The sequence below is a fragment of the Equus asinus genome, chromosome 6 (genome assembly GCF_041296235.1).
Source record: "Equus asinus isolate D_3611 breed Donkey chromosome 6, EquAss-T2T_v2, whole genome shotgun sequence".
NCBI classification, from domain to species: Eukaryota; Metazoa; Chordata; class Mammalia; order Perissodactyla; family Equidae; genus Equus; species Equus asinus.
The window spans coordinates 6523052-6595140 of NC_091795.1; the positions used below are offsets into that span (position 1 = coordinate 6523052).

General features: G+C 38.1%; 1 protein-coding gene and 1 pseudogene across 1 annotated transcript; both read right to left on the minus strand.

The window, feature by feature from the left end:
• Window positions 1-9966: 9966 nt before the first annotated feature.
• On the minus strand, window positions 9967-22466 carry LOC106823938 (sulfotransferase 1C3-like; annotated as a pseudogene).
• Window positions 22467-70222: 47756 nt separating this feature from the next.
• Window positions 70223-70689, minus strand: LOC106823939 (dynein light chain 1, cytoplasmic-like). Its single transcript, XM_070512773.1, has 2 exons — window positions 70666-70689; window positions 70223-70477 (listed from the first exon to the last, which is right to left on the minus strand). The coding sequence occupies exons 1-2, from the start codon at window positions 70687-70689 to the stop codon at window positions 70223-70225; spliced, it is 279 nt and encodes a 92-aa protein (XP_070368874.1).
• Window positions 70690-72089: the final 1400 nt, after the last annotated feature.

Consider the following 72089-nt stretch of genomic DNA (forward strand, 5'->3'; position numbering starts at 1 on the left):
GAAGGATTATGGAAGAGTAACCTTGAGGAAAGAATTTTGTGCATGGTCGAGTTGGCTAAGATTAAAATGAATTTGATTAAGTAAATGGGTTTTAATATCAAAAGTAAGCTGGCACAAAATTAGAATTTGGTTTTCTCTCTCTTAAAAGGGTAATTTTCTTAAACTTTCAGTCTGCTCATGATAAAGAGATTATAGAAGGTTTTTCTTTATTTTTGAGTGAGTCTATCTAAAAGACAGAAATTCTACATTTTGTCAAAATAATTTCCTATGTTCTAAAAGCTGAGGTCTTTCTATTAAGAAAACTAAGTGCTTTGTTTGTTTAACTCTCTCTGTTTACCTTTAACATCTGCTGTTGTCACCTAGGTTAAACAGACAACTAAGCATTGTTTCTTATCTGACCAAGTGTTTTAAAACCTTTTGATATTTTTGACAAACTTCCCCCAAATTCAAACTTTGAGAATTTCCAATGGGGCCCTGGGACTTTTCAAAGAATTTGTTCTCTCTTTCTATAAAGGAGATATTAAACTAATTAGGCTTATTTGATATAGTAAATTATATGGGAATCACTGTTGAATAAATGATGAAAAAATGTATTAGGTTACATTGTGTGGGTAAGCATTATTAATATAAGTGTTTAAAAAATTATATAACATTCCTAAAATTCTGATTTGTCCTGGTTATCAGTCATAATTCTTGTTATTTTAAATTGCTGTATGTCACAGAAATAGTCAAGTTTCTTTGTCAATTGCCACTTTTAAGTCTTTCATCATTCACACACAGTTATTGTTTCATTCTGATGCTTTTACAAATATGTTTCATCTCCCAAGAGATTCATGGAAAGGCCTCTGACTCTTGCTCAGGAATACAGGTTTCTGATGAAATTTCAGATTATAGGTCTGAGCAGGGTGAGAAATTACAAAACTCTAATGGGGAAACTGATGGACTCATAAGACTGCTAACAAAAGATCAAGACTAGTAATTGATTACATGGGATTGAATGAACTGATGAGGATGATTATAATTTCTAATAACTTTTTGTTTGAAATATTGCTGAACTTTAATGTTTTGTTTCTCCAGATTTTAGGAAACCTTTTTCTCTTTTCTCTTAAGCCAACTATGACTTAAAGCAATTTGGTAAAATTATACCCTTGTAAGCAGAATTGAAACATTTATTTTTTTCTCCCTACCAGATTCCTCCAGAACTTGGAAACTCTTGGTTAATGATTATTCTTCTTTTCATGGCAATATAGTTATTTGCATAAGTTCAATAAGAATCTGATTGCCTTATAGCAAGACACAATTAGAAACACTGGTTATATTACCAAGGCTTTAACTGGAATTTCATATTTTGGAGAAACAGGCAGACTCAGATACGACCATAAAGCTTTGAGGAAGAAAAACTGACTTAATGGAATGAAGCCGCTTGGAAATATTAGCCTGGCACCTTGCTTACAGGGTTCCCAGCAACTTTACCAGGTGAGTAAAGAAGGTCACTTCCCTGGCAGGTGCAAAGAACCTCAGGATATTTTGGGAAACCTTAAGAAGACAGGAATTCACCGAAATCTATTTGCAGGTGGAGTCTGATGACAAGTTCTTGATTTGGGTTTCCTGGCCTTGAGAGGCCTTTAAAGTTCAATCTGAGATTCCTTGTGAAAAGCTCCAGCAAAGCTGATTTAAAAGAGCCTATATGATCAACTGCTATTCTTGCTGTACTTATGTAAATATTTGGGTCAAGTTTATTGAAAGTAGACTTGTTTTGCAAACCAATTAGTCTTAATTTGGGTATCTTTGGTAAAAGTGAGGGTGATTTTAGAGAGAAAAAATATGTTTCAATAATATAGCACACATTCATGGATATTAGCTTCTGGTTCTGTTAATTGTCTTTGAGGTTTTTGTTTTTTATTTGTAAACTGGACTGGGTCCTGAAATTATCTCTTCTTCTAAAATATCTGGCTACCAATCTCCAAACTATTGTTTTCAGTTTTTTCCCATCATTCTCATTTGGAATCATTGAGTACTGAAACAAGTCTTTTTCCTGAAGCCCTGCAAACTGAAGCTGGACAACTTGATACAAACTTAAGAGAGATGCATGCCTGTTGCTGTGTAAGCCATTCAGAAACATACCTGAACACCTGATGACATTATGAGAGACATTTCAAACTGCAAAAGATGCTTCAACCCTGACATCTATAAATCTCCTTGACTAGTTTCCCCTTGGACTCAGAAACTGGTTTACAATTTGGTCCAACCATTAGCCTTGTTTTTCTTTTTGTTTCTCTAGAAATGCTAATTAAATATCTGGTTATTTGCTTACACAATATAGGCCTAACTTTGGGGGACCACCTGTGTTATTGTCTTACTAAGAAACTGGTTCAATGAGATGGAACAACCTTTGTGCCTTATTAGCAGGAAGCAGCTAGAATGGTTGTCACCCTGTTTCCCTCAAGGTTGAGGAATGAACAACAATAAGGGGGATTTGTAACCACAGGCCCTCCAGGACCAGTTCAACTGACTCCACCTTATCAACAGTGTAATTGAGTGCTTTTTCAGGAACTGAGACCCCTTGTCCAGTTCAGGCCTGTTGAGACCACCAACCCATCAACTGGGCCTGTCCAAATGCCTGAGAAATGACCTTTTTGATGTCAAAGGGCTGAAAAACCCATCCTCAGATCATGCTAACACCACCATTTTGTGAACATGTGTCCTGTGAAGAGCCATGAAGTTTGTCTATGCTTGTGCAGATCATCGATTACCTCACTTCTCCTTACCTCCAACCATATCTCCACACTTCAGGCTTTCCTGTCCTTCATCCCGTAAATTTTGCCCCAAGCCCTGGATTGAGAAGACAGATCTGAGAACATATGCCTCCTGTCTCCTTGCAGATTGATGTCACAAATCAAGCTATTTTTCTTTCCCCATAGGCTGATGCTGTAACTGTCTCTTTATGCACATCAGGTGGTGATCTCTTACTCACTAACACTAGTTAACAGTCAATGTTATCCTTCTTTCCATTTTTAAAACTTCCACTTTGAAGAGTGAGAAATTACTGTTCATTGTTACCATAATTTGGCATTTCCTGACTGGTGAGGGTGAGATTGAGAATCTTTTCATAAGATTTTTGTCAGTTTGACCTTTTCTTTTTTGTGTGTGAATTGTCTATTCATAATTTTGCCCATTTTCTAGTGGGATGTTCACTTTTTTCTTATCAGTTATGAAAGTTGTTTGTATATTATAGATAATTTTTCTACTTGTAAAAATTGTTCCCTGAATATCATTTGTCTATTGATTTTTATGTTAGTTTTTGCCAAAAAAATTCTAACAGCAAATTTGCAAATATTTTTAAATATGTCTATCTTTTCCTTTATTACTTTTGCTTTCTTTCTTGCTAAAAAAAACTCTTCCAGAACTTAGGTTGTACATATAATGTTCTAATTTCTTATTAACTATTATTTCTATTGTTTAATTTTTACGCAGTTTGGTCTTTAATCCAACTGCAATTTATTTTTGTATATAGTGTGAGATAGCATTCCCATTTAATTTTCTTTCAGCTGTATGGTACAGTTAACTTGCACAATTTATTAAATATTCATTTTCCAATGATTAAATTTAGTGCCAATTTTAAAATATATTAAACTCTCTTAATATCCTGAATATTTTCACTATTTACCTATTTACCTATTCCTTTGCTAACACCATAATTAGTATGGCTTTATAGTTTATTTTAATATCTGAAAAGACAATGACTCCTTCCCAGTTTCCTTTTTAAAATTTTCCTTGCATATTATGATCATTTAGATTCCCATATAAAATATAAAATAAATTAGTATAATTTTAATATAATTTAGTTGTAAGGATTGGCTTTACATTAACTTATTATATAAATTATTGGAAAATTAACATTTTTATATTGTTTTCCCTTTTAAGAACATGATGTTTTAGCAGTTTTCATATCATATTCTTTTGAGACACTTTATTGATCATTAATGTTATCTTTTTGTTATATTTATTACTATTTTGTTTTTTTGCTACTATTGTAAATGGAATATATTTTTTCATATTCATTTGTAGTTAATGATTGCATATATGATAAATACAAAATATTAGTAGCTTTTCTTTTTAGATGCAATCATCAACTATAATTATCAATGGTAATTATGAGGATGTGGGGTTGGTTGGTTGTTGTTAAGTGCCGTCAATGTGCTGAAGGACTAGAACAAAGGCTCAAGTTTGCCAGCCACCAATTCAGGGCCTACTGTGGAGTTAGAAGTCCTCCTTAGCGGCATTTAAAAAAACTACCATCTCCTTCTGCTGGAGAGAACAGTGAAGAAAAGTACACCCAGGATTTAACTGTAAGTGTGGCAGAACTGCAAAAGAGACTGAATGTGCAGCTTTGATAAATTTCCTTTGTTCAAGTTGGAGCTTGGGTAGGAAGGGCTGGAACTCTGAGACCTGGGACATCTTGAGAAACTTGAGCCCCTATATTCCCTGAAACCCTCTGGGCCTGTAAAACTAGTCTTATTATGGCTCAATTGGGAAAGTAACATCCCTGTTTCAGGGGGAAAGGGATTATTCACCAGGAGTGTTGCAGGACCAGGTGCTGATGGATGATACTTGGGAGTGGATATTAAGTATTCTTGACTAGAGCCAGGGCGGGCAGGATAAACTGGAAAGGGTTCATTTGTGGGGACTCTCTCCCCTGATTCACAATTTAACATCCTGGCCAGGTGGTCTGTAGTCAATCTTATTCTGCTGGTGCTGCTGCTGAGATGGCCCCTTATAGCTTGTGCAAAATGACGTCCTACAGCAGTGTTTCTCAACATTACCACTATTGACATTTTAAGCTGAGTATTTTTGTTGCTGTTGGAGGTGGGAGGCTGTCCCATGCATTGTAGGAGGTTTAGTGGCATCCTTGGCCTTTACCCACTGGATGCCAACAGTATCCCCTCAGTAGCGATGATCAAAAATGTTTCCAGACATTATCAAATGTTCCTAGGGGGCAGAGGGTTAAGAATTAGTGTTTTAGAGGAAGAGTAAGATGTTCTTTCTTTCTGTAGAAGAAAAAGATGCTGTGTGGAGCTTCTGGCAAGTCCCACTAAGAGATCCACAGTGTGGACTCCTAAGGTGCTGGAGCAAGACTATGTTGTTTGTAACAGAGAACTGCTGACCACTTGAAAACCAGCCCCTGGCATAGTACTCAGTGGTAGCAGAGATTAAGCACAAGACCATGAGACATCAAGTGACTATGAAGGCAGAGCTGCTCATGATGAGCTGGGTATTGTCAGACCCATCAAATGATAAAGTTGCATAAGCAGCAATCCATCATATATTAGAAATGAACATTTGGGGTCAGACTTGAGCAGATCTAGAAGGCCTCCACTTCATGAATAGCTTCTCAACTTTCCTCTATTGTATCAACATCTCTCTTTCAGCTCACACTTATAGTCTTGTGAGAAGTTCCATATGACCAGCTGACAGAGAAGGAAAAATGTGTGTCAAGAATGGATTCACAGCCTGTGTGTTCTATATGTTGGTGAGATCCAATAACAGACTGTTCCAATATTATTGGGGTGGTGCTGAAGAGAGTGGCGAGATTAAGACCTCTCAGTGAGCAGAGCTTTGAGAAGTACATCTGGTCATCATCTCTGTATGGAGTGAAAAATGGCCTAAATTGAGGATATTCATGGACTTCTGGGCAGGAGAAAATGGGCTAATTATTGACCAATGTCCTGGAAATCACAAGATTAGTATATTGGCAACATGGAGATCTGGAGGAGAGCAATGTAGATGGACCTATAGGAGTGGGGATAAAGTGTGTGGATCTTTGTGTCTCACACCAATGCCTGCCAAAAAGGAAGCACTGAACAACCACGTAGATGAAACAACTCTTCATTTGAGGAAAGCTAGATTCTCTCCTTAGCCATCATAGTGTTTACATGGGCTCCCCACCAGGAAGACTGATCTAGTTGTTGAATAGCTGATCTTTCAGCAGCAAAGAATGATGCTGACCCTTTGATTATGGTACCGTCCCTTGAGGAAACCAACCAGACACATGACAGCTGGTTGATTATGTTGTTAGTCCGTTTGGAAAGGGCAGCAATTGCCTTTCCTGTCTGCAGTACCTTGGCCAATTCCACAATCTGAGGTCCCACCAAGTTATCATCATGGGATCCAACATAATATCACCTTCCCCCCAAGGGTCCACTTTATAGCAAAGGAAGTGGGACAATGTGCTCAAAATGATGAGACCCACTGGTCACATCCTATAACACTTGACCCAGAAGTGGCTGATTTGAAGGAACATAGAATGAACTCTTAAAGTTTTACCTAAAATGCCAGCTTAGAGATGACACTCTACAGGTTTCAGGGGCTGTACTTCAAGATATAGTGTGTTCTTTAAACAAATGGCCATTATATGGTGCTATGTCTATGTCAGGAAGAGTACAGGAGACCAGGGGAAGTAGGAAGTAAGTGTGACCAACTCATCATTTCTCCCGTGACACATCTGAGGAATTTTTGCTTGGTGACCCCACCTCCCCCTACTTAAAGCTTTGCTGGACCAGAGGTCCTGGTTCTCAGGGGAGGAATACCTCTAACAAGAGACTCAGAAATTGTTCAACTAAATTTGAAATTATGTTTACTGCCTGGTCAATTTTGCCTCTTCATGCCTGTGGAATAGCAGCCAAAAAGAAGTTCATATGTTGCCAGGGATAATTGGCTCTGATTGCTATGAGGAGACAGAGTTGGTGCCACATAATGGGGCAGGGAGGAGTATGTCTGGAGCTTGGGAGATTCACTGAGGCTCCTCTTGGTGCCTCCCTTTCTAGAATTAACCATAAATAGATAATTGTAAAAACCACAATGGGACAAAGGCGGGGTAACCAGGGAGCTCAGACTCTTCAGGAATGAAAGTCTGTGTTATCCTCCTGCAAATAACCCAGACCGGCAGAAATACCAGTCGAGGTTAAGGGAGATCTAAGGAGAAATAGAGGAGAGAGATGATGAACGTACATCAAGGCCTCAGGCCAATTTGCAGCAGCAGAAGTTATAGCTTGTTCTCCTTTGTAAGATTTTTCTTTTTTTTAATGCTTTAGAAATTGCTACTGACCTTGAAGAAGTAGGAGACAAGGTGAATTTAACTCTGGGTGCAACTGCACGTGAGTGATGCAGAGGGGGCTGTAGTGGACACTGGCGAGTGCCCACTGTTCAGTGCTCTCCTGATAACTTCCAGACACCAGCATCTGCATCTGTGTGTCTGAGGGCTTTTTCTGGAAAGCTGCTTTGCCTCTACTGGTGGCAGGATGGAAGTGCCCCAGAATTATACTCCCTAGGGGTAGCCCTCAATTAATGACTGGCAGAAGTAAAGCTTCACTCCAGCAGCTTTTAACCTTCCAATGTGAAAGTCCCAAGGCATGTGCTCTGCAGGAGTGACTTCCCTGAAGCCCTTTGTGGTGCTCATTCAGCTGCCCTCTGTGGGGTTGGTTTACCTCTCATTCTCCTGTTCCTTCCCCACTTCTCTGCCGGGGGTCTTCTCATCTCTGGGTAAACCACTTACACTCAAATTCTTGTCTCAGAGTTGGCTTCTGGAGGAGCCCCATTGAAGATATTGATGTACAAATAAAACCTGAGAAAACTAACTGAAAACTGTTAGAAGTAATGAAGGAAGTTGGTAATGTGGTCATTATATGCACACATGCATATATAAAATATACACATATAATTCAATAACTTTCTTTGATGCTAACACTAAAGAAAAAAGAAAATATAAAGAAGGAAAGAAGATCCCTTTCATGACAGCAAGAAAAATAGTAAAAAAATTTAACAAAATATGTTTATATGAATATGAAAAGAATTATTAGAGGAAGGAAATTTTACAAAAGATAAATGTGTAAAATTATATTCTATGTTTCTGGATGTGAAGATTTAATGTAAATAATCAAGAACATAAAAATTATTCTATAAACTGTAATATAATTTCAATCAAGTTGAGATTTCTTTTTTAATTTTGAGAAATATTCTAAAATTCATATGAAAGAATAATTTTTTAAACTATGTAAAAATCAACTTGAAAAAGGAAAATAAAGGAAGTGGGGATCTTACTCTATCTGAGGTTGGCACTGACGTAGATAAGTAGCTGAGTGGGAGACAATATATGTATTCATAGCTTTGGGAATAATGAAGGTAGAGTCTCAAATTGGTGGGAAATAATGTGTTATTTGATTAATGTTGCTGGGGAAATTGGAAAAGAAATTGAGTTAGCTCTGCATGTCATACTATATATGATTACAGGTTGATTTAAGATTTAAACCACAAACATCCCTAGAATGATGAATGCCTTCTTACTCTTGAAATGAATAACAAAATCCATAAAAGAAAATAATTGTAAGATTTGATTGCAAAACCTACCAACTTGAGAAAAGAGAAAATCATCTGCTTGATAAAATATAGCATAAACAATGAAGGGGGGGCAAATTAAATATATATATTCATACACAAATATATAATGTATAAACATATCCATACTTTATAAACCAGTAAGAAAAAAGACGATCACCTCAAAAGAGTAGAAGCAACAGCTAAGAACAAGCAAATCTCTCTCACACACACACAAACACAAACACACACTAAAGCATGAATTGTATATAATGGCACTAACAAACACATGAAAGAAAAATGAGAAAAATCTTTTGGCTATCAGATCAGCAAACCTTAGATAGCAATGATAATGCCTATCGTAGGGAAAGCCATGAGAAACCTGGTACTGAGACGCTCCTGCTGGGAGGGTCCACTGGGGAAACCTCTATGGGAGGCAATCTGGCGCTATCTGTGTATCAGCTGTGCCAGGTCTCAATGAGCCAGTAACCAAGACATGGCTCTGAGAGATCAAGAGGAGCTCAAACTTTCAATGTGGAAATACATGGCCGCTTTATCCTGACTCTCTATGCACTTTCCTCAAGGGGTTCTCGACTCTTTCCCAATTCTTAGCTCTATATTGTCAATATGCCCTGCTCCAAATTCATCAGCCCCGGTTATACAACAGGAACCTCAGCACTGTGCCCTTAATGCCTGCAGGGGTGTGTGAATATAATCCATTCTTCAATATAAAACAACCTTTGTAGTTGTTGGTCATGAATATGCAAGGAGTCCAAAGGGTGAGGCAGGAAATGTCTTCATTTACACCATTCAATTGCTTTTCAATTAACAGAGAATAATTTCTGAGTAGGAAAATAGGGTTCACTTTTCGTGTGGTCTCTATCCTTCTCTTCTGAGGTCTGCTTTGGATGTGGACCCCGCCTGGGTCCCCAGGGATCTTTGTTCATTATGTCTTCTCACTTCTCAAATTTCAAAGCACACTGGTCCTGTGAACCAGCCTTTAGGCCTATTGCCAATTCACTGGTGACCAATGAGTCTCTTTCATTTTTACTGCACCTTTAAGGAGTAATAGTGGCAATCTCCCCTCTGAGGGGCATATTTCAGGGGGTTGGGTTATAGGGCTGGATAGAGGCAGAACGGTGATGGCTGATGGGGAAACTTCACCCAGGGCCACCTTTCATCATCTCTTCTTCCTTACAGCAGTCTGTAGGGACTACCTGCTTTTCTTTCTTATTTAAAGTTGTCATCAAAGTTTGCTAGAGGATGGGATGATATCTCCCCAGGCTCCTTTGGCCTGGAATGTGGGGGAACACAGCACTGCTTTTTCACTGCAATCAGGTGGGAACAATAATCATGACCATGCAGAGGTTACTTTGTTCTGCACCTTAGGATCTCTGTATATTGCTCCTGATTACCTTTTGAGATGCTAATTGAAAAGTCTTTTTAGATTTCTCTAATTTTACTTCTGAGTTTAAAACTCTTCAAATTCTTCCTTTCTTCTGACGCTCTCCTGGCACTTTAGGGGGCATGTGTAGCTCTTGTCTCCATTGGGCCAGTCATCTCTCTGAGGCCTTCTGCCCAGATGGCAGCCCGCATATCAATAGAATCTCTTAGTGGCATCTCCTCAAATAACACAATATTACTTCGTCACACAAAAAGTCAGCTGTTCATTGGAGCATAGTTGAAACACTAAATTTATGATAAATCTGAGAATATAATTATTGTGAGAGTGATGCAAAATAGACTAAGTATTAAGAGAAATGGCAGTGCACAGTCAGGGTGCTTTTATCCCAGATCTCAGCTTCCAGATCAGAACCAATAAGCGATTGTTATTTGTATCAAGGAAAGATTTTACAGTTCTTCACTGCATGGTTTCTTTAATTTGAGCTCTTTTGCTTAAAAAAAATCAAATTTTAGAAAAGTAAAAATTTTTCTGCTTTCCTGTTGACTTTTTTTTATTTCAGAGGCAATTTATTTATGTATCTTTCTGTCTAGATAAATCATGATTCTGAAACCTACTTATTAGCTCTTCTCTCTTGCAAGTTAATTATTTATACATAAATACCATCAGGAGTGCTAAAAGCTCCACACCTGTGCATTGGGACTCAGAATACCTATCTCTTATTTTATTGTGAAATCTACATTAGATTGCACATGTGAATGCATCATACAATTCTTTGTTCTCACTTTGTTATGCACAATAAAAAATACCTATATTTTAAAAAATTCTCATGATGCTCATCCACTGATCTCTACTCTTCTTATTTTATTGGCTCGAGTGGAGGTCTGTTGATATTTTAAGTTGTGTTTTAGTATTGTAGCAGACTAGCTAAGCCCCTGGTGGACAGAGACTGAATGCTAATAAGCTTTACATTCGGTCCATACTTCCCCACCCAATATATTAAAAGGCAGTGTATTTGGCATAGTTTCCTATTTTCTTTCTTCTCAGATCTCTCTCCAGAAGGTCAGCGTGGTCCCTGACATCTTCTTATAATGCTCAGCAAATTTCTCATTCATGGCCAGGGTCAAATGATTCTTCCAGTCTCCAGGCATGCCTGAAGGAGAGCAAAGAAATTCACAATCCCTCAGCCCCACTCAGCCTGAGCTTCCCACCACATGGCACAAGGCACATCCTTGCTCCCTTCTTCAAATTCTGCAGGTCCCATGGAGGTGCCCTACCTGGGCCATTTTGCTCTATTTCCTATCCACTGTTGACTCTGATGCCACCCAACTCAAAGTCCACAATTGGTTACTCCCTCAGAGACAAAGAAATGTCTTACAAGGTGGCATTGCTTTTTAAACTTTTGCTGTTGGGCGAAATTTAATACAGTTAATTCCTCACAGGTAACATTTAGACAACCATGATTTTCTGCAAACTGTTGTAGCTTGGCAATCCAACCAAGGAAGAATTAACTAATTGGTCCTCTAAATTCACCTAGTGCTTTATTTCTAGTGGTTTCTTACCCCTTTGCAAGCCAACTAACTCAAAGTGCTCGATAAAACTATGGAATTCTTGATTCTAACTCACAACCAGTGAATTAGAATCCTTAAACAGGGATTATGGGTTTTCAAAGCTGATTTTGATTTAGTCAGGTCGATTGGTATTTGGGACCCACTAGTATAGTCTCCCCTTTACCCTTGATAAGAAATTTTCACATATTGAGTTATAAGGGATACGTATTCTGGTTTAAACCTGATTCGGCCTGAACTAAAGAAGCCTTACTTAGGGCCTGTAGCATACATTGTACATCTGCTTTAACCATTAAAGATATGGATGCATTAAATATCACCTCAAAGTAAAAGAATGCACTCTTTGAAGATAAGAATGCATACTTCCTTTCCTCCAACGCCAGTGTCAGTACTCCTGAAGATAAGTTTCCTTTCCCCAATATCAGGGTCACGTTGACCTACTAACCGGTAACTAAATCTCTTTGAAACGTCGATGAATATGTATCATTTGTGTGTTTAATGTATGTTCTTTGTTCTAAAAAAGTATAAAAGTGTACTGAAAACCATGCTTCTCTGGAACACTTTCTTCCTTTGTGGAGACTGCCTTCCTGGGCTAGTCCTCAGCTTGACTCAAGTAAATCTCATCTTATCTCTTTTATCTATAGAATGGTCATTGTTATTTGCATGGGCCCTCTCTTATCTTGAACTTCATGCATCTGTTTCTCAATCTATTAATCTGTTAATAAACTGTTTATTTCTACCTATAAACTGTTAATCTCTCTTTTTTTTTTAAGATGGGCACCTGAGCTAACATCTGTTCCCAATCTTCTTTTCTTCGTCGTCTTCTTCTTCTTCTTCTCTCCAAAACCCCAGTACATAGTTGTATATTCTGGTTGTGAGTGCCTCTGGTTGTGCTATGTGGGATGCCACCTCAACATGGCTTGATGAACGGTGCCATGTCTGTGCCCAGGATCCAAACCAAGAAAACCCTGGGCCACTGAAGCTGAGCGTGTGAACTTAACCACTTGACCACAGGGCTGGTCCCTAAACTGTTAATCTCTTGAGGACAGAAAGAGTGTCTCACTCATTCATTTATGCATTCATTTGCTCACTCATTCAGCAGACATTTACTGAGTTCCTATGATATATGAGGCATATGCTAAGTACTAGTGGAACAAAACTGAACACAACACTCCCTTCTGGACAATCCATTGTCTCACTGTGGAGACAGACATGAAAATAAATAGTTACAGAGCTATGTGCTAGGTGCTAAACTAGAGGTCTGAACAAAAGCAATGATGGACCACACCTGTTCAGAGGACGCAAGAGACTTTAGAGGAGAGATTATGCTTGAGCTGGGGTTTTATATTCATGAAGGACAGAAGTTCTCAAAGTGGCCAGGATCATCAACGTCACTTGCGATCCCGTTAGAAAGGCAAATTCTTGGGCCCCCCTCATACCTACTGAGTCAGAATCTCTGGTGTGGGCCCAGAAGTCAGTGTTTTCACAAGTCCTCCAGGGAACTCTGATGGATGCTCAAGTTTGAGAAGCATTGGCCCAGGCTTTTGCCAATGGGCAGGGTGAAAAGGAGTAGAGATTCTTAATTTGATTTTGTGGAGGATCAGAATTTGCCACTCCAAAAAGTTTCTCTCTGGCTTGATTATATTTAAGAACAAAGACTGAGAAAGAAACTTTGACCTTCCCCCTAACTGCCTAAAAAAATTTAAGGTAGAAGGCCTTTTCCAGGAGGCCACCAATACCATAAGATAACTATAGTATAATAAAAACTAGGTGTGGTAGACAGGGAGGAACCTAGCAAGGGCCAATTAAATCAAAGTTCTCCACATGTCCCTTTGTTTTTGCAAAGTATGACAAACCTTTGTTTACCAAATATTTGCTTTTCCATCTCCATGTGAATTGCCTTCCTCTCCTTTGAAGTCCCAAATCACTACCCTCCACATCTTCCTTTGACTTTAGCTGAAGATGGTATTTAAGGTGGTGGCTTTAGCCATCTTGGTGAGTTACTCAGTTTTCCTCAGTTTTCTCCTGTCATTCTGTCTCACCACAACTTAATTCTTAGACTAGCCAGAAGAACCTAGAGGCTAGAGGAATTGTTGTTCCTCCCCTACAATTGAAATATATCACTTTTTCCTGGAAATTAAGCTTAAAATTATTTTGGCTTATAGGGTAGAATATATTATAGAATTGAGTTAAATAAAAGAAATGTCCCCAACCTTTCCTCAAGAATTTTGAGATAGTGTCTTCACATATGTGGGAAGGGAGAGCATGGGCTTTTCTTTCATTACATCAAATGAGGTATGGTGGATGATCTTATTTATAATGTCCTCCGACAAGGTTTTCTCCAAGAATTCCAAAAGCTTGTGGATCTCATGTTTTGGATTCTGACCATAGAGGAAAACAGCTTTATGAGGAGGGGAAAAAGAAGAGCTTGGCCAATTTAAAAGACAGATTTTTGCATAAAGTGTAATTGTCAGGAGGCTTTGCTGAGTCTGACCAACGACACTCAGTGTACTTACCTTTTCTGCATCTTTGTAGAAGAGGTAGAGGACCCAGTGCTTGCTCTGTGCTACCTACGACCCTTTCACATGGTCGCACCAGGAGCCGTGAGCCACTAGAAGAGGAGGAGCACTGTTAGTTCTCAGTACCAGGGCCAAACCCAAAGAAATGAGGCAACTTACCATTCCTTTGGAATAAGCTTCTTGAACTTTTATTCAGCTTATTTAGTGAAGGGGAGGTAGTTTTCTACTAATAAAAGTTATATCAATCTTTACAGTTTAAAGCAGAGACTTATAATATATATATTTACTCTATGTGACTTTACCCACGTAGACCATTTCTTGGGACTCACCTTAAATCATTTCGGTAATAAAATATTTCACCTTGTGAAAAATCAGCATAAGTGGAGCCATTTTGAAATAGAGCCAGAGTAGTCATTTCAGAGGAACTGCATGCACATCTTACTCCTTGAACCTTTGGACTGTTTGAGCTGGGCCAGACCTTTGGGCTGGGCCAAACTAACATTGTCTTCCAAACAACTGTTTGTAAAGTTCACAGGAAAGCAGGCATCCTGCCCACAAAGACAGATGACTATCTGCTCTCTTTCTGTAGATCCAGTTGGTAAGCAGCCATGTATAGCTAAAGAATAACCTAGCTTAAATTGACAAATAATAATGTACACCTGAAATTACACAATGTTATAAACCATTAGGATCTCAATAAAATAATTGAAAAGAAAAGAATAACCTAGTTTATTAACACCTCTAGAAGATTTTTTTCCCTCTTCCTCTTCTTTTCAAGGAATTACCCTTTCCTTTTCCCATAAAAACCCTCCTATTTCACCCTGTAATTGGGACACTATTTGGGTTTCTCCTGGAATTTGTGTTCACCAGATTGCAATTCTTTGATCCCAAATAAAGACTTTGTCCCTTAAACTGGTTTCTGTTTTTGTAGGATGATAAAGTGTTCCTGGTAAACAGTGTTTAGTTCCAGATTCAACGACTGACTCAGGTAGCTCAGTCTTAGAGCTTGGGTCCTCCTGCTGTGCTCCCCTCATACCTGTGCTATGCATTTTGCAAGTGCATAATCAGAAAGAGATGCAACAACAGCAGAGAGAAAGGTACCATTGAGGGGAACTTAAGGGCTTTGCCTACTTGGGAAACAAGGGATTGATTTTCTTTTACCCATTTCATCAATTTTCATTCATTCACAGGGAAATGAATGGAAACCCTAGTTAGCTAATACTGTATTTTCAGGTCATGGCAGTGATATTTTAGTGTCCCCGATAGATTGGCACATATGGCAGCTTCCTGATTTTGGTTCTGGGCATGGTTGTAAAAACTATGTTAGCATTTTATATATATAGTATATTACATAAAGTGTATATATAATGGTATATAAGTAATTATAAAAGTAATCTTTATTGAGTCTTTGCTTTGTTGCAAGCATGATGCAAAGTGGACATAAAGTTTTGTCTGAAGGATGGTAAGAAATATTGTTCAGAGGTGAAAAGTCCACAGAGCAAGTAGGCAAGTGAGTGAAATGTTCTCTTCTGAATGAAGATGATCAGGGATGTATGTTTGTAGTTGACTTGAACCCTGACATGTATCATGCTGACTGATACATATGTCAAAGTTCTCCAAAGAAATAGAACCAATGGGAGATTTTATATACAAATGATCTGTTTTAAAGAATTGGTTTCCTCAATTGTGGGGGCTGGAAATTTTCAAATTCATAGTGCAGGCTGGCAGGCTGGAAACTCAGGCAGGATTTGATGTTACAGTCTTGAGGCAGAATTCCTTCTTTTCTGGGAAATCCGTTTTCGCTCCTAGGCCTTCAGTTGTTTGGATGAGGCCCATCCATGTTGTTGAGGGGTAACCTTCTTAAAGTCACCTGATGAGGATGTTAATTAGATCTGCAAAATACCTTCACAGAAATATCTAGATTGGTGTTTGATTGAATAACTGGGTACGACAGACAAGTCAAGCTGACACATAAAACTATCACAACATGAGATTTGAGAAGAATCATAAGAGAAGCCTGGGATCCTTCTCTCTCCTATGCTTCCTCCTACTTTGCCTACTCTCAAAAATTCTCTCATAAATATTGGGAAATCCATTCAGTTGGAGTCTTATCTAGATTTGTAATTTTTCTTATCATTAGCTGTCTCTCCTCTTTTATCTCATTTGTTTCTGAAGAAGTTGTTCTGACAGAGTCCTCTGTCTTGATTCACTTGAGTGACATACTTGATGGGGATTCTTTTTTATTGGTTTTTCCATAGACTTCTGTTTTATCCAAATTGTGTTGAGGAATTCATTTTATTTTGATCTTTTTCTTTTCTGAAGAGAATATGAATGCTGGTCAGACTTGGCTATAATGAATTCATGGGGGCAATGCAAAATGCTTCCTGATTTGGGAATTTAACTAAACTTGACCGAATAAATGGGTTGTCAGTAAGAACTCTGAAATATTGGTATCCTGACTTGTTGGCAATATCTTATTTTTGTCCTTGCCCTCTCTGTTTACCAGGAAGAGCTATTAAGGACCTACTTTCTGCTTGGAGGCAGCTCTTTGCTCAGTAAACTGGTAGATGCTGGCTTAGGGAAAGTCAGATTGCCCCAGGACTGGGACCACTTGACATCACAAAGCAGTCATTTCATTCATGGGAACTCTAATTATTTGAGGAACATTCATTATGTGGAGCAGCCATGATGTAACTTTCATCTATTTGTCTGAGTTCTTCCCACCCCAATATGACATATAATGACGTAATCTTGTTTCTAAATTAAAGCTCCATGTAAAGGAGGTCAAGACAATCTTCACATCCTAAATTGCCCCATAACACTTTAGTCTCTTCTTCTGTCTACACATTACTGTTTTCTTGAGATCTCTTCTTTTGTCAAGGTTTTGAGATCCTTATTAGTCTGGTTTGACATACGGTCAATTCTACTTGGTTGGTTTTTTGACAGGTGAACCTAAAGGGTTCAGTAGTGTCCTAAGCTGTGATCTCAGTAAGATCTACTAAGATGTGACCTCATTACTGAAGATGAGGGGCCACAACTACTAATTCTAATTAGAAGGCCCTTCTAGAGAAGACATCTAAGATTGTACATTATGGTGTATGGGAATGGCACCCTCTGCAATTATGCGGTGCACAACTTTTATGGCTGTACACAGTGGCACTGCAGCCCAATAACACAGTAAGATAAAATTAGCATGAAGTGATCCTATTCCTTCAGCTGCCCTAGGTCTTTCTGTATGAAATGTCTCCTCTTTCCCTTATTGTTCCTTATTGTCAGTTTTTGAAATCCAAGTTAAGATTTGGATACTTTTACCTTTGTCCCTACAGTTATACCCTAATATGTGCTCAACTTATATTTATATCCACTTTTGGAAAAAAAAATCTTCTACCTGTCTTTCCCAGTCTCCAGATCCCTAAGACAGGACCTGGTCACTCAGGATGGCATTCAGTACCATTCTCTGCCAGAATACCAGAGGCCCTTCTCATGGTTAGAATGTCCTGAAGGGTAGAGTACCCCAAAGTCAGTTTGCACTCACCTTTTCTAGACATGAATTTCTCACAAAATTCCTCCAAGCTCTGAGGATCATGGAATAGGAGGTCATCATGTGAAGGTGTTGTTAGTAAGACACCAGGCAATCCTTGGCACTTCTGGCCAGATAGATAACCTGAAATCAAGGAGAGAGAAGGAAGCCAGAGAAAGAAAAATAATACTGTAGAAGAGTGTTCCAAAACAATGATAACTGCCTCTTATAGGTATATATAATTTTATTGATTTACTACTTAAAAATATTGATTAAATAAACTGAGCCCATTCTTTGACCCTGCTTTGCTGATGGACATGGGGAATACAGAGACAAGGAGAGTGCCCTACCCTTAGAGTAGTCATATGTTATGTAGGAAGATGAACAAAATGTTAGGACAGTACTGTAAATAATGACTGGAATATGATATGCCAAGTACTCACAAGAGGAAAAAGTGACAGGGCATTCCTAGACATTCAGGGAGGGAACCATGAAATGGTAAGTCTCAGGTGTATCTTGACAGGGGAGAAGGAATTTTCCCAGCTTCACAACTGGGAAAGACGTGTGAAGGAGAAAGCATTTTTTGTGCATACGATCTCATTTGACTCCCATAGATGTTAGAGTTGGTAAGGAGAGAAGGGATATTTGCCTCTTTAATTGATGAATTAGCTAAGATTTACAGAATCTGAGTGACTTTACCAATAATACATGGTTAGTACATGATGGGGTCAGGGCCGGAACAGAGAAATTTGGGCATTGAATCCAGAGCTGCTTCATTACATGCACCGTGCCTGTACATATCAGCAAGACTCTCACAGAGGAATGTCTAAGACAGTGTTTCTCAAAGATTAGAATGGTTTTGCTAATATACAATATTTTTCATATTTGGGTTGCTCTTGGCTTTGCCTCAGGAATCTAGGCAAAATAAGGAAAGTGGCATGGCAAGCTGCTGATTGGGAATTTATGATCATTCATTCAACAGATACGCAGCAGACAAGTAAGCTGCTACTACGTGTCAGACTCAGTCCTTTCCTTCAAGGAACTCACAGTCAAGAAGAGGTAAGAACTCACAGACAAGAGAGGCAAGAAAAGAGAAAATTACAATGCAGTGTGATGAATACAATGATGGGACAAACACACCCACACTTATGCCAACATATATAGGTGAAATTTATCCAGCCATGAGTGGTCAAGGGAAGCTCCCAAGAGTAGGTGTTATCTATGCAAATATCTAAAGATAAGTAGGAATTAGCCAAGTAAAGATGGGAGGAGATGCTTGAGTCAGATGAATAGCACATGAAAAGGTCAAGGGTGTGAGGAAACACTGTGTGTTAAAGGACTTACAAGATTTTCAGGATGCTTTTAGCAAGAATGGAGGAGTCTGAAGAGATTGGGCTGCAAATGAAGCAGGGCCCAGGCTGCCAAAGGCCTTGAAAGTCATATAAAGAATTTGGACTTGATCTTCAATCCGTCTGTGGAAAATTTAAAGTAGAGAAATGCCTTAGTCAGATTTGTGTTTTAGAAGGATTACCAACTACAAAGAAGAAAGGCTGGAGGTGGCAAAACAAGAGGCAGGCAGACTAATTGGGAGGCAAAAAAGAACAGTGACCTCTTGGGTACAGGTGGCAGTGTTTTAGTATATTGGTTAGAAAGATACGAAGGAATTAAGTGGACTTTGTGAGAGAACAAATGTGGAGGCAAGGGAGATAAAAATGATGACAGGTTTTGAATTTGGCCAATTGGGTAGATTATGGACATAGGTGTTAGTGCCTATAAACATAGGTTCCCTATACACCATACAAGAGGGGCCAACTAAAAACTGTAACGCCAGGCTTATGGCAATGAAAGCGTTTTTGTTTCAGGAGATATCAGCTGGGAGACAAGAGTAAGCCCTCAAATTCATCTTGTTTCTTCTTGTCTCCCAGAAAGATGGGAAGCCAGGGGTGTTAAAAGTTTGTGAAGAATGTGGCTTCTTATAGAGAGTGGGGGAAGTTAGTGGCCTTGCTGGTTGGAGCTTTCCCACCAGCCTGCATTCAGCCTTGGGATGCTGTTTGCAGAAAGGAGGAGGAGCTGATAAGGAATCCAGGTGGCTGTCCTTGAGCATGTCTGTCTCCATGGCAGATAGTGGATTCTGGAGCCAGGGAGCGAGGGAATGAGCAGGGAAAGAGTGCTTTCGTTTTAATCCCATATATGCTGGGTTTAATGTAGGGGAACTGATATCAGGGCCGGCATCATAGGGAATCGTTGAAGAGAAGCAAATTCTACACTTTTGCTTCTGAGGCCAGGAGACTATTCTCTAATATTTTGGCTGAGCAAGGCAAAAGTTTTACTTTAAAAAGTGTTTCCCTCTGTTCTAGCTCCCCATCCACTCTGATTTATAACAATACAGATTATTTTGGAGAATTCGAGCAAGGAATTATCATGAAATAGGATCAAACAGAATCTTAGAAAATAGCTGTCTACAGATTCCAAGTTTATGTAATTCCCTATTTTTAAGGACTTTGTCTAGGAAAAATAGCACAATGTGTTTTTGAAAATATCTTCAATTGCATAATTTATATCACCAAGTTAAGAGAAGTTTGAAAAGTCAGCTCTTTTTACCTCACAGTTTTGTTTCCAGCAAGATGGTGTCATTAGGCGTGAAGGAGGGAGAGTTTTTAACACTCGTGTTGAAGGCATATCAAGAGCTATCTCCAAATCTAGAAAAACAATTCATATTCTTCATTTATTCTTGTTACTCTTGGAAAATCCTTGAATTTACATTTGTGTCTTATTCTAAAGAGTGATTTTATTTTATATTTTTCCCTAGGAGACAATTGAGACAATAGCTGTACATTCAGAAGGACGCATAAAGCATCCCTTCCTTCCTATTCTTCAAGCTTTTCTTTGTTTCATCTTATTCTTTGGACTCAGACTTTCAGGAAAGTTCATTAGCTCCCTCAACGAATTCTTTTAATGTCCATAACATACACCCCTCCTCTTTTTCCTCCTTCTCCCTCTCTTTTTTAAGAAATCATTCCCATTCCTTCACAATAGCTTAAAATTAATGTCTGACTCTTCCACAGATCTGAACACAGGGAAACTTTTCAATATTGCTGTATAATACTCACCAGGTTCTTAGTTATAGAGAAATAATTCAGTGAAGGGGTGTCTTTCAGTAGAAAGATGCAGCTTGGTTGCATTTTGCCTCATCACCATCATTTTGAATCATGTCTAGAATTTCCTGAATCCACGTTGTACTTGAAGATATTAGAAACAGTTCTTTAATTTTAGTCAGCTGGGTGTTCATCCTAAGTATTTAAATATTTTGAAGAAAGACAACAATATGAGAATAATTAGACATTAGAGTAATGTTGTAGAGGCAAAAGGGAGCCATTCTGTTATACCTCTCCTTAGGTAGGAGGTGGTCACAAAATTTCATGTGGGAGGACTTGGAGAAACGTTTTCATCTTTTTTTGCAAAAAATTTTAAACTTACAGAGACTTGAAAACATAACATAAAGAGCACTCCAGATATTCAAATTTTAAAAAACATTTTGCTTTATTGGCTTTAGCCTTTCTCTTATCTAGATCTATCTATCTATCTATCTATCTATCTATCTATCTATCTATCTATCTATCTATCTATCTATCTTTCTATCTTTCTATCTATCTATCATCATCATCATCATCATCATCTATTTATCAGCTATCCATCTATCTATCATGCTTGACTGAACCATTTGAAAATAAGTTGCTGATATCAGGATGCTTCATATCGAAATGCTCCAGGAGGCATCTCCCAAAATGGCATTCTCCTATTACATTTTCTATATGTTTCTTATCACATCTAATTTATAATGACTCTTTAAATCATAAAAATACTCAGTCTATATTAAATTTTCTATAATTGTCTAATAATATCATTTATAGTTTTTCTCCCCCCCCTTAGAGTTCATGGATTGTGTTAGTTTTGATGTTCTTTTTTTCCCTCTCAGCCTAGAATTGTCCTCTCATGTTTTTTCTTCATGACTGGTTTTTGAAGAGATCAGTCAGCTGTCTTGAGTATGTCCCACATTCTGGTATTTTTCTCATAGTAAGTTTAACTTGTTCCTCTGTTCCCTATATTGTCTGTAGACTAGAAATAACATCTTGATTAGGCTTGGGTAAAGCATTTTTGGCAAGAAGATTTCTCAGGCGATGCTTTATACTTCAATTTGCATCATGCCCAAAGGTCCATTGTGTCAGATTGTCCCACAGGGAGCCATGCCACTTGTGATCATTTGGTTAAGTAGGTGACTCCCATATCTCCCTTGCAAAGGTGCATATTTCCACTTGCTATTAGGAATTAAACTGTATGGTGACACTTTGGCACCACGTGACTATCCTTTCCCTCAAATTTTATCTAATTCTTTTAGGATTCATTGATGATACTGCCTGAACGAATTTTCTTTTATTTTCTTTTTGAAATACATCAATAGTGTACAAGGGTTCCCTCTTGTCCACACCCTTGCTGACATTTGTTACCTCTTGTCTTTTAAATTTTTTTCCAGCTTTATTGAGATAGAATTGACAAATAAAAGCGTAGTATTATTAAGGTTTACAATGTGATGATTTGATATACATATGTACTGTTAAGTGATTCCCACAATCAAGCCAATTAACACGTCTATCCCTTCACATAATTACCTTCTCTTTGTGGCGACAATGCTTAAGTTCTTCTATTTTGGCAAATTTCAAGTATATAATCCAGTAGAACCCCCTTATTCACAGGGAATGTGTTGGTCCAAGACCCCCAGTGGATGCCTGAAACTGTGGATAGTATCGAACCCTATGTGTACTATGTTTTTCCTATACATGCCTACTATGATAAAGTTTGATTTTTAAATTAGGAACAGAAAGAGATTAACAATAACTAATAATAAAATAGAACAATTATAACAATGTACTGTAATAAAATTTACCATAGATCTTAGTCACCTCCACATATGATTTTTTTCTCTTCATTAGGTTGAGAACGTTCATCTTTTCACATAAAGGCAGCACTTCGTGGCTTCTTGTTGGCATATCTGAATTTCCAGCATCCCTACTCTTGCTCTTTGGGGCCATGATTAAGTAAAATAAGGGTTACATGAACACAAGCCCTGTGATATTGTGACAGTTGATCTGATAACTGAAAGACATCTACTACGTGGCTGGCTAACAGGTACATAGCGCATATGGCATGGATATGCTGGACAAAGGGACGATTGATGTCCCAAGTGGGATGGGGTAGGATGGTGCAAGTTTTCATCACAGTACTCAGAATGGCACTCAATTTAAAACTTATGAATTGCTTATATCTGTAATTTTCAATTTAATATTTCTAGACTGTGGTTGACTGAAACCGTGGAAAGCAAAACTATGGATAATAGGAGACTCCTGTACAGTGTTATTAACTATAGTTACCATGCAGCACATTAGATCCTCAGGACTTATTCATCCTATAATTGAAAGATTGTACCCTTTGACCGACATCTCCCTATTTTTCTCATCTCCCAGACCCTGGAAACCACCATTCTACTGTTTGTTTTCATGAATACAACTTTTTTAAAGCTTCCACATATAAGTAATACTATACAGTATTTGTCTTTCTGTCTCTTGCTTATTTCACTTAGCATAATGTCCACTGCCTGAACTAATTGTCATTGTGGGTTGCAAGTTATTAAGTTTCTAATCTCATCGTTTTATCTCTACATATTAGGTAAATCTTATGTAAAGAATTTCCCCCCATTAACTGGGGAAGAAATATATTCCTTTAAATTATTTTCTTTAATTACTCTTTTAGAGTAAGAGGTAAATATGTGCCAACTTCAATAGTGGTAAATAAGTTTGTTTTCTTCTTTTTTCTTTTACTTATAGTCTCATAAGTTTTTTGATTGTGGTGAAAATTACATACAAGAGAACAAACTCATTTTAAATGTGTAATTTGATGAATTTTGACAAAGGTGTACACCCGTGTAACCATGAACCTTGCATCTATTTGTAGTCAGTAATCTCCCATCCTCACTTCTGGTCCAGACAACCACTGATCTGTTTACTGTTGCTATAAACTAGTTTTGCACATTCCAGAATTTCATATAAATGGAATCACACAACATGTACTTATGTGTCTGACATCTTTCATGCAACATAATGATTTTGGGATTCATCCACATTGGTGTGTGTATCTGTAGTTTATTCCTTTTTATTGTTGAGAACTCAATTTTATAGACATACTGCAATTTATTTATTCATTTATATGTTGATGGACACTTGGGTTGTTTCCAGTTTTGGCGTATTTTGAATAACGCTTCTATAAACATCTATGTAAATGTATTTGGGTGAACATAGGTTTTTATTTTTCTTGAGTCAATCCCTAGGAGTGGAATTCAGCTTCACCAGTACTTAGTATTTTCATTCTTTTAGCCATTATAATGGGTGTGTATTTCATTGTAGTTTTAATTTATATTTGTGTCATGATTAATTATGTTGAATATCTTTTTCAGTGTTTATTGATCATTAGTAGAGCTGTTTTGGTGAGTTTTTTTCACACTTTTTTACTTTTTATTTTCTTAGTGGAGTTTTTAGAAAATAGAAGTTCTAATTTTGATGAAGTCCAGTTTATCAGTTTTCTTTTATGGTTAGTGGTTTCTATGTTATCTAAGATATTGTTGCTTAACTTAAGGTTTGAAGATTTTCTTCTATGTATTCTTCTGTAAGTTTGATAGATTTAATTTTTTTCTTCTTCTTTTTTTTTTTTTTTTGGTGAGGATGATTGGCACTGAGCTAACATCTGTTGCCAGTCTTCCACTTTTTGCTTGAGGAAGATTGTTACTGAGCGAACATCTGTGCCAATCTTCCTCTATTTTTTGTACGTGGGATACCACCACAGCATGGCTTGATGAGAGGTGTGTAGGTTCGTGCCTGGGATCCTAACCTGTGAATGCTGGGCCTCCAAAGGAAAGCCCCCTAACCCAACCATGATGCCGCCAGGCTGGCCCCTATAGCTTCAATTTTTATGTTTAGGTATCTGATCCATTTCATCTTGATTTTCTTGTGTGAGGTATGAGGTAAGTGTCAATCATCTACGCCAATACCATACTGTTTTGATTGCTGAAGCTGGAAGTCTTGACATCAGATAATGTAATCCCTCCAAATTTGTTCTTCTTTATCAAAAATATTTTGGCTGTTCTAGGGCATTTGCACCAAGTAAATCATAGAACCATTTTGTTAGATGGTGATTGAGATTGCATTAAATCCATATATCAATTTTGGAAGAACTGGTGTTTTAACAATATTGAGTCTTTTGATCCATAGTAATGGTGACTCTTTATTTAGGTCTTTTAAAATTTCTCTCAGTAGTGTTTTTATGTATGAATCTTTTATGGTTTTTGTTAAATTTCTTTTAAATTCAGGTATAATTAACATATAACATTATATTATTTTCAGATGTACAATATAATGATTTGATATTTGTATGTATTGCAAAATGATCACCACAATAAGTCTCCTTAACATCCTTCACCATACATAGTTACAAAATTTCTTTTTCTTGTGATGAGAACTTTTAAAATTTACTCTCTTAGCAACTTTCAACTATACAATGCAGTATTATTCAGTACAGTCACCATGCTGTACATTACATCCCCAAGACTCACTCAGTTAATAACTGGAAATTTGTTCCTTTTGATCCCCTTCACCCATTTTATACACCTCCCGCTCCCCACCTCTGACAACCACCAATCTGTTCTCGGTGTCTTTGAGCTTAGGTTTGTTATTGTTGTTGTCTTTTTAGATTCCACATATAAATGAGATCCTATAGTAACTGTCTTTCTCTGTATGACTCATTTCATTTAGCATAATGACTTGAGGTCCATCCTTGTCACAGACAGAGGATTTCCTTCTCTTTTATGACTGAATAATATTCCATTATATACATTAATATATTAATATAATATATAATAATATTCCTTTATAGATACACATGCACACCCCACATTTTCTTTATCCATTCATCCATCAATGGATACTTATGTTGTTTCTATATCTTGGCTATTGTAAATAATGCTGCGGTGAACATGGGGGTGCATATATCTTTCTGAGTTAGTGTTTTTGTTTCTTCAGATAAATACCCAGAAGTGGAACTGCTGGATAATGTGGCAGTTCTATTTTTAATTTTTTGAGGAAATTCCATATTGTTTTTCATAGTGGTTGCACCAGTTTGCTTTTCCATGAATTGTACAAGGGTTCCCTTTTCTCCATATCCTGACCAACATTTATTATTTCTTGTCTTTTGAAGGTGGTCATTCTAATAGGTGTGAGGTGATATCTCGTCATGGTTTTGATTTGCATTTCCCTGATGATTAGTGATGTTGAGCACCTTTTCATGTGCCTGTTGGCTATTTGTGTCTTCTTTGGAAAATGTCTATTCAGGTCCTCTGCCCAGTTTTTAAAATCAGATTGTTTCTTTTGCTGAGTTGTACAAGTTTTTATGTATTTTGGATATTAACCCCTTATAAGATACATTACTTGCAAATATTTTCTCCCTTTGGCAGGTTGCCTTTTCATTTGTTGGTTTCCTTTTCTGTGCAGAAGCTTTTCAGTTTGATGTAGTCCCACTTGTTTATGTTTGCTTTTGTTATCTTTGCTTTTAATTTCAAATCCAAAAAGTCATTGCCAAGGCCACCGGACCTTACTGTCTATGTTTTGTTTTAGGAATTTTATGGTTTCAGGTCTTATGTTCAAGACTTTAATCCATTTTGAGTTAATTTTTGCATATTGTATAAGAGAGTGATCCAGTTTCCTTCTTTTCATGTGGCTGTGCAGTTTTTCCAACATCATTTATTGAAGAAACTATCCTTTCCCCATTGCATCGTCTTGGCTCCTTTGTCATAAGTTAATTGACCATATATGTATATGTATATTTCTGAGCTATCTCTTCTATTCCATCTGTTTTTATGCCAATACCATACTGTTTTGATTACTATAGTTTTGAATCAGGGAGCATGATGCCCCAGCTTTGTTATTCTTTCTCAAGTTTGCTTTGGCTATTTGGGATCTTCCATAGTTCCATACAAATTTTAGGATTGTTAGTTCTATTTCTGTGAAAAACGCTGTTGGAATTTTGATAGGGATTGCATTGAATCTGTACATTGCTTTGGATAGTATGGGCATTTTAACAATATTAATTCTTCCAATCTGTAAGCACAGAATGTTTTTCTCTTTTTTTGCATGTTTTTCAATTTTTTTCATCAATGTCATGATTTTCAGTGTACAGATCTTTTACCTCCTTGGTTAAATTTCTTCCCAGGTATTTTATTCTTTTTGATGTGATTGTAAATGGAATTGTTTTCTTAATTTCTCTTTCTGATAGTTCATTATTAGTGTATAGAAATGCAACAGATTTTTGTATATTGATTTTGTATCCTGCAAGTGTTTTTTCTTATTTTTTTGGTGAGGAAGACTGTCCCTGAGCTAAAATTTATGCCAGTCTACCTCTATTTTGTATATGGGATGCTACCACAGCATGACTTGATGAGCAATGTGCAGGTCTGTGCCCAGGATCCAGACCCACAAACCCCAGGCCACTGAAGCAGAGTGTGTGAACTTAACCACTATGCCACAGGGCCAGCCTTCCTGCAACTTTATGAATTTGTTAGTTTTTTTGGTGCAGACTTAGGGTTTTTTATATATAATATTTTGTCATATGGACATAGTGACAGTTTTACTTCTTTATTTTTGATTTGGGTAGCTTTTATTTCTTTTTCTTGACTAATTGCTCTGGCTAGGATTTCCAATACTATGTTGAATAAAAGTGGTGAGAGTGGGCATCCTTGTCTTGTCTCTGGTCTTAGAGGAAAAGCTTTCAGCTTTTCACCAATGCATATGACGTTAGCTGAGGGCTTGTCATACATGGCCTTTACTATGTTTAGGTACATTTCCTCTCTATTTTCTTTGTTGAGAATTTTTATCATAAATGGGTATTAAATTTTGTCAGATGTATTTTCTGCATCTGTTGAGAAGATTTTTTATCCTCCACTTTGTTAATGTAATGTATCATGTTGATTGATTTGTGGATGCTGAACTATCCTTGCATCCCTGGAATAAATCCTGTGTGATCATGGTGTATAATCCTTTCAATATATTATTGAAGTCAGTTTGCTAATATTTTGTTGAGGAGTTATGAATCCATGTTCATCAGGGAAATTGGCCTGGATTTTCTTTCCCTTCGGCATCTTTGTTTGGTTATGTTATCAGGGAAAGGCTGGCTCAGTAAAAATGAGTTGAACGTTTTTCCTCTTTTAGTTTTTGCAAGAGTTTGAGAAGGTTTGTATTCTTTGAGAATTTGTTAGAATTCACCAGTAAAGTCATCTGGTCCTGGACTTTTACTTTTTGGGAGTTTTTTGATTATTGATTTAATTTCCTTAGTATTAATTAATCTGTTCAGATTTTCTATTTCTTCATGATTCAGTCTTGGTAGGTTGTATGTTTCTAGGAATTAATTCATTTTTCCTATGTTGTCCAATTTGGTGGCGTATATTTGTTCATAGTACTCTCTCATAATCCTTTGTATTTCTGTGGTATCAGCTGTAACATCTTCTGTTTCATTTCTGATTTTACTTAATTGAAGCTGCTCTGTGTTTTCCCTTGTGAGTATAGCTAAAGATTTGTCGTTTTTGTTTATCTTTTCAAAGAAATAGCTCTTAGTTTCATCGATCTTTTCTACTGTCTTTATAGTTTCTATTTCATTTATTTCTGCTCTGATCTTTGTTACTTCCTTCCTTCTTCCGACTTGGGGCTTCATTTGTTCTTCATTTTCTAGGTCCTTCAGGAGTAATGCTAGGTTGTTTACTGGAGATTTTTCTCATTTCTTGATGTAGGCATATTTTGATATGAACGTCCCTCTTAGAACTGCTTTTGCTGCATCCAATAAATTTTGGGGTTTTTTTTTCCATTTTCATTTGTCTCAAGTTTTTTTTAAAGGAAGATTAGCCCTGAGCTAATGGCTGCCAATCCTCCTCTTTTTGCTGAGGAAGACTGGCCCTGAGCTAACATCTGTGTCCATATTCCTGTATTTTATATGTGGGATGCCTACCACACCATGGCTTGTCAAGTGGTGCCATGTCTGCACCCGGGATCCAAACCGGCAAACCCTGGGCCATCAAAGCAGAATGTGTGAACTTAACCGCTGCACCACTGTGCCAGCCCCTCAAGTTATTTTTTGATTTCTCTGTCAATTTCTTCTTTGACCCATTGCTTGTCCAGTAACATGTGGTTTAATTTCTACATGTATGTAAAATTTTCAGTTTCTTCTTGCAATCAATTTCTAGTTTCATACCATTGTGGTAGGAAAAGATGCTTGACATGGTTTCAATCTTCTTAAATTTATTAAGACTCATTTTGTGCACAAACATATTATCTATCCTGGAGAATGTTCCATTTGTCCCTGAGAAGTACGTGTATCCTGTTGTATTTGGCTGGAATGTTCTGTATATATCTATTAAGTCATCTGGTCTAACATGTCATTTAAGGTTGATGTGTCCTTATTGGTTTTCTGTTTGGATGATCTATCTATTTATGACCATGGGGTATTAAAGTCCCCTACTATTATTGTATTGCTGTCTATTTCTCCCTTGAGGTCTGTCAATATTTGCTTTATACATTTAGGTACTCCTATGTTGAGTGCATAAATATTTACAAGTGTTATATCCTCTTGTTGGTTTGACCTCTTTAGTATAGTGTAATGCCAATCCTTGTCTCTTAGTGCAGTCTTTGTTTTAAAGTCTATTTTGTTTTGCATAAGTATAGCTACCTCAGCTTTTTTTGGTTTCCATTTGCATAGAATATCTTTTACTACTCCTTCACTTCTGGTCTGTTTGTGTCCTTACATCTGAAGAGTCTCTTGTGGGTAGCACAGAGGTGGGTCTTTTAAAAGAAAATCCATTCAGCCACTCTGTCTTTCGATATAAGAATTTAATTTATTTACATTTAAAATAATTATTGGTAATATATACTTATAATTTTGCTAATTGTTTTCTGCCTGTTTTATAGTTTCCCTCTGTCCCTTTTTTCTTCTCTTGCTCTCTTCCTATGTGGTTTGATGAATTTTTTTTAGTGGTATGCTTAGATTCCTTTCTCTTTATATTTTGTGTATCTACTAAAGGTTTCTGCTTTGTTGTTACCATGAGGCTTACATATAACAACTTATAATAGTCTATTTTAAGTCCATAACTTAAGTTTGAACACATTCTAATGCTCTACATTTTTACCCTTTCTCCTATGTTTTCTGTTTTTGTTTTTTGCTGAGGAAGATTTGTCTTGAGCTAACATTCACTGCCAGTCTTCCTCTTTTTTTTTGCTTGAGGAAGGTTGGCCCTGAGCTAACATCTGTGCCAATCTTCCTCTATTTTGTATGTGGGTGACTGCCACAGTGTGGCTGATGACTGGTGTAGGTCTGCACCAGGGATCTGAACCCGCAAACCTGGGCCACTGAAGCAGAGTGTGCCAAACCCAACCACTATGCCATAGGGTAGGCCCCTTATGTTTTCTGCTTTTGATGTCATATTTTTCATCTTTTTATCTTGTGTATCCCTTAACTAATTATTGTAGTTACAGTTATTTTTTTCTATTCTTGTCTTTTAATCTCCATACTAGCTTTATAAGTGATTAATTCACAACTTTTGCTAAATATTTACCTTTACCAGTGAGATTTATACTTTCATAAGTTTTCTTGTTACTAATAAACTCCCTTTATTTTCTGCTTAAAGAAGTTCCTTTAACATTAATTGTTAGGCTAGTTTAGTAGTGAGGATTTCCTTTAGGTTTTGCTTGTCTGGAAAACTCTTTCTCTCATCTTTAATTCTGAATGACAACTTTGCTGGGTAGAGTATTTTGGTTGGAAATGGTTTTTTCCCCATCCCTTTGAATATATCATGCCAAGCCCTTCTGGCTTTCAAAATTTATTTTGAAAAATCTGCTGACAGTCCTATTTGGGTTCCTTTGTACATAACAAATTGTTTTTCTCTTGCTTATTTCAAGATTCTCTCCTTGCCTTTGACTTTTGACATTTTAATTATAATGTGTATTTGTGTGGGTCTCTTTGGGTTCTTCTCATTTAGAACTCTCTTAGCTTCCTACATCTGGATGACTGTTTCTTTCCCAGGTTAGGGACGTTTTCAACCACTATTTATTCAAATAAGTTTTCTGCCCCTTTCTCTCTCTTTTCTCCTTCTGGGACTCCTTCAATGCAAATGTTGGTCTGCTTCATGTTGTCCTATAAGTCCTTTAAGCTATCTTCACTTTTTCCCATTCCTTTTGCTTTTTGTTGCTCTAACTGGGTGAATTCCACTGTCATGTCTTCGAGTTCACTGATCCTACTTCTGCTTTGTCTAGTCTGCTGTTGGACCCCTTTAGTGTATTTTTCAATTCAGTTATAGTATTATTCAGTCTGTGACTTCTATTGTGTACTTTCTTATATTTTCTGTTTTTCTGTTGAAGTTCTCCCTGTGTTTATCCATTCTTCTCCCAAGTTCAGGGAGCATCTTTATGACCATTGTTTTGAACTTTTCATCAGGTAAATCTCTTATCTCCATTTAATTGAGAATTTTTTCTGAGGTTTTTATCTTGTTCTTTTGTTTGGAACATATTCCTCTATTTCTTCATTTTCCTTGACTCTTTGTGTTGGTTTCTACGCATTAGATAAAACAGCCACCTCTCCAGTCTTGAAGGAGTAGATTTGTGTAGGAGATAAACTTTATTGTTCAACCCTATCCAGGGTCTTTGTTGTCTCTTAAACTTTGTAACTTTCTAAGAAGGCTATTTAATTTCTAATGGCTTCCAGTAGTTGAGGGTGTGCCAAGATTTGTCAGTATCTCAAAAGGAAGGATCTCATTAAGCATCTAAATTCAGGCTGAATGGAACCCAGATCCTCAGGAAGAAGCTTTTAAAGTATGTGAATATATGCAGTTCTGTGGGACCTCAAGCATAAACCCCACTTGCCACCAGAGCCAGGCTTTCTAGAGGTATCTGTTGGGTGGCAGTTGCAAAAATCAGGGTGCTAGATGAATGTATAAGCTCCTTGGTGGGAGACTCTGGTGAGCTGGAGTGAGACAGAGAGAGAGCACAAAAAATGGTGCCCCCTGGGCTAGTTCCTCAAGAACACCTCCATAGGCCTTTAGATGTGTGCCAAATCTGAAACCTGCTCCTCTAGCTAAAGCTCCAGAGCAAGCTAATAGGCCTCTTTCATAGAGGCCTGTAGGTGTGTTTCAGTCCACTGTTTGTGCAGTGCCCTGGCAGTGGTAGCCAGTCAAGAACTTTCTCTCCAATTTTTAAAGTCCTATGGGACTTAGAAATGCAAGGCCCCTGGCCAATAGACCCAAGTGATTAAGGGGCATCCTCTGTGTGGCATTGGCAAAAATTGGGCACCAGATGCATATAAAAGCTCCCCTCTGGGAAATACTGGCCCTCTGGAGGAAGGCAGAATGAAAGCACAAAGATTGCACCTGTTGGCTAGAGGGAGGCAGAGGGAGATTGCAAAGATGGCATCCTCCAGCCTCCATCCCAGGAGAGTATCCCAGAAGGCCTCTAGATGTGTGATAAGTTAAAGGCTTGCCACTCAGGCCGATGTTATAAGATAAGCAAATAAGCCTCTTTCATTTAGAGTCTGAGTGCTTCTCAGTCACCTGCTTCTGCACTAGGCCCTGGGGTGGCTGTGTCCAAGGACGTGAACCCTGTAGGAGTCATTTCTCAGTTTGTTGTAGCCTTGTGGGTCTTGTGGACATGAGCCCCATTGGTTCTCAAAGCTAGATGTTTTGGGGGCTCATCTCTCAAGTGCAGGTCTTAAAAGTTGAAGTGCCCAATGTGAGGTTCAAACCCTTCACTCCTCAGGGAGAAGCTCTGGGTTTTCAGTTCCTTCCCAATCAAGGGCCATGGTGCCAGGGGTGGGGTTTATGGTGAGATTGTGTCTCAGTCTCTCCTACCTGCTCTGATGTGAAGTTTTTCTCATTTGCCCCATGTGTAGGAGTTGCTCAGATAGTTTTTAGGGTTTTTTCAGAAATTGTTCCATATGTAGCTGTAGATTTGGTGTGTCTGTGGGAGGAGGTGAGTTTACGGTCTTCCTACATTGCCATCTTGAACCAGAACTTCTGTTAATAATTCTTGTTTTGATATTATATAGTCATTCTAGCTTGTTGATAATTATTATTTGCATGGTATGTATTTGTCCGTTATCTTCTGCTAATCAAGGATTTATATTTAAAGTATATTTTAATTGGGATGTTTAGAAAATTTATGTTTGATACAATTAGTTGCATAATTGGCCCTAATTCTGCCATCTTGCCATTTTTTTCTATTATCCCATCTTTATTCCTTTGTTATTCTCCTCTTGCCTTCTTTTGGACTGGCTGTTTTTTAGAATTTCATTTGGCTTTTTGATAATACCTCTTTGTTTTATTTTTCCAGCAGATAGTCTAAGGCTTATAGTATGCACCTTTACTTTATCACAGTCTATGTTGAAATATTACATTGTTTCATGTATTATGTAACACTTTACAACACTGTATTTTTACTTCCTCTTCTGAGTTTTACTTAGGTCATAAATTTTTTTTCTACATATTCTAAATTCTATAATACATTGTTCTTAATGTTCTTTTAAATAGTAAATTATCTTTTAAACTTTTATCCTTTAAAAGTCTAAAAATGGGAAAAATTGTTATATTTACCCACATTCTTATCATTTCTGACATTATTTATTCGTTTGTGTATCAGATCCAAGTTTCTTTATCTTTTTTCTTTTCTTTCATTGCAGTAACATTGGTTTATAATATTACTGTGATTTTCTGTCAGACAGAAGAAATTTTTTTAACATTGCTTTAAGTACAGCTCTGCTGACAACACATTCTCTCAGTTTTTGTTTGTCTGAAAAAAGTCTGTATTTGACCTCCACTTTTAAAGAATATTTAGCTATATATATAGAATTCTAGATTGACAGTTTTGTCTTTTTTCCCCTTCACTTTAGAGATGTCATTCATTGTCTCCTTGTTTGCATTGTTTTAGAAGAGAGGTCTTTGTTTCCCCATATGCAGTATGTCTTCTTTTCTATGACTATTTTGTAAGATTTTCCCATTAGTTGCTAGCAATTTGATTATAGTGAGGTTTGATGTTTTTGTGTATGTGTGTATATTTTCTGATAAGGGTTCATTAAGCTTCTTGGATCAGTAGGTTGATAGTTTTCATCAAATTCAGTAAAAGTTTGATCATTATTATTTTTTAAATACTTTTTGCTTCCTTTCCCTTTTATGGGACTCCAATTAGACTGCTTAATTTTGTCCCACAGATCACTGAAACTCTCTCCATTTTTTTTCATTCTTTGCTTCAGTTCAGAGCGTTTCTTTTGATATTTGTTTGTTATATCATCATTTCTCCTACAGTGTCTAATCTGCTCTTAATTCCATCCAGTTTAATTTTCATTTTAGATATTGTATTTTTTTTAACTCTAGAAGTTCCATTTGGTTCTTTTTTTAATCTTTCATTTATATTCACACTAGGTTCATCTTTTTCCTTTAAATATTTGAAAAAATATGTAATAGCTGTTTTAAAGTCCTTGTCTACTAATAACACCATCTCTGTAATTTCTGGGTCTAATCCTATTTACTGACTTTTTTCTTGATTTAAGGGTGACATTTTCCTATTTCTTGAGATATTGTGAATCATAGGCTCTTGTGTGGTAGGTTTTTTTGTCTTTCTTTAAGGATTGTTGGCAGTCCATCGCTAGGCAGTTAAGGTACTTGTAGATATGCTTGATTCTTTGAGGGATTCTTCTTCTTTGTTGTGTTTCATCCAGAGTAGCTTCTACCCTCGAGGTGATGTGACCCCATCACTAAGGCATCACCCTTTAGGGTTTCTACTGAATATCCAGAGTGTTCATGAGAACTCTCTATTCTGGCTGTGTTATTTTCTATTGCTGCTATAACAAATTACTATAAACTTAATGACTTAAAACAAAACTGTTTATTATCTCGTAGTTTCTGTAGGTCAGAAGTGTGGCATTGTGGTTGGATCCCATATGTAGAGTCTTACTAGGCTAAAATCAAGGTACAAGCCAGGGCTGCTGTTCTCATCTGGGGCTCTGGGTCCTCTTCCAAGCTCAGGTTTTTGTCAGAGTTCAGTTTCTTGTGGTCGTATGACTGAGCTATCCATTTCCTGATGCTTGGCTCTCTTCATCTTCAAGCCAGTAACAATGCATTGAATCTTTATTATGCTTTTGAATCTCTCTGACTTTCTCCTCTGCTACATCTCTCTGCTTTCCTCTTCTACTTTTAAGGACTCTTATGATTCTGTTGGGCTAGTTCAAAGTAATCTCCCAGCTTAAGTTCAGATGATTAGTAACCTTAACTACATCTGCAAAGTCCCTTCGGGCATGTAATGTAGAATAACTTCAGATGTGACACCAGAGGACTTAAGAGCACAGGGACCAAAATTCTGCCTACTGTAGGCTGGCTGGAACACAAAAATCTCAGCCCTATGTGGTGTCTAGGGCTTATTTGGCTAACAATTTCTTAGTAGTTCCTTGCTTGACCTCAGGAGTTTGATCCATATAAGTGCACTTTACTATTCAGCAATAGATTCAAGGGCTTCCCTATGCAGATGTCTGGGAGTATTTCTTTGTGTAGTTTTTTCCTCTCTAGTACTCTGCCTTGCAAATTACAGTCATCTAAGTCTCCCAGAACTCTCATATTTGACTCTTATATCTGCCATGGCTTCTTTGAGTTCTTCCTCAGGAAATGTCTTCAGACTGAAAGCTGGGACAATTGTTTCATGTCTCATATATTTTATTTGTTTATGTCATTTCATACATTTTGTCCAGTTTGTTAGGTGATTATGATTAGGGTGTAAGTCCCATCTAGTTCCTCTATCATGGCTGGCCAGGAGGTTTTCACTTACTGTTTTATTGGTAAGTTAGAGGCTTTGTTTTTTTGGATGCTCAAAATGTCCCAAACTTGCTCGGTTTGAGCCCTTTCAAGCTGGTTCCTGTGTTCTCCTGACATACCCCTCCATTAGTTTTTGAGTTTTTGTTTGCTTTCTAGCAAACAACACATCCTAGACTTGCTTTGTGTATTCCCTGTTCAGGACTGGGATCATCCATTCCCCAAATACTCCTGGTTTCTTTTGGTGAGGAATGGTATTTAGAAACCAAGTTCTGGGCATTAGGTGTACTTATTGCTACTGGGATATACCTAGGAATTTTCAAACAACAGAAGCTTAAAGCATTTTTAATCAAGATGAGAGGGACAGAGCAGAAAGTTTTTAGTTGACATTCTTCAAGAACTTTGAAGTATTGGACAATCAGTTTTTGAATATCTGGGATGATAGAAAGATACCTGGACAATGGCACATTTTAAAGAGAAAGCTGGCCGGGATGAAGGTTTATATTGAACCTTTTTGTGTAAGTTATTGATTCTCAAATGGGGCATTATCTGCTCCACTCTCAAGGCATTTAGGAACATGTTTTGGTCATCAGGAGAGAATGCTATTGGAAATTGATACCCTAGAGGCCAGAGGTGCTAAGTTACCTGCAATACTCAGGACAGGTCTGCATAAGAAAGAATTTTTTGACTCAAAATGCTGATCATGCTTTATTGATCAATGCAAAATATCCAATAGTTTAATGTTCCAAATATGGAACATTGTTATATGTTTTGATACACTTACCTAACTTTGGGTAAATTCCCAGAATAAGATCATCAGGTCTGGTTTTAAAATTATAGATTTTTTCTTCTTCTCCCCAAGCCCCCAAGCACATAGTTGTATATTCTAGTTGTAGGTCCTTCTGGTTGTGCTGTGTGGGATACCACCTCAGTGTGGCCTGAGGAGTGGTGCCATGTCCACACCTAGGATCTGAACCGGTGAAACTCTGGGACGCTGAAGTGGAGCATGCAAACTCAACCACTCAGCCATGTGGCCAGCCCCCAAAATTATAGATTTTGTGCCACATTTCTTTTGATGATATTGGCAAAGAGACTCCATCCACTTCCAAAATATTAAATTGTGTCGACTTCTTTCCCAGATTATGAGCATTCATTTCAATTTGTTACATTGGAACAAGGAATCTGGGATTGATATTATCACCTATTTTGATATTTGATATTACGTATATTTATATTATTATCTATTTAAAATAAAATACTATGTTTTATGGCTCATAGTTGGGGTTTCCATCTTACTGCTGTGGATTAGAATGTCAAAAAATTAATGAAGGCTAACAAACACAAAGTGCTAACTTTAAAGATTGGCACCTGAGCTAGCAACTGTTGCCAATCTTTTTTTTTCCTTTTTCTGCTTCTTCTCCCCAAATAACCCCAGTACATAGTTGTATATTCTAGTCGTAGGTCCTTCTAGTTGTGGCATGTGGGACATGGCCTCAGCATGGCCAGACAAGTGGTGCCGTGTCTGCACCCAGGATCTGAACCAGTGAAACCCTGGGCTGTTGAAGTGGAGTGCGTGAACTTAACCACTCAAGCACGGGGCCGGCCCCCAAAGTGCTAACTTTATCTACTTTGTTTATTTAATCCTCACAGCAACTACATAAAACAGGTAATATTATTTCTGTTTTTTAGATGAGGAAGCTAAGGTTTTCATAGATTAATAGATGTGATAATATAAAACAACCTGCAATTGTTGAAGCTGAGATCTACACCCAAACAGTCTGTTTCCTAGTCCATGTTCTAACAACCGTAGCATTTGTTGGATTAGTAGAGAAAACAACAGTCATACATTGCTTCATAATTTTCAAAATGTTTTGTATAATTAGAAATGAGGCTATTATATTGAAGAAAAATCAAAGCAATGATTTTGAGGGACTTTATAAAGTCAATTTTCTTGTCATTTCTATAGTGAAAAATCTTCAAAAATAGGCTTATTTTTGAACAGTGTATTTTTAAACAGCGTTTGGTCATTTATGGGATAATTTTCCAAATATCAGCCATAAGCTTACAGTGAGAAAAACTCTCATATATCCATAAACGTCTTCAGAATGTGGAGAATTGAGATCAAGTTGGGGTGTATCTGGGACATTTAATCCTACTGTACACATCGAGTCCTGTATCCCAATTGGAAGAGGATAAAAGAATCCTTTCAGAATCAGTCTTATATTAGTTGTTATAAAACAGCCTATGTATTGAGATGAAAAATAGCAGCAGAAGTATTTAGGGTAAGGATGACATATTAAATGCAAAAATACACGAACTCACAATGCACAATGTCTTTCGTATAGTAAACGTTGAATAAATATCAGTTCCCCCTTGTGAGAGGAAATATTAAACATGTGGTGCAATATCCACAGGAATGTATTTCTGTAGTTTTCTAGTCCATGTTCTGAGAGAAATGGATCCCATGGTGAGATAAATTTGGGGAATTACTGGGATATATGGAGTGAAGCAGGTTTCCTACTGTAGGATGTCTCAGAGACTTGAATTTATTAATGAAGATTTTGAGTCCCTAAGAGAAGATTTTAGTTTGTGGCATTTCTCGATCCTGGAAATCTTTTATTTTTTACAAATAGAATTTTCATAGAAGTTGCATTCTTTAGAACATAGAATGGGAAAATCTGGCTTTGGCACACTGAAAAGCAGTGGATAATTCTAGAGTCATCATGGCCACCTGGGTTCATTCTCAATCTTTGCTCTTGTATTACATGCAAAGAAATATGCAAGATTTTATTTGTCTTGGGTGCCAGAATCAGGTACAATGACCTCTTATTGGTTTCATTTCAAGGTGTTAATTACTTTTTCCTTGAATGTGGTATGTGCAATGCTTAGTTGTATTGGAAGCAGGAAAAAATGTCAGTTTTTACTTCCATACACGCCATCCTTTTTAAAACATATAAATTTAAATATATGTAATGTGTTTCAATAAATTGCAGTTGTATTTATTTGTGCCCAATTATCCCATTTTTTACAGTGGGAGCCTCTTCAAGTTGGCTTCTCAGTCCTGTTTCCATGATCTGAGTCGTTGTTGACATCTTCCTTGCTGTGTGCTATGACAAGAAGTTCCAGGCTTGTTTCGGAAAATTCTCATCCCAGGCTAGGAATGAGCCATATCTCCAAGGAGCCCTAACTTCTTTTTGTAGGCAAAGGAATACAAAACCTCAAATGTGTACTAGGCATTCTCGTTGCTACAATTTTCATCTGTTTTTAGGCTTTTTCAGTGGTTATAGTTAAGAATACGCAGTTTTTGAGGAGAAAATCTTAATGAGTTCATATTGATGTTTCCATTTCAAATTTAAGTCTATAGGGTTTTATTTAACTACCTCAAACTGATATTTGTATCACCTTACTTTCATGCCAGCAGTCCTGGGTCTAGCAAACTTTTTTCCTAAATTAGCACAATTTTACTTATGAACACAGACCTGGAAATCCTAAAGAAGATACTGGTTGATCAAATCCAATAGCATACTAGAATTTTATGACTCATTTAAGAATGTTTCAACATCAGAAAAATCTATCAAAGTAATTTACCACAATCATGAACTAGATAACTCTATGGTGGCAAAACAATTCAGCACCTCTTTAAAATTAAGCAACAATAGTAACAACGACAACAATGAAAACCTCTCAGAAACTGAGTTTAGAAGAAAATTCCCTTAACTTGATATATACTACTTGTGAAAATCTACAGAAATTATCCACTTAATGAAGAAAGTCTAGTTGTATTTCCTGTTAAATCTGCAACAAGACATGCATGCCTGCTATAACTGCTGCTGACCAGCATGGTGCTCAATGTCCTGGACAATGAGTTAGATAAGAAAAAATCACATAAAAACTAGAACGACAGAGACAATGCTTATTATTTTCAGAAGATGAGAAAATCTACAGGGAAAACAAAATAATTAACTCATAAATTAAAAGAATCCTGGTAATTTGTTATTTCTACAAAGTTGTTGATACATGATGATTGGCACCTCAATCAATAGTGTTATTCATAGAGATAATAAAGCTTAAAATATAATAAAAACCAAATGATCTACATAAACTGCATAAACATTTGTAGAGAAAAATTAAACTTAAGGATTTAAAAAATAGTACTGAATAAAACTGCCAAATTTTCCTGAGTTAATCCACAGATTGTAGGCAATCCCAGTGAAAATTTCAAAAGGATTTGGGGTAAACTTGACAAGCTTTTTAAAAAATTTCTACAGAACAATAAAGGAATGTGAACAGATAAAACAATTTGGGAAAGAAAAGCAAATCAGAGATCAATCTTCTTGCCAGATATTAAGAAGTGCTTTAAAGTTATAATAACAAAAATTGTGAGCTCCTGGAGCTGAGAAAGACAGACCAATGGAATGAAATAGCAGCTCGAAGCAGACCCAGGTAGTTATGAAAATACCTAGACAAGAGTGTTGACTTTACAAATATGACAGGCAAGAAGGCATTATTTTGTAAGTAAGTTGGGACAAACACTTCAGCATATGTAGAAAAATAAAGTTGGATTATACTTCATGGAATACATAAACATGAACTCCACACTTCTTAAAGTTTAAAATGTGAGTCACTTACAGAACCAGCAGGATAAGATACCAGAGACTATCTTCACAATTTCCTAATCAGTTATTAAACACAAAGTATAACACGAACATTTGATGGATTTTACTACAGCATAACTAAAATCCTTGATTAGCCCTAGACTCCAGAGAGATGTGACAGAGCAGAAGCAGAATGGGAAAGCATATTTGCTGTGTCTAAAAAGGACATGCATTACTATCTAAAGTGATAAGGGAGTGTCTCCAGAGAGACAAGAAAGGAAGAAGACTAAAGAAAAATTGGTAAAATATACAAATAGGTATTTTATAGTAATGTAAGTTTATAATACTGTAGAATTTAGGATTAAGAGGAATCTCTGAGGATGAGGCAACCCGTTCTTAACTCAGAAGGAGATAACTTGTGGGTCCCCTGAGGACTAATGTGATTACAATCAAGGCTGGCAAAACTTTGGGCCATGGAAGTTCAAGGGTTTTTAAGACCTTTGATAATTATATTTCGAGAATGCCATTAGTTTACTTTATCTTTCCTGGACTTCATGGATGATGAGGACGGTGGAGATTCTGAGTAAAAGGTAAAACCTTACAAAGTTCTTTAAAAGTGATACTGTGAAAACATTGTGTGCCCCTGTTCTTGGACAAGTCAGGTGGGACTCTTCTAGTTGGGAATACAAAATCAAGTCAATTTTTTTCTACTATTACAGCCATAGCTCTCCTTCAGCAAGTTAAAGCCTCAGTCCACCCTGAGATCAAACGACACTGAACAGACTGTGCTTGTAGCCCACTTGTATTCAAAGAGGCCTGGAGATTTGGGTTCCTGTCTGCATCCCATCTTTATGGTCCTGCTGAGATGATCTAATTGGCAGACAGGACAAGCTCTGGAAACATCCTCGGCAAAATGCTTAAAATTATCCGCCTATATTTCTTTAATATCAAGGCCAATATGTCTCTATTCTTATGGGTAATCTTATGAGGCATTTTTTGTTAAACTTTCCTTGCATTACGGCTATCATCTCGGGTAGTAGCTGAGCATATTGAGGTTCTTTAATTTGCCGTCCATTTCATAGTGGTTCCTGTAGAAGTCAAGTATTCTTTTTTGTTTCTAAAGCATTTTGAATATGTGGACTTGCCCCAAATCATATATGTCCTGTCAATATAAATATTCACTCTTTTAGCTTTTGTCAGTTGGCAGGTTTGGCCTAGGGCAATTAAGCTAGCCATTTGAACTGATTTAATTTCTGTGAGAAACTCAAATTTCAAGGGTTAATTGAAGTTTCTGATCATATAGACAGTGTAGCAACTTTTGGTGTTTAAGTTTGTGTTTTTTTTTTTTAATGAACCATCAACAAGCACAGTTAAATCGGATAACCCAAGGAGCCTCTGTCGGGAAGGTCTGTAGGGGCATGGCTAGTTCCCTAACAGGTGCAGTAAGCATGGGGTTTTCCTTCTTCAGGTAAAAGGAGAAAGCAGGTTGGGTTTAGAGCCTCAATGAGATGGACAGTGATGTGTGAAGGATAAAACAATATTTCAAAGGTAATTAGGTCACTAGCTGAAAAGTGTTAAGCACCTTTTGTCAATAGAAGCTCTTGAGGAATTTTATAGAAGAACATTTTCAGTCACCGAAAATATAACTGAAAAAGAAACTGGAAAATAATTAGATGCGAGACTTAACTCTATTTAACTAATATTGATACTAAATAAATTTGGGATTAGGGTGACGTAAAGGAATTTAAATTTTATATGTTCTAATAATGTATAAACACTTGTGAAGAAGCCAAAAATAAACTAATGTATATTATCATTCAAAGCATTTGTATATTTTCCAAAGAAGAAACAGATACCCTTTAATTTACCTTTACTCATAAAATGAAAATGAATTAGCCCCAATAAGTCTGTTCAATTTTGAAGTAACTTCAGTCTTTACTGATGATACCAGCTGATTAATTTTAATTTTTTTCAATGATATAAAGGACATTGTTAGTTTCAATTGACATTTTTCAAGATAGAAAAATAGGCAATGGTTCTAGTAATTACTACAGACTCAAAATGTGCTTAATAGTTTTGCCAGTTTACTCTTCCATTCAACAAATATGTTAAAGTACCTACTTTTTGTAAACATGGATGTACAGTAGGCCTATAAAGACACTGGGGACGTATGGATGGGCAAGATGCACATGGTTGTTTCCTTCACAGGATATGTAGTCTGGTTGTGAAGATAGGCAATGAATACGTAAATTGCATAAAGTGAGAGTAGCATCATGAAAATAGAAGCATCATGTGTCAGGAAAGCATACAGCAGGGACACAAAAAAAGGAGGAGTGTGGTCAGGGTTGTTTTGCTGGAGGAAGTGTAACCGAAAGTTCGGTCCCTGAACCCAACGCCAATCCAAATAACGAGAACAGAGTCTTGAGTGGAAGAGGAAAGGTTTTTACTCTGCCAGGCACAGGGAGCAAAGCAAGGGCTCATGCCTCAAAAATTGCTAGCTCCCCGATGAGGAAAGGGTAGGGATTTTTATTTGGGGTTTTGGAGAGGGGAGGGGAGGGGGCGCATGTAGCTTGTGCAGTTTGGCATTTTCCCACCAGTCTGTGTTTGGCCTTGAGAGGCTGCTTGCAGCGAGGCGGGGGGTGGGGGGGCGGGGTATGGTGAGATAGGAGGATGGCAGGTGGGCGTCCTTCACCGTTGTCTCGTCTTCCTGTGTGAGGCGGTTTCCAGCGCTTCCGCTCCTTGATATTCTTGAGACAGCAGCTTTCCTGGAAAACTTCAAGGACACATGATTAGCTGAACTTTAGTGTGCTTCCAACTTCAGGCCACCTGGGCTTTTGACAATTTGTAACTCCCATTTAGTTGTAAAGCTCAAGGAGTCCAAGTTTAAAGAAGCAGGTATTTACATATGAGTGGAGCTAGAGAAGCAGGAAAGGGGGTGGTGGGTTTTAGTTTTAAGCCCGTATACGCTGGGTTCAATGTGGGGGAAGTCATATCAGGGCTGATGTTAAGAGCCTGTAAAGGAAGTGATATTTGGGCTCAAACCTGGAGGATGAATTTGTTTTAATCAGATGGGATGAGAGGGAAGTAGGTTCCAGGCTGAAATGTGGAAGTATATGCCACTCTCAAGAAATAAACATGTTCAGTTTGGATGAAGTATTATCTAGAGAGGGATCAGAGCGGAGCATGATAGAATATCACCAAATGATATCTTGGTAAAGTTACCAAATGTCAAAAATAAAGAATGAACTGAGATCCAGCCAGGAAAAACAAATCTCCTGGAGAAGAAAATATTGGGCTGGTCTTAGGTTTTCTTATTGCAATACCTAGTGCCAAAAACAGTAGAGCAGTGTCTGCAAAACTTTAAAAGGAAGAAAGTGCAGCTGAAAAATTTTATTTGTTGCCATCTTGCGCTTCAAATATAAAGGAAATGAATAGAATGACTAAGCATAAGAACTCAGAACATTTAGCCTCTAGCCTTTCTTAAAAAACAAAAACATAAAACAAATAAACAAAACAAAACTCTTTGATGATTAAATCCATCCAATAAGACAATAAGAAGCGAATCACAATTCAAACTTGGTTGTGGTGGCTCCATGGCAAAAGGACAGGTTCATTTAAATATAGACTCCACACTAAGGAACTGTAAGAACTCTGGTTAAAAGTAAAAAAGTAGGTGTTATATACCTTTTATACTGTAAAATCAGTAACTTAACCAACAAAATTTAACTTACAAAAATGGATGTGTAATTAATAGGAAACAGGCTCCAACTGCTTAAATGTTTATTACAATCTTGTTTCTTAACTTTACTAGGTGTCTTAAGAATAATTACTGGTCATCGTGATGAACATCTTCTTTAAAAGTTCATCAAGTCCTCTAGTTTCACTTGAGATTAATAATGCATATGTACAGTACATTTTTTAGTTGTAGTATAATTCTATTTTTGTGACATTCTATCTATTCTCACCACTGTCTTCAAATTTAGTCTTTGACTTCATCTAAGAATTTCTTTCTTTTGTTTCTGCATTAAGTGAATCAATTTATTCCTCATACATTCGTTGTTCAACAGTGAGTTTCTCCACCACATGCTAAACTTACAGAAAACTTTTATATAGTTAAAGTAATACATATCCATAAATCAACAAACTTACAAATATATCTTTTTTCCAGTAATTTTATTGAGATCATAATGGTTTATAATATGTGTAATTTCAAGTGGACGTTATTGTTTATCAATTTCTGAATTGACTTCATTGTGCTCACTACCAGTAGTCTAATTTTTGCCCATCACTGTACATATGTGCTCCTTTACCCCTTTCGCCCACCCCTCAATCCCCTTCCTCTCTGGTAACAAATAATCTGTTCTCTTTGTCCGTGTATCTGTTGTCTTCCACATATGAATGAAATCATGCAGATTCATCTTTCTCAGTCTGGCTTATTTCACTTAACATTATACCCTCAAGGTCCACGCACGTTGTTGCAAATGGGCTGATTTTGTCTTTTTTTAATGGCTGAGTAGTATTCCATTGTATATATATATATACACCACATCTTTATCTGTTCATCTGTAGAAGGACACTTGGGTTGCTTCCACATGTTGCCTATTGTGAATAATGCTGCAGTGAACATATGGGTGCATAAATCTCTTTGGATTGTTGATTTCAAGTTCTTTGGATAAATACCCAGTAGAGGGATAGCTGGAATGTATTGTATTTCTACTTTTAATTTTTTGAGAAATCTCCATACTGTTTTCCACAGTGGTTGCACCAGTTTGCATTCTTACCATCAGTGCATGAGAGTTCCCTTTCTCCATATCCTCTCCAACATTTGTTGGTTTTCATCTTGGTAATTATAGCCATTCTGACTCATATAAGATGACATTGTAGTTTTGATTCGCATTTTTCTAATAATTAATGATGTCGAATATTTTTTTATGTGTCTATTGGCAATCTGTATATCTTCTTTGGAAAAATGTCTTTTCATATCCTTTGCCTGTTTTTTCGTCGGGTTGTTTGGTTTTTTTGTTGTTGAGTTGTATGAGCTCTTTATATATTCTGGAGATCAACTCCTTGTTGGATAAATGATTTGCAAATACTTTCTCCCAGTTAGTGGGTTGTCTTTTAATTTTATTCATGGTTTCCTTTGCTTTGTAGAAGATCTTAACTCTGATGTAGTCCCATTTGTTAACTTTTTCTTTTGTTTCTCTTGCCTGAGTAGACATGGTATTTGAGAAGATGCTGTGAAGACCAATGTCAAATAATGTACTGCCTATATTTTCTTCTAGGAGTTTTATGGCTTCAGGTCTTACATTCAAGTCTTTAATGTATTTTGAGTTAATTTTTGTGTATTGTGTAAGATAATGGTCTACTTTCATTCTTTTGCATGTGGCTGTACAGTTTTCCCAACACCATTTATTGAAGAGACTCTCCTTTCTCCACTGTATGTTCTTGGTTCCTTTGTCAAAGATTAACTGTCCATAGAGGCATTGTTTTATTTCTGGGCTTTCAATTCTCTTCCATTGATCTGTATGTCTGTTTTTGTGCCAGTATCATGCTGACTTAACTACTATAGCTTTGTACTATGCTTTGAAGTCAGGGATTGTGATGCCTCCAGCTTTATTCTTTTTTTCTTGGGATTACTTTGGCTATTTGGGGTCTTTTGTTGTTCTATGTAAATTTTAGGATTCTTTGTTCTATTTCTATGAAGAATGTCATTGGGATTCTGATTGGGATTTCATTGAGTCTGTAGCTTGCTTTAGGTAGTATGGGCATTTTAACTATGTTTATTCTTCCGACCCTTGAGCATGGTATATCTTTCCATTTCTTTATGTCATTATCAATTTCTTTCAATAACGTCTTATAGTTTACAGTGTAAAGGTCTTTCACCTTTCTGATAAAGTTTATTCCTAGATATTTTATTCTTTTTGTTGTGATTGTTAATGGGATTGTATTCTCAATTTCTCTTTCTGCTAGTTTGTTGTTAGCGTTTAACTGATTTTTGTGAATTGATTTTGTACCCTGAAACTTTGCTGTAGTCATTGATTATTTCTAATAGTTTTCATATGGATTCTTTAAGGTTTTCTATATATAGAATCACGTGCAAACAGAGAGAGTTACACTTCTTCCTTTCCAATTTAGATTCCTTTTATTTCTTTTTCTTGCCTAATTGCTCTGGCCAAAACCTCTAGTACGATGTTGAATAGGAGTGATGAAAGTGGGCACCCTTGTCTTGTTCCTGTTCCCAGAGGGATGGCTTTCAGTTTTTCACCATTCAGTATGATGTTTACTGTGGCTTTGTCATATATGGCCTTTATTATATTGAGGAACTTTCCTTCTATACCCATTTTATTGAGAAGTTTTATCATAAATGGACGTTGGATCTTGTCAAATGCTTTCTCTGCATCTATTGAGATGATACTGTGATTATTATTCTTCATTTGGTTAATGTGGTGTTATTATGTTGATTGATTTGTGGATGTTGAACCATCCCTGCATCCCTGGGATAAATCCCACTTGATCATGGTTTATGATCCTTTTAATGTATTGCTATATTCTGTTTGCCAATACTTTGTTGAGGATTTTTGTGTCTATGATCATCAGCAAGATTGGCCTGTAATTTTCCTTCTTTGTGTTGTCCTTGTATGACTTCATCTAACAATTTCTAATGGTCAACTCTTGGTGATTATCTTACTCAAAGTATCAGCAGTATTTGACAGAGATGATTTCAGTCTCCTTGTTGAAACCTCATCTTTAGTTCTTGGGCAACATTATCTCTTCCTTTTACATCTACCCCCTCAGCCATTCCTTCTTGTTTTTTTCCCCCTGATTTATTTTTTCTTCCTGACTTTTAAGTATTTAAGTGCCCAAGTATTCAGTACTAAATATCTTCTCTTTTCTGAAATCCAGATTCATATATCCAATTCTCCTACTGGGCAACTCCACTGGGATGTGTAGTAGGTGTCTCAGGTTTAACACTTCTGGATCTGAGCTCATAATTTCCATGACTTTTTTCCCCATTCCCTTTGAATTTTCCCCATCTTACCCAATGTCAACTTTGTACTTCCAGTTGCTCATGCCAAAAACCTTGGAATCATTCCAACCTCCTCTCTTTTGCTCACAACCTATAGCCAATCCATCATCAAACTCTGTCAACTCTATCTTTAAAACTAAAAAGGGTCTCAGACTCAGATTGAAAAACTCACAGGACACAATAGACTTTCCAAGCACCAAGTTTTCTTAGCTTTGAGAAACAACACAGACAGGTAACAAAGCGTGCACACCTGTAGCATAGTACAGTCTTGTGACTTCCTGGGGAAGTTTCCATTGATCCCAATCATTATTCCTGGGCATGTGCATGTCATGAGAAATGAGATTGAGTAAGTAGATGTGTTATACCTCAGCTCAGTGAAGACATCGGCTCTGGGGTCCCTTAGCTTTAGTGCTTTAAAAGTCATACTGTTACTGAACCAAAGGGGGTTCTTCCCTGGGCAAGTTAAATCAGACTCTCCACCAGAAGTAGCTGTCTCACAAAGTAACGTATCTTTGCCACAAATAGGAGACCATGCAGAATCATTTCCAGAGTCATGGCATCCCCGAACAAAGGAAAGCAGGGACTTTTTATTTCAGATGCAGAATGAATATTCAAAGGGGAGAGGTGGGTATTTGCTTGCACAGGCTCAGTTAGAAACACATGTTTCCACATACACTGCAGGTTATGGTTATGAGGCCTAAGCTCCTCCTGGAGAGAGCTTAGCATTAAAATAAGGCAAAGATCACAGGCGTAGCTCTTGTGGTGAGGCTTAGTCTGGCTCAGGGTGGTTAATGATTGCATCTCCTTAACGTAACAAAGGGAAAAAAACAACTTGGAAAAAGAGTTAAATGCTTCCAAGCCCACCCTTGAGTTCCTTGGGGCAATTAGGCAGTGACAAAATCCCTCCTCTAGTTTTATCCTTCTCCTCATTCTTGAGGGGCACAGGTAGAATGTCCATCTTCTGTAACCACTTCCTGCTGAGCTTGGGTGTTGTCACAGGGACCAGTAGAGGAGCAGAATTTCCAGCTAATCTCAGATAGATTTTTGGGTCACCACAGGTATAGCCCCTAGTTGTTCATAGAAACCATCTGTAATATTATAGCCTCAATGCATTTAGTATACACTTAGGATTTGGGCATACTTGCCCTCCCCTCCGATTCCACCAGCTCTTTACTATAGTCTAGATACTGGGCTGCCCATTCTTCTCTGATGGACCTAGTCTTGCTGCCTGAGAATGTGCAGCCTCCCTGTAAGTGTACCATGCCTAAATGTTATGGGGTTGGTTAGGATCCAGGGCAGAGCCTGGGCTGGATAGCCAGTCATTACTTATCTGTATAGTGTCACTGAAACAAGAGTTTCAAATCAGAGAGTGGATGGCAGGAAAACTTGGCATCATCAATTGTCTGTGACCATCTCTCAAGGGTGGGCACCTTTTTTATACTTGTATGGTAGATCCAAGGGGTGACTCCTTCTAATTTTAAGGAAGAGTGAGTGGTTGGTAACACCAAGGGAGGCCCTATCCAAATAGGATTTCGCTGATCTTGGGATGAGCTACTTTTCCAAGTTTTAAGATAGATCTAATTTCCCAGTTCATATGGGTGGAGTTTGACCTCCATAGGCAAGGGAAGACAGAAGTTTATCATTCAGCTCTTGACTATTGGGGACCACTGGTAATCCTGTGTAGTGGTTTTCCTTACTTCATCAGGAGACTACACTGGTGCAAATTCATAGAAGGGTAGAGTGGGAATTAATGGTAATTGGAGAAGCTCTCCTGATATAGCAGCCCTTTTTGCAGCTGAATCTTCACATTATTCCCTTTTATGGCCTCTGATTCCCAACTTTGAGGGTCTTTACAATGGCCCACAGCTACTTCCTTGGAGCCCTGTACCACTTCTAGCAGTTTAAGGATTTCTGGCCCATGTTTGATTTCTTTACTACTGCTGTTAAGAAGCTCTGTTTCTTTCCAAATGGCTCCACTGAGCATGAATTACAGAGAAAGCATATTTACAGTCTCTGTATATTGTTATTATTTTTTCTTTTCCCAATTTCAAAGCTCTGGTTAATGCAATTATTTCTGCTCTTCAGGCCGAGGTGCCTGGTGTCAGCCCCTTGGCTTCTATGGCCACATGCAGAGACACTACTGCATAACCTGCTCTTCTTTGTCCATTATTCATGAAGCTGCTCCCATCTCCAAACCACACTTGCTCTGCATTAGGCGATGGTTTACTCTGGAGATCTCTGTGACTGGAGTAAACCTGATAAAGCACTTCTGTGAAAGAATGAGTAATAGGCTCACTGGAATCAGGGAGCAGGGTAGATGGGTTTAAGGTATGAGAGGGTTTTAAAAAAATCTGAGGGGAATCTAGCAGTATAGCTTGATATTGTAGTATTCTATTCTGGGAGAGCCAGAGATGTCCTTTGGTCTCCAGTAGGCTAATGACTTGATGTGGGATCCACACCATCATAGGTTGGCCCATAGTCAGATTTTTGGCTTTCTTGAAGAGGCAGGTGGATGCTACAGCTCTCAAGAATGGGGGCCATCCTTTCATCATGGTGTCTAGCTGCTTTGAGAAATGGGCTAACACTCTTTTTATGGATCCCAACATTTGGGTTAGTACTCCTATAGCTATTCCCTGTCTTTCATGAACATATAGATCAAATGTTTTGCTCAGGTCTGGTCAGGCCACTGCAGGTGCTTATTGAAAGCTTGGTCACACAGCTTATGACATTCCAAGGGGTCTTTTTCTGTCCCTTGTAGTTTATCATAGAAAGGGTTAGCAACTAATCCAAAGTTAGGGATCCAAATGTGGCAAAAATTAGCCATCCCCAAGAATCCTCATAGCTGCCTACAAGTTTACAGTAGAGAAAGTTGGCATATTACCATTTTCTTCTCTGGGGGAAGGCAATGTTTTCCCCTTAAAATGATGAGCCTCAAGTACTTTACAGTCTCTTTAGACATTTTTCCTCCCCTTTAGACACCTTATATCCCTTACTGGCTAAGAAGTTTAACGTATTTAACTTAATTTTGACACTGTCTACCTGGGGATAGAATCAAATCCCACAGGATTACCCTTTAGCCCCCTATTTTAGATGCCAATTGCAAGTTCAAGTTGTCACCTGTACTTCTGGCCAACTGGACACAGGCCAGAGGTTCCCACAATCCCCTCTGTGGGTTTGATTAATTTGATAGAAAGGCTCACAGAACTCAGGAAATCATTTTACTTAACAGCCAGATGGAAGAGATGCATAAATATGTGGGGAAGGGATGTGGAGCTCCAAGACCCTTTCTGGGAGTGCCACTCTGCCAGAATCTCCATGTGTTCACCAACCTGGAAGCTCTCTGAACTCCAACCCTTTGGGTTTTAGTGGAAAGCCCACCACAAAGGCACAGTTGATTAGATCATTGGCCATTGGCAATCGAAATCAATCTTCAGCCTTTCTCCCCACCCTGAAGGTATGGGGAGGGTGATGGGGCTGAAAGCTCCAACCCCCAAATCACACAATTGGTTTCCCTGGCAACCAGCCCCGCACTTAGGGGCTTTCCAAAAGTCACCTTATTAACGTAATTCAGGTTGGGTTGAAAGGGGCTTGTTAGGAATAACAAAAGACACTCATTTCAACTTTACTGCTCTGGAGTTATTTCAGAAAATGAAGACTAAAGTAGTTATTATTATAAAAGATGCTCCTATGGCTCTTATATGGGAAATTACAAGAGTTTTAGGAGCTCTGTGCTAGAAACAAGATGAAGATATTTACTACCATAAACCCAGGACTGTACAGTATTGACAGCACTAAGGTCTTGAACAAATCTATATCCCCCTATTCACAGGCTTTTAATGGGTACCATGGGAGTGTTCCATGGGAATCTCCATGGCCTGATTGATTCCTGTTCTAAAAGCCTATTGATTACAGGAAAGATTTCTCTTTATGGCTTCTGGCTTCAAGGGGTATTGTTTTACCCAGGGCCAGCAATCTACCTGCTTCCATTTTACCTTTACTGGTGTGGCACTGGCTGCTCACCCTACCTGTCCTTGTGCCCCTAATTCTGAGTTAGCTCAGCTTAAAACATTTAGGTGGGGGGCTGGATCCATGGCCGAGTGGTTAAGTTTGTGCGCTCCACTGCAGCGGCCCAGGGTTCAGATCCTGGGCGCAGACATGGTACCGCTCGTCAGGCCACGTTGAGGCGGCATCCCACATCCCACTACTAGAAGGACCTGCAACTAGGATATACAACTATGTACGGGGGGAGTGGGGGTTTGGGGAGATAAAGCAGAAAAAAAAAAAAGATTGGCAACAGTTGTTAGCCCAGGTGCCAATCTTTAAAAAAAAAACAATAAACACAAAACATTTAGGGGAATCTCTTCCTTCTCAGGTGCTGGTGTATAAAGCCAGTAGTCCTATCAAAGTGTTCTCAGTCAGTGGCAACAACTCACTGACCCCAGAGCTTGGGCAGTGCCCTCATCCCAAAATAGACCCTGATAGCAAGCCCCACATGCCCAAAGATCCTAATGTCAAGTCCGGAAACCCAAACTGGGCTGACTCATGAAGAGCTATCTCTGCCAAAGTGAACCTGTAAAGTCTGGAAGAGGAGACTGCTGATTCAGATGTGCAGATCCCAATGTAAGGAATTGAGGATCATGAAAAATCTGGTAAATATGACACCACCAAAGGAAACTAATAAAGCTCTAATAAGTGACCCTAAAGAAATGGAAATCTACAAACAGTCAAAGAATTCAGAATAGCCCTCTTAGAGAAGTTTAGTGAACTACAAGAACACACAGAGAGGTGACTAAAAATTAGGAAAATAACACATAAAGAAAATGAGAAGTTCACAAAGAAATAGAAACCATTAAAAAAAAACAGAAATAGAAATACTGGAGCTAAAAAATATAATGGCTAAACTGAAGAATTCAATAGAGAGCTTCAAAAACAGACAAGACCTTGCAGAAAAAAGAATCAGTGACCTAGAACATCGTCACACTTGAAATTATCCAGTTAGAGAAGCAAAAAGAAAAAAGAATTAAAAAGAGTGAAGAAAGTCTATGGGCCTTATAGGACACAATGAATAAGAACAGTATCTGCGCTATGGGAATTCCAGAAGGAGATGAGAAGAAGAAAGGGACAGAAAGTAAATTTAAAGCAATAATAGCTGAAAACTTCCCAGACCTGCTAAGAGAAATGGACATCTAGATCCCTGAGGCCCGAAGGACCCTAAATAGGTTGAACCTGAATAAGGATACACTGAGACACACGTAATTAAATTCTCAAAACCAAAGACAAAAAAAGAATTTTGAAAGCAGCAAGAGCAAAGAGAGAAATTATATATGACAGAATCCTCATAAGACTATTAGCACATTTCTCAACAGAAACGTTTCAGGCCAGGAGAGAATGGGATGATATATTCCGAATACTGAAAGAAAAAACTGTCAATCAAGAATTCTATACCTGGCAAAGTTTTCTTCAGAAATGAAGGAGAAATAAAGACATCCCTGAACAAATAAAAGCTTAAGGAGTTCATTAGCAAGAAATGCTAAAGGGAATTTTTTGAGTGGAAGTAAAAACATACAAATTAACACCATAAAAAATTAGAAGGTAGCATAAAACTCACTGGTAACCAGTTATATAGTCAAAGTTAGATTCTCTAACATGGTATTGGTGGTGCATTACTCACTTACAACTCTAGTTTAAAAGTTAAAAAAATGTAGTAAAAATAACTATAACTACAATAATCTATTAGTTATGCAATATTAAAAATATGTAAACAGCAATGTCAATAACCTAAAATGAGAGGGGGAGGAGAAGTAAAAGTGTAGTTTAGGAATTCTACTGAAGTTAACTTGTTATCAGTTTAAAATAGGGTATTATAATTTTAAGATATTTTATGTAAGCCTCATGGTAACCACAAGGGAAAAACTTTTAGTAATTAAACAAAAGAACATGAAGGAGAAGTCAAAACATCCCAATACCAAAAGGCATCAAAATACAAAAAAGACAGTAGAGTAAGAAACAAGGAACAAGGAATCTACACAACAGCCAGAAAACAACAAAATAGCAATAGTAAATCCTTGCCTATCAATAATTTTTTAAATATAAACGGATTCAATTCTCCCATCAAAAAACATAGAATGGCTGAATAGATAAGAAAACAAGATCCAACAATATTTTGCCTACAAGAGACTCACTTTAGCTTTAAAGACGCACATAGACTGAGAGTGAGGGGTGGAAAAAGATATTTCAAGCAAATGGTAACCAAAAAAAGTAGTGGCAGCCATACTTATATCAGTATACTTATATACTATACTTATATAGATTTTAAACTAAAAATGTTAGAAAGAGATAAAGAAGGTCATTATATAATGATAAAGGGGTCAATCCATCAAGAAAATAGAACAATTGTAAATATTTATGCATCAACATCAGAGCACCCAAATATATAAAAGAAAACAGAGCTAAAAGGAGAAATAAACAACAAAATGATAATAGTTGTGTACTTTGATACTCCCTTTCAACAATGAATAGATCATCCAGACAGAGAACCACTATCATTCTCAAACTACTCTTGTAGTTATACTTCTGGGACAAAGTCTTGGCTTCTTTAATTCTTTCTAAAACTTAGTTCCTAATTAAGAAGTGGTAGGACATAGCCTCTCAGAGCATGATCTGTGAGGCTGTGTGGCTGGGTGCACAGACTATTTTGCCATTTATTAGCTAAGACCTTGGGGAGGTTTCTTAGTCTTTCTATGCTTCAGTCTCCTCGGAAGTAAAATGATAACAGTAATAATAGTAACCCTTCTGGTATTGGCTATTGTTAAAGTTTAAGCTAATTTTTGGTAAGTTGGTTCTTAGGATTATGTAAAGCACTTGTAGCAGCTCCCAGAACAAAGTAAACAATATATGTGCTGATTATTATTATTTTTGGAGGTTTTGTGTTACGTTTATTTATTTGTTGAGGTCACATTGGTTTATAACATTATATAAATTTCAGGTGTACATCATTATATTTCAACCCATGTATAGACTGCACTGTGTTCAACCAAAAGTCTAGTTGCCATCTGTCACCACATACATGTGTCCCTTTACCCCTTTTGCCTTCTCCCCACCCCTTTTCCCTCTGGTAACCTCCAACCTGTTCTGTGTATCTATGTGTTTGTTTGTTTATCTTTTGTATATGAATGAAATCATACAGTAATTGTCTTTCTCTGTCTGACTTATTTTGCTTAACATAATACCCTCAAGGTCCATCCATGTTGTTGCAAATGATATGATTTTGTCTTTTTTATGGCTGAATAGTATTCCATTTATACACACACACACACACACACACACACACACACACATACACACACACATACATACCACATCTTATTTATCCATTCATTCATTGATGGGCACTTAGGTTGCTTCTGAGTCTTGGTATTTACCCAAAGAACACAAAAACACTAACTCAAAAAGATATATGCACCCCTGTGTTCATTGGAGCATTACTCACAACAGCAAGACAATATTTTTTTTATTTTGAGTTGCTGAGCTGTTGATCTAGTTGAAAATCTAAATGTTTGTGAAAACTCCTGGGGGCAAGGGGAAGATCAAGATGGTCATTTAATAGTTGCATATGTATATGATTTTGACTATTCTGGCCATAAAAGGTGACCCTTTTTCCTGAACGGCTTCTTGATATAGAGTCAACAAATTACAGTGAGGGAAGTTCACATAAAGTTGAGGGCCAAGCTGTCCTAGTCAAGCCAGCTAAAGTCAAGTGTGAAGCTTGATCAGCCTCATCCATCCCTCTTCTTGTTCAACACAGGCTCAGAGAGACTGTCCATGAATAGCTCAGGGACAGAGGGAATCTGGAGTAGGAGATGGCTGAGTGAAGTAGTCCTTTAGTCAGATTTTCTCTGCGTTATTCCTAAAGGACCAAAGGAAACATCTGTTGGGCGTGCTGGCAAAGATCAGTAGTTTTAGGGTCCTATAGATCAGGTATATTAAAAGAACATTGTCTAAAATGAAAAAAGAGAAATATTAATATGAAAGTTCATATTAATGAGCCAGGAATTGAATCCTGAGGGTATCCAATCCAGAGATTCTAAGTCGGTGGGTGGAAATCTTTTGATTACATAGCACTGTTTGTTGAGTTTCTTGAAACTAAGATGTCTCTTGGTGATGTTGTCCACAGTCTTGGTTACTTTTTGTGTAGGGCACATATTTTATCAGACTGTCTTAGTAGCCCAGGCAGTGGCTCACACAGGGAAGAATCTGGCTCGTGCATGGTCTGCCATGGTGATGTGTCCTTCCAGGTTTATATCAAGTTGTTGGGCTGCACCTCTCAGGGCTTTTTCAGACCCTGAGAGAAAGGACACCTTCAGGGTAACTAGAGTCCTGATGGGGACCTGGGCAGTCAGGCTTCAGTTCTTAGTGACACCAAGTCAGGAGGGAGAGATAAAAATTGGAAACATTAGTTTGGAGGATTGTGGGAAACTAGAAGATCTGAGAATTTGGTAAGGGTTGACAACTTATACAAAGTGACAAGATCCAGTCCAATTTACAGGTAGGCAATAAAACAGTTTTTTTCAGAGTGGGAGAAGAAGTCAATTATATCTCTACCAGACAAGACAGAGTTTACGTATTCATTAGTTACTGACAATTTTCAAAGAGGTGAAAAATAACTAAAAGACAATGAATAGAACCAGAAGGATGCTGTCATGTGTTGAATTGTGTGCCCCAAAAAGATATGTTCAAATCATAACCCCTGGTACCTGTGAATATTACCTTATTTAGAAGTAAGCTCTGTATTAGTCTGTTTGGAATGCCAGAAAAAAAAATACCACAGGCTGGGTGATTTAAACAACAGAAATTTATTTCTCACAGATCTGGAGGCTGGAAAGTTCAAGGTCAAAATCTAGCAGGGTTGGTTTCTGGTGAGAGCTCTCTTCTTGGCCTGCAGATGGCTGCCTTCTTGCTGTGTCCTCACATGGGCTTTCCTTGGTGCATGCTCTCCAGTGTCTCTCTTATAAGGACTTTAATCCTATCAGGTCAGAGCCCCACCCTAATGCCCCCATTTAACCTTAACTACTTTCTTATGCCAGATACAGCTACACTGGGGCTAGGGCTTCAGCATATGAACTTGGTGGGAACACAGCTTAGTCCACAGCAGGGTCTTTGCAGATGAAATCAAGTTAATAAGAGGTCTGGGAGGATTAGAGTGGGCCATAATCCAAAGGCTAGTGTCCTTATAAGAGGAAAATTTGGAAGCAAATACATACAGGGACACATAGGGGACAAATACACACATAGGGAGAAGGCCATCAGAAATTGAAGGGATGCATCTATAAACCAAGGAAGCCAAGGATTTCTGGCAACCACCAGTAGCAGGAAGAGTCTCGGAGGGAGCGTGGCCCTGTTGACACCTTGATTTTGGATTTCTAGCCTTGAGAACTGAGAAAATAAATTTCTGGGGTTTTAAGCCACAAAGTTCGTGGTACTTTTTGACAGCAACCCTAGGAAACTAACATAGATGTGTTAGAGTTTTCTAATGAAAACCAAAATGCATCCTTACAGTTATCCCCACCCCTTCTTCTGATCAAAGATAATCTTGAAGAAAGAAGATTCTTGAGAAAAATAAAAAAATAAGGCTGATTTCATTAGATTTGGGCTGATTATATAGACACACGAATAAGGATAATTTGCTGTACAGGACTTTAAAACTTTGCTTTGCTGTAAGTTTCCATAAGAAATATCAGATTGGACTTTTGAAAGCTTCTTGGAAAGCAAACCAAGAACTTGCCATTGGATTTCACCTGCAAGATCCTAAAGATTTGTATGAATTTTTCTTTTCTTGAGGTACCGAAAATATACTGTTTCCTAGGGCTGCTAGGAAGTGACCTTTCTTTTTTACCTGTAAAGCTAGAAACCTGTAAGCCAAGTACCAGACTGGTTTTCCCAAGAGGTTTTGTAGGCGTTGGCACCATGAAGTCCACCTTAGCTCCTTAAAAGTGTATGGCTACATCTTATTAAATGAGTGTTATATGATATCCCAGGCAAGGCCTTGGTTGCATAACCACTGCTTTTAATTATATCCTGTTATCAAGGAGGACAGACTCTTATTGAACCTATGCAAATAACTATATTACCATGAAAATAAAAACACTCAACATTTTCTGAATTCTGGAGGGGTCAGGCAGGGAGAAAAAGATGTGTTTTATCTTTGTCAACAAATGCATAGTCTATTAAATTGTTATGAATTATAGATAGTTTAAGAGATAAGGGAAAAAGATTCCTTATATCCAGGAAATAAAACATTAAAACATCGACAATATTTCAAACAAAACCCATAATCATCCTTCATCAGTTTATTCAGTCCTGTGTAATTAATTCTCATTCCACTCACCTTGGATAAGCAGTCTCATGAATTCATCTGCTTCGTGACTAATGGTTGTGGAAATTCATTGTTGTGGTCTCAAATTTATCTGGGCGACATCATCAGAAGCCTGTGCCTGAGAGTACCTGGAACAGTCCATTTGTATGGGCCTCTGAGATAGTCTTCTTTTGTTGAAAATGAAGCATGTTGGTTTGTAATTGATTTGTAGGTGTTTTCAAGGAAGCATCAGAGTAAAAAAAAAATCCCCCCGAACAAAAAACCTTTCTGTAGATGATGAAAGATTAAAATGGCTGTGATCATTACTAGTAATTTTCAAAACTGAAAGATCTGATGAAAGTTCATAACAAAATAATGCAACTGACAAGGAAATTTGTTGTTTCTGTGACATGCAAGAAGAAATAAAATCAATATGAAATTTTTTCTAGATAAAATATCTATAAAATAGTGATTAATCCTACTTTCCAACAAGAATGGATATTATATCTAATTTATGAAAATGGATGAACATAATCCTTCTAGAGAAAAAATCCATAATAATCCTGAGATATAATATTCCATGAATATATCAAACATATTGTTAGGATATGACAAGAGTATATCGAGTATACCAACATTATTAAGTAAACAGATTTGGTAAATTAGGAGTAGGTCATAAACATCTGTATATTAATAAAAAACCCTGTAGGTAAGTGATGTGAATCTCCAATTGAAAAGATTTTTGCTTTTATTATCTACCTCCATATTTTTGAATAATATTTTTTATACTTAATAGATAATATTTCTATTTTAAATGCCATCTCTTGATTTCCTATCATGGACAATGATAAGTTACTTCTATTAACTTCCCTGTATATGCACACACACTTTCCTTTCCACATTCTACCAAAATAATTCAATCACATTTAAAAAAAATCATGACTATTTAAAACTTCTTCTAATCTGAACCACAAAAGGAAATATGATCACTTTTTTCTTCTTTTTTAAAAGGCTTTTGTTTTTTCTGGAGTTAGTGATTACCTCACTTTCTTTTCATATGTTCAGTTTTCTAAGGACCTATCCCTAATTTATTACCAAACTCTGTGCCAGAACTCTAAAACTCTTACTAAGAGCAAACGTCTTTCACGCTTTTTCAGTCCCACGTTTTAAGTTGATATCCTTCATCTGTCTGTTTCTACCCGTACCGGTTGCTCTGTGAGTTTGCTGCACAGATATCATCTTGGGATTTCTCCAAATTTTGTCTTTTTTCCTTTGTTTGTCTTTACAGATGATTGATAGTTCAGCTTCTCAAACGCTAGGTTAGAAGTCATTTTCATCCTTTTGCCTTCCAGTTTTCTGCATTACTGTTGAGAAGGCCTATGATACTCAGTTTTTTGACACTTTATACATTTTAAGGATCATCCCTTATTTCTGGAGTTCTGAAATTAACTATTTGCTCTAATATGCCAGAAATTCTGTGCTTGTCAGTCAGGAATATAACATCTTTCAGTGTCTTCTTGTATATTTTCTTTGATAGTTCCCCCCATTATTGTTTTTATTTAGTGAAATACTGAACACGATAAATTAATCATACTACTTTTTTTAACATTTCTTATCTAATTTCCATGTATTTGCCTTGCTTGATTTACTTTTGGGAGGTTTCTCCAACTTATTCACATTCTTTTAAAAAGTATTTATTCTCTTCTAGCTTTTGTATTTTCAAATTTATGTTCTCCTAGCTTTAATTTCAAAGAATATTTTCTTGTTCTCTAAATGTCACTTTTAAAATATCATCCCATTCTTTGATGTCTGTAGTGTAGAGAAAAATATTTCTTGCTAGGATGAATTCTTACTTTCACTTTTGGAGGCACTGTAATGGTATCATCTAAGAGAAAAAAATGGAAGATTCTGCAAACACAGCTCTGTCCCGTCCATATTTGGAATTGGCTCTTTACTTCAGTGGGAAGACAATGACTCCGGTTGTGGGGTTAAGCGTGCCTGCATATGTACATTTGGTAGTTATTTAACTGATTAAACAGTGTAGCAAACATTTGTTCAGTGACTATTATCTAGTGGTAGGGAAATAAAGATCCTACCTTCAAATAAATCATTCTGTGCCCCTCATCCTCCCTCTTGGTGTGACTATCACACAACTGGTTGTAAGGGCTTTGATAATAAGAACAGAGATTAAATACTGGAGGCCTGGGGTAGCCTGAATGAAAACAATACAATAAAAGAGATTTTGTAGGGGTTAGAATAACAAGTGCCTTAATCCTAGGGGGTTATATTTATGGACTGTAAAGGAAATGCCCAAGTCTCTCAAGAGCTTGTGTGAAAGGGATCCTGGGCTAGCAGCTCGTACAAGGCTAATCTTGCCTCACCAAATTTTGTCTGTAATTCACAGCATTGAAATAAAAATGGTGCTCCTTCATCCTCTACCCATAAAGACTTTATTTTCAGTATGCTAATCCCAATATCAAATTACTTCATGCCCCAGTGGATTTCAGAGCCAGGATTTCTTTTCAGAGACTTTTACATAAGCATTCACGTAAATTATCCTTTTTGTTTTATACCAAGTCATCTCAAGGCTTCTGGGAAATAAAAAATTATTTTCTTAAAAAAAAAGCTTTGGGAATTCTGATCAAAGTATTAAGTGTAGGTAACCATCTCAGAAGTAAATATAGATACCAAGGATAGATAAATTTTGTGTCATTGCCTCGCACTTTTCCCTTAAGGATTGGGAGACATGGTGAGGTGCACAGGAGTTTTATGCTGTAGAACTGTGATAATGTGGAACACTTAGAAATCAAATAATAATACATGAAGTAATCAAGCTATAATTATGTGCTGTACTTGCTCAGATTAGAAAAATGTTAAATTTAGACTATTAGTCCAATAGCTTGAAGAATGGGCATGATACAAATGGCTTCTCATTCTATGGCCTTTAAGACACCTGTCCCAGCCAAATGCTTACAAACCTGTAAAATCACATGCAATAAATGGTATATCCTCTTTATTGATTCTTTTGTGTTACCAGCAATACGTAGTACTAAGTTATTTCTAGAAAACAGAGCATCGTGCTATCTGACCTCATTGCTATCAGAATAAACATAAGCTGGATAGAACGTTATCCCTAGGATGGAGAATTGAGATTTATACCACAATGATCTCTCATCCTCTGGATGCAGGACATGTTTCCGGGCTGCATTCCAAAGCTATGCCTTGTAATAGATGGTGAAATACATCACACTCAGCAGTTATGCCTCCTATAATCTATATTTAAATTAAGGAAAAAGTAGGAAGAAGGATGCCGTCTGCTTTGTGTTATTAACTTCCAGAACAATTTCCCTCTAAATGTTATAGTTTCTTTTAGATGTTGATTTAAAAGAAAATATAAAAACTGGGAAGCTGATTTTTTTTTTACATTATGGCCCAGGAGTGTCCATTGTGTTCCCACCTCCATTTCCTTCTTGATCAATAGCCAAGAGACAGTATTTTTAATCCATGTTTCCATCCTCTGCATACATAGATCACAGTGGTGACACTGTTTTTCTGCATCACACTCTGTGCATCATGGGAAGTCAGAGTGGGTGCTGCCGGGAAAACACTTAGTAGTGGGTGGGTCTATCTGTATTCCTGGGCAACTGCAGTCCCAGGTCTGCTCGTGTGCCACTACAGTGCAGGGGTGTGGTGAGGCCAGAAACGGCTTCTGCAAACACACATCTGGAAAGACTTTCCTCTTTAAGCTTTTATTTTGTATCTTCAATTTTTTTGACAAACTAGAATTCATTTTTCATCTAAGAAGTTTATTTTTTCCTCCAAAATTGTCCTGAGAAGCTCTGAGAAGGACAGGAAACACCCCAATTGGAATCCGTTTCCTCACCAAAGGTTACTAGGGATGTCAAAGCCGGAAGAGAAACTCCTTGACAAAGTAGTTTAATAGTATATATTTCTATTCTTATATTCATATGTACTAACATTATAGAGATCGGGCGAGGGCATACACACACCAATTTTAACATTGTGGTTACCTGTGGGGAAGGACAAGGAGAATTGGACTGAGATGTTACAACCAGGCTTTCAATTTGTTTGATATGTCTTATTTCTTTTTTAATAAGAAATATTTGATGCAAATATGGAAAAATGTTAACATATCATAGTTGCTGGTATGCCGGGGCAGAAAAATCACTTGGGAAGAACTAATCCGAAGATGAAAGTAACCCAGAGGAAAGTAGATCTGAGAGAAACAGAGGAAGTTTTCAAACATCGTTTGAATCATTTAAGTCCTTGAATCTGATTATTCTAAACTCAGCTGTACCAGCTCCCCCGTATTTTGAGCCAATATGTTCCCACTTTTTTTTCTTAAATTATTTTGAGTTGAGTTTTGCCATTTATAATTAAAAGTCTCAAATAATACTTTTTCAAGAGTTGGGTATATTTTACCTTGGTTCTCCATATCTTTCCTTAGACTTCAGAGGACATAACTACTTTCCTCTGTACCACCTGTTTCACTTCCTTCTTTTGTCTTCAGAAAGCCCCTCCCTCACCCACCCACTAATAGACTTCTAAGCGCCCATCTCAAGAACAGCTGGCACTACACCCAGTGCCTTATTTAGAATATGAAATAGGGCATCCGTCTTTCAACTGAGGTGTTCTATAAGCTCAGGAGTCCAACTGCAGGTAAATATGAAGAAGCCCTCTATTCTTCAGCCAACAAGTATTTTCAAATATTCCCCTCCCCTTTTCCCCCCCTCTCATGCCCTATAAGAAAGTGGGAGTTGGAAACATAGACACACATACACACACACGCACACACACGCAGAGCCAGAGGGAGACACTGAGAGACTAAACATCCCTCTCCCACATCCCCGATTTTCCTTTAAATTGCTATGTTCATTTTCACTTTTTGCATTGACACTGTCCAAGTTTAGCTTCTCAACAAATGACCTATGGCAATATTTTCGTGATTGTTTCTGTCTTTTCTTGTGCTACATCAGACAGTGCTCTGCAGTTGTTCATATACTTTTTATGGAACTTTTCAGAAGTGGGTGGACAAGTCCTTCTTCCTAGTCTGTCTTAGTCTGGAAGCTCTGCTGAATCTCGTCCACCATGGGTGCCCTTGCTGGTATTTGAAATCCCGGTGGCAGAGCTTTCAGCATCACAGCAGCATGCAACCACCTCTGTATGACAACCTACAGACCCGTGGTTTGCTTCCCTGACCAGGAACTGAATCTGGGGCCTGGTGGTGAGATCACGGAATCTTAACCACGAGACCACCAGGGCTGCCTATTACAATAGGTGGAGGGGGTCAAACACCTACACATATCGAAGGCCCATGAGGGAGTATGTGGGTGCGTGGGAGTAGTTCAAAGTTTGGGGCATACTGAATTTGAGGGACCTCTAGGGGAAGATGCAAGGAGAAATCTCCAGTAGGAGACTTGTGCTCTCTGAAGCCTTGTGCTTTGGGGAGTCATGAGCATTTAAGTGGTTCTTCTTAGATGAGATCACCCAGGACTTGAAGAGTGAGCTGGAAAAAGGGCTAGGGAGAAGCAGGTAGAGGAATGAGAACTCAGCCAGGCTTTTTAAACTGGAGATCTGTGAGAATTAGGTCTGAGTTTCCTAAGGTAATGGCTTTTTGAATTCAGCCTGCATCTGAATGACCTCAAAGCCCTAAGACTAAAGACTAGTTGCTGGGTCCCACTCCCACAGTTCTTGACCCACTGGGTCTGGGTGAGCCTGAGAATTTGCATTTTTAACAAGTTCCCAGGCGACATCTGTGTTGCTGGTCTGGGGACTACACTTTGAGTACCATACCCTAAGGCATCCATTGCATGCAATGAAATAACTTCTTTCCTTTGCCTCAGAGATTGGTAGTAGTTATGAATCTTCTGGTACACTGGGACTTGGGAAAACAGTCCCTCAAACAGGGTTCTTCGTTTTCTATGTTCTGTGGCTCAAATAAGGAGCCCCAGGAGGGAAAGGCTGGGCTGAGAAGAGGAGGACAGAAGGCTAAGAGAAGAAAGCAAGAGGCCAGTGAAGGCAGGAGACGAGGACATTTGAGGAGAAGGCAGTTTGGAGGACCCAGGACTGCTCCGAAGTCAAGTAGAGGAGAAAACATGTCAGTGATTACTTAAGTAAATTAGAATCATGCCAGTGTCATGCACCTCCCAGGCTTCTTGCAAGAACTCAGTGAGATAATCATAGATGAAAGTATTTGGTAAGCAAAATATCAGAAGGTAAATATAAATCATGCTTGTTACTCTGCAGTGGCATCTCTTTGATCATTTGTACTGCTTTTCATCCACAATGAGCCTTAATGGACATTCAAGATTATGTACCAGAATCTCCTTTTTCTGAAGAAATATTAATGGTAAAACATAATTTTTCACCTTTATAGTATTTAACAACCTAAGTGTTTGCAGCTGCTTTATTTGATTTCAATTGATACTAAAAAGTCATCCCTCCTTAGAATAAGTAAACTTAGTTTCAGGACAGGGAACTTGGGATGGCTGGGGTAGGGATGGCATCTTTTGGCTCATGAGGCAGTGCCCACTCTACTGCTTCAGAAGGGCACCTAAGAGGTGTCTGAGATGGTGACAGGTGCAGAGCCTCAAAGCCGGCCTGTGTGTGTGGCAAATGCCCACCCCACGTTACTTGTGGCTTCTCTGCCCCTTCAAGAAAGTCAGCCTTGCAGCAACTAGCCTGGGTGCTCAGAGGTCTGGAGAGCTGCATGGCATAATGGACAGGCCTGAGCTTCCAGAAGAAAACCTTAGTTAGGACATCAATTCTATCAGAGCAGGAGCTTGCCTGGAACTCCTCCAGCCCTAGAAGTGTGGTCAATGACTGTGATTGCCCTGACCCTGGGGATCCTGTGTCCTGCCTCTTGTCCTCCTGGACCAAGCCAGTGCTTGGTAACCTTCCCTGAGCTGGGCTCCTGGGCTGCTTATCTAAAGCAGAGACCACAGTTTGTTCGCTCATTCCATACAGGAGGTGTGCAGCACTTTCACTTGGTCTCAGTGTATTTTCAGGTACATTCTGCTGAGCTCCATAGGGATCTTTCCAACTCCGATTCCTTCCTTATAAACAGTTCTAGTCTTTCGTTGAAGGGAACTGTTATCCTTCCAGTTCCATCTTCTGCCTGTGGCATGTCTGGCGACCTCTCCCCACAGTGTCTTTTCTTCCGCCCTTCATTGCTGCTGCAAAGCTCTCCAGCCTTGCCCTGAACCTCAGGCTTCAGGAATTCAAGCTGGTCATCTTCATGAGTTAAGAAAAGGTACTTCTTCAAATCAAAGTTGAACTAATTTTTCTCCTTAATGTCATTATTTGCAATGATAGATAACAGTTATTGAAATGTTGCATTTCATGTAGGATTTATTTTACGTACACAATCTGACTTATTTGTTACATATCAATATAAAGGACTTACCCTCATTACTCCTGTATCTCAGATAAGGAAGCTGTGACTCAGAGAGATGATGTGACTGGTTCAAGGCCACAGTACTGGTGAATGGCATGGTGGGACATGTGCCCTGGTCAGCCCCGCCGCCAGTCTCAGCTCCAGACAGCCATGTCATGTTGTCTTTCTGAGAGCAGAAGGGCCACCCCTTCTCCTACTTCCACCACTTGGATACTGGAGCACAATGATGTGACAAAGTATGACCATCCTTAAATGTTTCTTTGTCCACGTGTCCATTTCAGGCAGTCAGATAAATGTCTCAATGAGGATGGAGTGTTAATCTGCCTTCAGGGAAGCCCTACACCCCATGCTTGGTCAAGTTGTCCCTAGGACAAGCCTCTGTAAATCTAAAGGATAATGAGCATTCACGGAGAAAGGCCTTGCGGTGGGCAGAATGATGGCCCCCAAAGATGGTCAGATCCTAGTCCCTATAACCTGTGAATGTGCTACTTTACATGACAAAGGGGATGTTGCAGATGTGATTAAGTTAAGTATCTTCAGTTGAGGAGGTTTCTCTGGATTATCTGGGTGGGCCTGATGTAATCACCAACGTTCTTATAAGGAAAAGAGACAGACAGGAGGCCAGGGAAGGAGATGTGACATTGGAAGCAGAGGTCAGAGAGACAGACTTGAAGATGGTATGCTCCACTTTGAATATGGAGGAAGAGACTGTGAGCCAAGGAATGTAGGTGCCCTGTAGAAGCTGGAAAGGCAAGGAAACAGAATCTTCCCTAGACCCTCCAGAAGGAACGCATCCCCGCCAATGTCTTTATCTTGGGATATCTAACCTCCAGAACTACAAGGTAATAAGTTTTTCTTGTTTTAAGCCATTAAATTTATGGCAGTTTGTTATGGCAGCAATAGGAGGTTAATGCAAGCTTCAAGAATTCTTGAGAAACTGACAATAATCTGACTTTTTATGACCAGAGTATAAGTCTTACATTCTAAATGTTTAAATCTACTCTTCCCTAACCTTTCTGGTACCCTTGGGAGAAGGGGACAAGGCTGAAGTACTAAAAGCAGAAAGGAGCAGAGCCTGCCTGGGGAATTCTGGAGCCGATGGGATTGCTGGAGTGATCCCAGTCAGACTTGGTTAGAGAAAGCTGAGAGCCAAGTCCTGAGAAAGCCAAATGCAAAGCTGAGTTCTAAGTCAGATGAAAGCTAGGAGCAGAGGCAGAGTCTGGTTTGTTGAAAGATGCTTCCAGCAGGAGGTGAGTGGAAACAAGTAGGAATGTCCACGTAAGCCCCCTGGGTCTGAAGGTGGTTCCCAGACACTGGTCTCTGCTTCAGGAGACCCTGCCAGGCTTACCTGAGGCTCTGTGGCTCTGGGTCCCCATCCCTGTCTCCTCGCAACAGACTTAGATGTGTCTTCTGTGGACATGAGTGTAGAGTTCATCCAACTTGTTGCTTGTTTTCTGTTTACAGCCATTAGGAAATGTAAGTTAGCGGTTTAAAATGGAATTATTTAATGCTTAATTTATTAGATCTCTCAGTGTGTGCCTTGGCTAAGAGTGTCTCAGATTGTACTATAAGCTGCCGTATTCAAAGTCCAACTTTTAGTCTGTGAACTCTGAATAAATAGTTCTGTGTGTGGTAGATCTCTTGCCTGAGCCTGTTTCGTGGTTAGAAGGCACTGAGCATGAGGTCTGTTCTAGGTTGCCATAAGTCAGAGACAAAGGCCATGATTCTCTGCTAGTGTGTTATATTTGTGGGCTTGTATCAGTGCAAAAATGTTGGAGTTATTTGCAATAGAGTGTGTGGTGTGGTATGTAGTTATGAGTGAGTGTCCTGTAATTGAATGTAATCGTAATATTCATAAGAACTTTCAGTCCATCACTTCCTCATCTGGTACATAATTGAATTGAATTGAATTGATTCTTTCACTAACAGGCACCCTATTGTTTCTTTGTTATTTTATTGTTGTCAGTATTGACAATATAAACTATTATACTAAAATTCAAAAAATAACTGATCTGAGTAGAAACTTCATGTCATTTTGAAGAATCATATAATAAATGATAGATAGCCCTCTAGTTACAATTTAATTCAACAAACATCTTTTGAGCATCTACCATGGGCAAGGTACATTCCCAAGTTCTTCAATATCATCAGTGGTTAAAAAAAAAAATGACAAAAATCTGTACCAGTGAGCTACTTTTTCAGCCATAGATGTACAAGAGTGATCTTACAGTGAATTCACCTCCTTTAAAAATGTGCATTTGTGGCCCGGCCCTGTGGGTCAGTGGTTAAGTGCACACGTTCCGCTTCAGCGGCCCGGGGTTCGCTGGTTCAGATCCTAGGTGTGGACATGGCATTGCTTGCCACGCCATGCTGTGGTGGGCATCCCACATATAAAGTAGAGGAAGATGGCATGATGTTAGCTCAAGGCCAGTCTTCCTCAGCAGAAAGAGGAGGATTGCCAGCAGTTAGCTCAGGGCTAATCTTCCTCAAAGGAAAAAAAAACGTGTATTTGTAAATGATTTCCAGTTGCGTCTTGTGCTCGTAATATTTTATAGTTCTCACAGTCACCCATGAAAAACTTTCTGGGGCATACAGGCTAGATCCTTAATAGTCACACTTTTTAATTCACAGTTTGAAAAAGGCCACAAAGTATGACTGCTAAGGTTAAATTTGTGTACCTACTGCCCAACACGTCATAGATCAGATTGTCCTTACAGTCTCACTCAGAAACAACACATTCAGATTGTGGTGCGAGAAGCTAGACTTTTGATCCCAACGCCCTATGTGCCAGGGAACTCTCTTTCTGAGGGGCATTTCCATGTTAGAGCCAGCCATAACCTAGGCATCTCTTATGAGAAAACCATGCCTGTAGAATTCTGGTGTCCGGTCTGTTGGGTACATGTGGGAGGACTTGAATGTAGCCTTTGTTAATCATTTCCACTCCCAGCCATGTGATTGCTGGTCTTGGGCAGAGGGTGAGAATGGTCTTTCTGGAGCCTACATTCCAGGAGAGGCAAATAATCACAATGAGTAAATTATAGAATGTGTTAGAAGGGGATACATATGATGGAAAATCAGAGCAGAATAAGGAGAATCAGGAGTTCTTGCGACAAAGGGGTTGAATTTTAACTAGAGTGGTCAGGGAAGACTGGACAGGAATGACACCTCCTGGCAGAAATGTGAATGAGAGGAAAAGTGAGTCATCTGACTGTCTGAGGGAAGGATAAGCTGGGCAGAGGAACAATCTTGGCCCAAGCCCCTAAGTCAGGAGCATGCTGCATGAATTCAGGGGATAGTGGGAGGCTAATGACCTGAAGCAGAGCAAGTAGACAGAGAGGTAGGAAGATGGTCAGAAAGGGACCTGGGAGAGATGGTGTAGGACCTCAGAGGCCATCATACAGTTTGGCTTTTGTTCTGAATGAGGTAGGTAGCTGTTGCAAAGTTCTGATCAGCAAGGAGATGTGAACTTCTTTGATGCAATCCATTTAAAATTAAAACCCATATGGTGGCTGAGTTGAGAATGACTGTGGGGTAATGGTCAAGGGTGAAAGGAGAGAGATTAATTAGGATACTATTGCAATATTCCAGGCAAGAGATGCCAGTGGCTCAGATGAGGATGTTAACAGTAATGTTAATGATCATATAACATTAGTAGTGGTCATATTCTGGATATATTTTGAAGGTAGAGCCAAATGGATTGCTTATGGATTGGATGTGGTGTACAAGAGAGAGGAATAAGATAACTCACCAGTTTTTCCTGAGAAACTCCAAGGATGGAGTTGCCATTTACTGACGTGAGGAAGACTGTGGATGGATCAGGTTGGGGGTAAAATCAGTAACTCAATTTTTGACTTTTTCAGTTCAAAATATATATTAGACATAGAAGTAGAGATATGAAGTGGGTGGTTAGATTGATAATTCAGGAATTTAGGGTTCAGATCTGAGATGGAGATATAAATTTGGGAGATAGTACCATGTAGAAAGAATTTAAGTTCATGAGACAGCATGAGATCCTCCAAAAAGTGAGGTAGAGAAAGAAGAGATTGAGAGCAGAAGAGACAAATGGTTATAATATTGTGTTTTTTCCCCCTGTGTTTATGATTTTTTCTTTAATAGGGTAATTTATTATTTTTTGTCACTTTCTTCTAATGATTCTACCCTCCGTTTTTCAAACATATGAGAATTTTCCACCCTGTCTTTATTCTAGTATTCTCCACACCTGCCACTCCACCTCCCCAGATTTTAAACGTGCATTTTAATCCTATAAGTAATGTTTATTTAATATTTTGCCTTTTTTTTTTGGTGAGGAAGATTGGCCCTGAGATAATATCTTGTTGCCAATCTTCCTTTTTTTTGCTTGAAGAAGATTATCCTTGAGCTAACATCTGTGCCAATCCTCCTCTACTTTATATCTGGGATGCCGCCACAGCATGGCTTGATGAGCAGTGTGTAGGTCCATACCTGGGACCCAAACTTGTAAACCTCGGGCCGCAGAGTGGCGCATGCAAACTTAACCACTACACTGCCAGGCCAACCTGGAATCTCTTGCTTTTTAAGAAGAAAAAGATAAAAGATACTGAGAGCCAATTGAAAAAGTAACGAAGTCTATATTTACATTTGGAGATAACAAAATAGGTGAGAACTAGATAGTTATAAAGTTATCTGTGAATAGGCATTGGACAATTTCTTGCAAATTTTTAACATAATTCCAAAATCCTAATGTTCTTGGAGAATGTGCAAATATCTTGTATTAGTTTAAATTTCCAAGTCAATTGTTAATGTCAGAAAACATGATCAAATCTGTGTCAAAAAGTAAAAGAGAATATCACAAATATGAATATTTGAAGTACTTACACAGGACTTTTACAAGTGTGTTAGTCTGGGTCCAGCTGGGAGAGAGAAACCACACAGTAATTTGAACAGAGAAAGTTTCACATACACAGCTCCTAACTATACAGGAGTTTGGGTAATGAGGGATTGGCTAGTGAGAATTTAAAAAAAACAACCACCAAACAAACTCTAAAGAATACAGGAATAGCAGATAGAAGGAGTAGCATTACCCCTAGGGCTGAGATAGAGCTCTCAAGAAAGAGCCTCTCCCCTGCTGGCCGCTGGGGCTGAGGTCCAGACCTTGTAGGAGAGGGCTTGGCTGTGGCTCATTGAACAACAGAAATTATTGTGGTTCAGATCTGGCAGAACATGCTGGACCACTCTCTGAAACTCTCTCTCTCTCTTTTTTTTTTAAACACATACTTCTCCAACAGATTTATTAAGTTTTTGAAAGGAATAAATTTTGAGGAATAAAAACATGGGGCAGAGAAGTATAGAATGAAAAATAAATACAAAGTAAGCTGTTTTGCTAATTGTTTTATACCCACAACAAACTAGTACAGAGAACACCCTGTACAAAGAATAATAATAAAGACTCGAAAGATCAAGGTGTTCCTCCAGGCAAGGCTGAAGATTTCAGTTTGGGCTGCATCCTTGTCTTTGAGTGCATCTCTGGGTGCATGGCACAGTCCTCATGCTTTTAACCAGATTTGAACAGAAGAATGGCCACTTGGCCAAGGCAGAAGTAGATGAAATGCTTTGTTTCATGTGTCACCAAACTCCTGAAGTTCCTCCCCACAATGTAATGTGAAGTGGGGCTGTATTTCTTATCAAACTCCTTCCTAATATGGGCTGCAATGTCCTTCTCTATGTTATATTTCTCCAACACCTGAGTAGCACACTCCACTGAGTCTTGTTGCATTTCCTCTGACAGATTCGCATTTTTGATCGTGGCCTTTTGGATGCATGTGGTTATGGTGGAGCAGTGATTGCCTGACTGCAAGGGTCTCCTGGGGGAGGGGCTGGCAAGGCTCAGACCCAGTGGGACCTACTTCCAGGGGAATCGGCTGGACCACTCTCTGGATCTTGCAGGAAATCTATACCCTAGGGTGCTAGAAATCTGTTCACAAGGATCTGTCTCACTGAGGCATTCCACTGCAACACCATCTTAGGGAGATGATGGAGACACTACTGGATGTCCACACCAGAGGAGCTGGACACTGGGGAAACCACACGTGCTACAGGAGCTGGACCTGGAGGAGCTGCCCATAGGGGAGAAGGACTGCAGGAGCCTGGCAAGTGAACACTCTCAAACTGAAAGTAAAACGTTTTCCTATTGCAGCATCTCTCCAGCACTCTCTACTGTCAGTGATTAATGTCATGCTAGCTGGCAAAGGAAAACCACTTAGAAGATGGGTTCACTGTCACAGAGCAGGCACAAAGAGTGAATTTTGAGCTGAGAGGCAATCAATCGATAACTGGCATAACATGAAACAATTTGTATAGGTTCACATAGTTTTTATAATATTATTGGAGTCTCTAGGAAACAAGTTTCAAAGGCAACACATAGGGGCTTGTCCTGTGGTGTAGTGGTTAAGTTCACTGCCCTCCACTTTGGCGGCCTGGGTTCGGATCCTGAACATGGACCTATGCCACTAGTCAGCCATGCTGTGGCAGAGACCCACATGCAAAATAGAGGAAAATTTGCACAGGTGTTAGCTCAGGACGGATCTTCTTCAGCAAAAAATAAATAAATAAATAAAATAGGAACACATATAGTTAAATAATACAGCATTTCAATTGCTTTCCATTATTTTCATTACATATATTCCAACAAACATGCAATTTCCATATATTTTGCTATGGACCCAAAAGTGTTTTGCACAATCAAACAGAAAATTTAGGAGAGAAAAATACTACTTTCCTGGAAGTGTGTGATTTTTTTTGTATTCTATGTTAGTAGTATAATGACCATAAAAATTACACATTTTAAAAAAATGTGGTAAAATATATGTAACGTAAAATTTAGTATTTTAACTATTTTTAAGTGTACAATTAAGTGGCATTAAGTATGTTCACAATGTTGTGCAATCATTATGACTATCCATTTCCAGAACTCTTCCATCATCCCAAAGAGAAACTCTTTTCTCATTAAAAAACATCTCTCCATTCCCCACTCTCCCTAGTAACCTCTATCCTACCTTCTATCTCTGAATTTGACGATTCTAGGTAACTCATATAAATGGAATCATATACACTTTGTCTTGTGTATACCTTATTTCACTTAGCTTGATGTTGTGTAGTTTCATTCATCTTGTAGCATGTGTCAGAATTTTATTTCTTTTTATGGTTGAATAGTATTCCATTCTATGTATAGACCACATTTCCATTCATCTGAAAAAACTTGGTTTTTTTCAGCCTTTGGTTATTGTGAGTAACTCTGCTATGAATATTGTTGTACAAACATCTGGTTTAGTCACTGCTTTCAGTTCTTTTGGGTATATACCTAGGAGTGGAATTGCTGGATCATCTGGTAGTTCTATGTTTAACTTTTTGAGGAACTGTCA

What these genes read in the sequence shown, in the direction of transcription:
- LOC106823939 (XM_070512773.1), bottom strand. Translation starts at nt 70,689, where the DNA reads ATGGTGTTGCAGTGGAATGCCTCA. An exon ending in TGTTGCAGTGGAATGCCTCA is followed by an intron (nt 70,478 to 70,665) that starts GTGAGACAGATC and finishes TGCATCCAAAAG; the next exon opens with GCCACGATCAAAAATGCGAA.